At 35.0% G+C, this 72,089-nt stretch overlaps 2 protein-coding genes across 9 annotated transcripts; both read left to right on the forward strand.

The window, feature by feature from the left end:
- Nucleotides 1–23,124: 23,124 nt before the first annotated feature.
- LOC140827608 (rho GTPase-activating protein REN1) lies at nt 23,125–42,191 on the forward strand. Of its 8 annotated transcripts, none has more exons than XM_073190351.1 (24): nt 23,125–23,356; nt 23,455–23,539; nt 23,640–23,711; nt 24,380–24,416; nt 25,053–25,129; nt 25,686–25,756; nt 25,872–25,950; nt 27,510–27,654; nt 28,135–28,251; nt 29,731–29,808; nt 31,598–31,653; nt 31,741–31,810; nt 32,813–32,897; nt 33,925–34,168; nt 35,181–35,384; nt 35,914–36,213; nt 36,436–36,485; nt 37,399–37,459; nt 37,586–37,669; nt 38,102–38,215; nt 38,289–38,458; nt 40,024–40,111; nt 40,504–40,695; nt 41,624–42,191. In XM_073190351.1, the coding sequence occupies exons 2-24, from the start codon at nt 23,510–23,512 to the stop codon at nt 41,990–41,992; spliced, it is 2,793 nt and encodes a 930-aa protein (XP_073046452.1). In that variant the 5' UTR covers nt 23,125–23,356; nt 23,455–23,509; the 3' UTR covers nt 41,993–42,191. The 8 variants fall into 8 exon arrangements, with proteins under 8 accessions (XP_073046452.1, XP_073046450.1, XP_073046455.1 ...); XM_073190349.1 differs by having other exon boundaries at nt 40,024–40,096; nt 40,486–40,695; XM_073190354.1 differs by having other exon boundaries at nt 40,024–40,096; nt 40,486–40,695; nt 41,684–42,191.
- Nucleotides 42,192–65,790: 23,599 nt separating this feature from the next.
- Nucleotides 65,791–66,700, forward strand: LOC140827371 (uncharacterized). Its single transcript, XM_073190033.1, has 2 exons — nt 65,791–66,433; nt 66,594–66,700. Exons 1-2 carry the CDS (start codon nt 65,791–65,793, stop codon nt 66,698–66,700), a joined length of 750 nt encoding a protein of 249 aa, XP_073046134.1.
- Nucleotides 66,701–72,089: the final 5,389 nt, after the last annotated feature.

Here is a 72,089-nt window from a genome sequence, read left to right on the forward strand (position 1 = left end):
CAAAGAATATCTCATAGATGATTGGACATCCGCTTTGAGAATCGCAATAGGTACACTTGATCTCAACAGAAAAGGATTCATTAAAATTTTAGAAATGAATCTTATGGGATCGGTCAAAATTGCTTGGGATATGACTTTGGTATAAACCAAAGAATCAGTCCTAGCAGGAGAATCTCTTAGTGAGATAGCCGAAAAAATGGCTACACTTTTTAAAGCACAATTTATAGGGGTAGACTATTTTACCAGTCAAGATAAAGAGAAGAAAAAGAAATATATTCAAACTCTGTATCGTCTTGAATTACATGACATATGTTTAGTGGATGAATATATTAAATTATTCACGAAGCATAGATGGAATTCAGGGGTCGAAGAAAATATTGAAATGCAGCTTTTCTTCGCCAAAGCCAAGTCCCTGGAGAGAAATGCTAATAAGGGATTATGTCTATGGCAATCCAGATACATTGACATAAAGAGCCTCTTTTCTCAAAGGAAAATTGGCAGAATGATGTCATCTGACAGCATTACAAAAGAATTACAAAGGACTAAGAGGTATTAACAAACACTCCTTTGTGTTGTAAAGAAAATTATCTTCCAACAATTATTGGAAGTAAACCACAAAGGCAGAAGAGGAAAAGTTTTAGAACTCTTCCTTATGTCAAAAGTGGAAGAAGTTCTTGGAAACCAAGAACAGTTTGGTCAAGACAAAATGCCAGATCTTACAAAATTGTTCAAAGAAGTGGACCATCAAGAGTAGGATATCATCTTAAGCATCGAGTACATCTCGAAGCACAAGAAGAACACCTACAAAGAAAACTTTCAGAAGAGTTCACACTCGAACTAATGAAAGTTTAAGGATTGTAACCGCTGGATATGTGGAGCATGAGGTCATATCTCAACCAACTGTCCAGAAAATGAAAAAGAAGTATTAAACGCTTCGATCCAACCCCAGATATTGAAGAAGCGGTTTATTATCAAGATATTATTCAAGTATACCGATTTGAGGATATTGCTTGAAGAGAAAGTATATATGAAGAAGAGGAAGTCTTAAGTCAGGAAGGATCTTATGAAACAGAATCAAAATCTGACTGAAAATAATGTGTTTTGACATGAAACACATGAAGATTTATCTGGTTTCTTTAGTCAGACAACAATATCCCATAACATGATCAAAGGATCATGAGAGAAAATCCTAGTCTTCAGAGATATCAGAGATTCTCTGCAGGACATGTAGAGAAATTCTTAGGAAGTCTTGGCCTAAGAAATAGAAAGCATCATCTAATCTATAAAGTTTCTAGAAGGGAAATGACAATTCCAATGGAACTTATAGGAAATAGAATCGAGATGCAACTAATTCCTTCTGAAGAAATTAAGGAGAAATTACAAAAACTCGAGATCGAAGTAGCACGAACCATGTCCTGGATTGATATCAGAGACATCCAGATTATGATAAAAGCTATTTTTAAAGAATAAATAGATTCACCTATTGATATCGCTATATGTGATAAACAAATAGGTAACCTTCAAGATTCAGTACTGAGAACAATCTCATGAAATCTCTGTGCAGGAAAAATTGTAGGAGTAATTTATCTAAGAATTGCTTAAAACCTGGCAGATCGATATTTCAACCGAACTTTGACGTTACATCATAACTTAAAAGAAAAAAAGCTGATGAAAGAGGGTAGTAGACCATACTCTATTATCTATAAAATTTCATATGGTCTATCTAATATACATTATTCAGAATTGTTTATTATAAATGAGTTTATTGAAATACCTGAGATACTTGAAAAGTGACTTAGGTAATTTATCCAGAAAGAATTGATTTTCCCTTAATACAGGAAACAGATATCCAAATACAAGACAAACCGGTTCTACAGATAAATCAAAGTCTTAGATTGGAATCAAGAAGACTATCTTTTCAAGGAGATAGAATAACGAGCTATAGGTGGGAGAAAACATCTGTCCAAGAAACCCAATAGGCACTAAAAATCTTTTCGAAAATAGGAAAACTTAGATGTCTCGAAGGGTGGAAAAAATTAGAAATGGTATTTGATATTACGAAACAAAGGAATCAATTTCCTTGTAATACCATATACTATTTAGAACAACTTATGATAGGAACTTACCAAAGAATGATCAATATCGGAGAATTGGAAGTTCATATCAAAGGAATTCCAAGAAAAGAACCAGATCGATTGGTTCTTGGGCTAGAGTTTCTTTAGGAACATAAACCTTGGAAACGTCTAGAATATGGAATAGAGTTTATGGCTGAGGAACAAATGTGGAAAATTCAATGACCACAAGCTCATTCTCGATATACATTCCAGTAAGAATGTTATACGAACAATATAAGGCAGAATATTTTGCTGCTTATATTGATTCAGGCGCTCGAATCTGTACAGCAAAAGAGGAGTTTTTCCAAATAATTTGGAAAAAAATTTACCTAAGATGGCTGGAAGAGATTTCTCTTAAAGGATTTTAATCTTATGTAAAGGGATTAAAATGACAGAAATCGTGATTGGAGGTGCTGGACAAACACCTTAGTATACGGTAAAACACCGCCAATTTATTTTCATGATACAAGAGCTGACATTTTGTTCGAAAATAATTTCTTGCAAATGTTTAAGTCCTATACGCAAGAAAATGAGACTAGACTATTAGTGTTTACAATACCTTGTACTCACAAAATCATAGTCCAGAGACAAAGAGAGGCATTTTACGGAAAATTGTCAATTCAGTTTTGCAGCAAGCATGGTGATGAATGAAAACTTCTGAACTGAAAAATGAAGAATTCTAGATGGTTTGGAGAAACAATGCTCCAATTAAGAGTAGATAAGAAGCTCCAATCAGAAGAAATAGAATGTCTCAAGATATCTCTACATCAGAATGATGTAGAGTTTGAATCAAGGGTATCATTAGAAGATGCCAAGAAGAGGATCAAAGAAAATTACAAGGAAGATCCCTTGACATGGTGGGATAAAAATCAACTCAAAGCCTGCCTTAAAATTAAGGAAGGTAAAGAGTATGAATATGTCTGATGCAAGCATATCCTGATGAACATAGTTGATCAAGGGGATATGCAAATTATAATCAAGGAACATCTGGACATGGTCTTGATCAAAGCAGGAATTTCACCATACTGAATCCCATGATTTCTTGTAAGAAATCACGGTGAGATAAAAAGGAACCCAGACTAGTTATTAATTACCAAGAAATTAATAAGATTCTGAAGTTTGATGGGTATCTAGTAGAGAACATCTAATTAGTTGCATACGTAATGCAAAGATATTCTCTAAATTTGATTGTAAGTCTGAGTTTTATCAAATTCGAATGCAGGAAGAAAGCAAGAAATTCACAGCTTTCTCCATATCACAAGGACATTATATTTGGGAATTATTACCAATGAGATTGGCTAATTCACCCAGATATTTCAAAGGAAAATGGATAATCTCTTTAAATATTATTTTAAATTTATGTTTGTCTATATTGATGATGTTTTAATCGCATCTAAAAATATGGAGGAACATATTAAGCATTTAGAAAAGGACTGGTTTTATTTGAAAAGAAAGCAGTCATTGACACAAAAAAGATTGAATTCCTCGAAATAGAAATCGATGAGTCTGGAATAATTTTGCAGGATCATATAGTAGAAAAAGTGCAAAATTTTCCAAACGAGCTAAAAGAAAATAAACAACTTCAAAGTTTTCTAGGAGTTGTTAATTTCGATGAGATGTTAATTAAAAAACTAGCAAAATACAGGAAAGTGTTCAGTTCATTATTGAAAAAAGATGCAAAATTTATATGGACGAAATAACACACCTAGAGACTTAGCCAACTCAAGGAGATTTGTAAAAATCTTCCAAAAATGGTTATTCCCCATGATGAAGATGATATGGTATCATATACAGATGCCAGTGTTCGTCGGTGGGCGGCAGTTTTAACCAAGCTGACACCATAAGGAGAACAGCCATGCAGATATTGCAGTGGACTTTTCTCGGATGCAGAATCCATAAGATGACATATCAACGAAAAAGAATTTTAAGCAGTAAAAAGGTCAAATGCAATAACATGGGACATTTTTCGGACATGTTTGGTATTAAGTAGAGTAATGATGGGGGTTTGGGTGGAGATAGATGCCGTGACACCACAGGGAAAGGTCCAGGTTGGGTACTCGACCAAAAGATGGAAAAGGCTTTGATGAGGCATCATTTTAATATAATTTTGGCATGAGAGCGGGTGGGGCTAAGGATATATGTGCTGTAAATGAGGAAGTAATAGAAAATAAGCACATTGTGCTAGAGCAAGTTAATTCACCCATTGTGGGAGAAAATTTGAGTAAAAATGCAAATGATGGGTTTGGCTAATCATGAGTTTGAAGTTAACAGAGACTATGCTTCCATTGAGGAAAAATATGTGAAGGAGATTGATAATGATTGGTTCAATATTGATAGTAAAGAATTAGAGGACGTGTTGTCTTGTATGGAAACCCAAGATAAGGAGGAATGGAAAACTGTGAAAAAAAAAAGAGGTTCAAGAATAGTGGTTCGAGTTCTACGAAGACGGAATATGTTCCTATCCATCCTAGAACAAAGTTACAATTAAAGAGAGGAGGTTTTAAATTTATGAAAAAAAGGATGGTGAGGCACGGCTATTCAAAACAGCCTTTGGTTCTCCATGAATATATCTTGTTGGAAGATTAGAGGTTTTAACAAGCCTCTCAAGCAAAAGAGTATACAAGCTTGGGTGAAATTACACAAGTTAGACATTCTTTGTCTATTGGAAACTAAATTGGATGTGGAAGCTATGACTAAAGCTATGAGATTACGATTCTCAAGTATGATGTGTTTGAATAATTCTGCATTTCATGATAAAACTCGTATTTTATTACTATGGAATGAGTGTGCGGTCAATATTTCTCTTATTCATATGAATGATGAGTTGTTTTTTTAAAAACCTCATCTATATTCTTGGCTACCTTTGTTTATGGATTGAATTCTAAAGCAAATCGAAAACCTCTTTGGAACTCACTTATATGTTTGGGGAGGGGTATTTTGGAACCTTGGATAATCTTGGAGGGATTTTAATAGCTACTTAACTCCCGAGGATAAAAAAACGGGATCTTATTAAGAATCATGAGACTGCGGATTTTGAATAGTGCATTGCTCAATTGGAATTGTTTGATTTGCATAGTGTGGGTTGCTTCTTTGCGTGGATGAAATGTATGCTCTAAATTAGATAGAGTTATGGTTAACAATGCGTGGATATTGCATAATGTTAATGCTTTTGCGGAATATACATCCTCTGGTTGTATCTCTAATCACTCTTGCTATATTATTACATTGGATAATGAGGTGGTGGAAAAACGTAAGAACTTTAATTTTTCAATATGTGGACTCTACATGACCAATTTGCAGACTTGGTGAGAAATAATTGGGTCAATGATTGAGAAGGCACGACACAATTTCCGTAAAAGCAAAAATTTAGCAAAATCAAGATACCATTACAAAGGCTTAATAAGCTCCACTTTAGCCATATCTCTAGCCGAGCTAAACTGGCTAAGGATGAATTGGAAGAAGTACAAAAGTGAGTATTGACGGGGGTAGTACTCTAAAGGATATCAAGAGATTGAGGGATCGTGCTGAGATGTTAATAGAGGTATAAAGGTTTTTTTTTCGCGCAAAAAGCTAAAGGAGATTTTCTGAAGATTGGGGACCGATTTTCAAAAAAATTTCACGACCATATAATTAGGAACAACAAACTATCACTAAAACTGATGGTTGTGTCACATCTAACAAAGGGGATATTATTGTAGAATTTGTAAGTTACCATAAAATACTATTAGGCTCGACTGTGAACAGAACTCCGATGAATATTGGGGAGAGGGGCACCAGGGCTATAGTTCTGCACCAGTTGAAGAATAGCCTTATAAGTTCAGTCACTGTTGAAGAAATTAAGAATGCATTGTTCGATATTGACGATGACAAGTCACCAGGGCTGGATGGGTTTAAATATCTCTTTTTAAGAAGTCGTGGGATATAATCGGGGTTGATGTTGTGAATGCGGTACTTGAGTTATTCCGATGTGGTAAGCTCTTAAAACAGTGGAATCAAGATTTTGTTGCTCTTTTACCAAAATATGTGCATGCTAACTCTGTCACCGACTATCGAACAATTTCTTGTTGTATAGTTGTTTATAATATAATTATTATGATTCTGGTTAATAGATTATTTGTGATTATAGGGGAGACTGTGGATGAGGCACAAACTGCGTTCATTAAAGGTTGTTCGTTTGTGGATAATATTCATCTTGCTCAGAAACTCTTCCGGAAGTATAATAGAATATGAACTTTGGATAGATGTATTTTGAAAGTGGACTTGATGAAGGCATATGACACCGTTCATTGAGATTTTTTCAGAGAAGCTATAATGGTTCTGGATTTTCCGGATACATTTATTCAGTGGACTGTGGAATGTGTTACTACCACATCATTTTCTGTTTCAATAAATGGATAGTTTCATGGATTTTTCAGAGATCAGCATGGACTAAGGCAAGGAGATCCACTATCGCCGTAACTATTTGCTATTTGTTTGGAAATGTTGTCTAGATAATTGAAAATAGTAGTTTCCTCATTGGATTTCAAATTCCACCCAAAGTTTGTGTAGCTCAGCAGCATGCACTTGGCTTATGCTGATGATTTACTACTCCAGTCTCGAGGTGGTGTTGTTAATGTGGCCATTATGTTAAAGTGTCTTAATGCTTTTAGAAGTATGGCTGGGCTTCTTGCTAATCTGCTTAAATCTAATTTATATATTGCGGGTGTGATGGATGATGTTGCGTATTTTCTGCTCCCAAGCGCATGGTCGTCAAGTTTTAATATATGAGCGTAAAATATTGTTCCCACGAGGAGTGTATTAATAAACATATACCAGTGCTTGTAATTATAATATTCAAGATTTTATCTTGGAGAATCAATAAAAAGTTTGGTATGTTTAACACGAATTACTTGAAAATAAATAGTGATCGAATCACTGAATTGAGAAAATATCTAGAGAAGTGATTTCACTAAGTTTTCACGATAATTATTACTGGTTGAGTTTATATTCATGAATTCCAATGATTTAATAGCCAATAACACTTAATTATTTTATTCTCCTTCGCCAAGTAACGAATAAATTGTATCATTCAAATTTCATCCAAACATTCATAATAAGAATCTAAGTTTAAATGATAAATGCAAACGATGTTCTTATCTAGGCCTCACTAAAGTTATATGTCTTATGAACAATATAACCATTCAACGATGTGTCTATAATGATCTATAATCCTAGTCCCTCTCTCGAGTTGTAGAATTACTCAGACAACGAACAATTTATGACCAGTAAACTGAAGTCGAATAAACACAATTAAACAAAAGGAATTCAATCATATAAACAACCGAGTCAGAATTATCGTATTCACAAAGCTACGTCATCCTCTATACTGGAAAAGTTTGTTCATAACGGAATCTAAACAAAAATTGCGCATGTTCGATAGTTTAGACATCTCAACACAAGAAATAAAAAGGTAAAAAATAGACGGCAAATCAAAAGTGGCGCCTCTGTCCCCAGATTCGTCGTTCTTCGTCTTCGTGATCAATCTTTGTGCTCCAGATCGTCTTCAACGTGTTCTTTGCGTCTTCTCTCAACTTTTCTCCCCAAAAAACGACTGTTCTTTTTTACGAACCCATCTTCTTTTTTTTTTATCTTTTCATACGGTCCTGTAGATTAAAGCCCATTTGATGAGTCCCCGCATGTGCTAGCGCTGCGGCACTGGCGCCCGTGTTTAGGTGGTGTGGCGCCACAGCGCTTGATGGTCAGCTTCTAGGAGCTTGTATCTCGGCATTTTAGCACCGCATCATTTGATGGTTAGCGCCGCGGTGCTTGTTCTGGCCCTTGAAGTCCTAGCACTGCAGCGCTTGATCATTGGCATTGCGGCTCTTTTCCATCAGCATTTCACGTTCAAGAACACCTCTAATCGCCATCAACCATCCAATAGTTGTTTATCTTTTGCACGACACGAAAACAAAAAATTCCAAGCCTAATTTTGTCCGAAACTAGCATAATTCAAATGGATTCTCATATAAATTAAGTACAATTTTGCACTTATCAAATCTTCCAAACTTAAACTTTTGCTAGTCCCGAGAAAAATAAAAATAAAAATGAATAAGAACTCAGTCAAGAATTAATGCTAACAAATATAAGTCATGGATATGCAGACGTTGATCTTGGCCTCCGACTTATCAATGTTCATTTACCCAATCGAATGTTCAAATAGATTTACAACACCCATTCGCATTATGAACTCAAGAATTCTTCAACTCAGTTCAACCCACACTTCATTAGAATGAAAATTCACTTACACAGATCACAGAGGACTTTATTGGTAATTATTTGGCTCACAAGATATTCAACACAAATATACGAAAAATGATGTCACACAATGAGATGATTACATGCAAATGATTCAAATCCATACTTGCTAATCATGTTTCTCAGATATCCATAAGCTTGACTTGAACAACTTTTCTCCACTAGTATATTGGATAAATGTGACAAGGTTAATAGGTCTTAAGAAATATTTGAATTTTTATCATTTTCACTCATCATTCATTTTTCTTTCATTTATCATCCACTTATTGTCTTCTCATCATCTGTTTTTGATTCATTCTTTTCATAGTTTCTTCCTTTTTGTTTCTTTTCAACTCCTTTATACACATTTGTTTTTTTTCTTTTTCTTTCCAAGGAGTAGTTGAATCATTTCAATAGCAATGAACTTATTTATATCAAAATTAGGTAGGATAGTAAGTGTATAAACTTCATTTGATGGTTGTTGTGGGTAATAGAACATATACAAGTGGAGGCTAATTGTATGTCATTGTCACCACTTGATTTTTAGTAAGCTCAAATGTGACACTAGAGATATTTCATTTTCATTTGGTAGGCTCGAAGGCTCAAACGGTTCCAAAGATTTCCTCAATCATTCATATGTCACATATTATCCGTATTTCGCCTCGAAAAGTGTTCAAGCAAGTTCTAAATTAGCCTCAATCCATTAGTTATCTTATACAAACCAATCACATCCACTGTTCAACCAAAATGATATATGAGGTAGGCACACAAAAAATTCAAGCATCTCAAACTACTTGAGGCTCAATGGGCTAACAATCGATAATAAACAATGAAAACATATCCAAATATATTTAAAAAATTACCTAGATCATGTCTGTGTTTGCAAAATTGTCAGTCAATGTCATGCGAGAATCACTAAAAATCAAGATCTCCATTGTCTAATTAACATCACAGGTATGTAAATTGTCTCTAAGCATTGATATTATCAACAAACTTGATAGTGCAAAAGATATATGACTCCCAAGTTATTATGAACACATATATGCTTCAGAACCATGATTTCGTTTTCATCATCAGCCACACAATGACTTATCCATGACTCTTTTCTAACGACTCTAGCATGTAACAATGAAAATGATTCTTTTTTTCAAAACCAACACGACTCGACTAGACTCCCCACGATATTAAAACAATTTAACTAATGTGCAGAAAATAACTAATCATGCAGTCCTGAAAACGAATTACCTTATCTCTAACTCAAACAAGGCACTTAAACAAGTCAAACAAGCAAAGCAAAGTTAACAAACCCCCTCAAAATTAAATACGTGCATTGTCCCCAATGTACAATAATAAACAAAGAGAAACATGCGATCACGTACCTCATACAGCTCGTTGTCCTCGTCTGACAGCTCAACCTCCTCATCTTTTTCATACTCGGCATCATCCTCAATGGGTCGGTGTGAAAATGATGGCGGGGACGGAAATGGATCATCTGAGGCACTGGTCACATGGAAGCGCCGTGCAAGTACACGAGTAAAATCATGCATGTAATCCATGTGCTCGCGTGTGATCCGCCACTGTCTCCTCATCATATGCTCTAGATCATGAAGACGCTCGTGGGCGGTCTGTCCTCTCCCGGTCCTTGTCTGTTGTGCGTGTGGTGCCTGTGGTGTGGGCTGTGGCTGTGCTCCACTCTCTGAAGCCTCGCCCGGACCACTATCAATCTGTGCTCTACTCCATGATTCGATGAGTCTAATCAAAAATATAATTTCTGACATTCTAATGATCAATTATTGATACATAGAATGAGAAAAATTATGGTAAGCCCGAATAAAAGATTATGTCCTGATTCACAATGAGTTGTGAACCCACGGCTAGCTATATCCCTGAACCATTGAGGGTCACACAAGCACTGGATCATTTTATTCCCGTTGAGAGAATAAATTCAAGTAGTTGAATTTGTATAAAATTATGATATAGTAAATTCAAAAAGTTGAATTTATGATAATTAAATTTTGAGAAAAAATATTTAAAAAATTTATGAGATAGTAAATTCAAGAAGTTGAATTTATGAATTTATCAAATTTGGAGAGAATAAATTCAAGGAATTGAATTTATAAGATTTGAGAATTTAAATTATTAAACTAAAAAGTTGAGTTTATTAAATATTAAATTAAATATAGTGAGGAATATGTTTAATGAGCTTGTAGAATTATAAGTCCAACATACTAAATAATTAAAGTCCTTAATGGACTTTGATTAGTTAATTAAACTAGTTGGACTAGTCCAATAAATTAATCAAGCTCATTAAAGTTAATTAAGAGGCTCAGATATTATATTATGGTAATTAGGTCATGAAGGCTTTATTTAAGTAGGAGACTTAAACACTAGCCTCTACACAACCACAAGTTTCGAAAAAAAGGCCTCCTCCCTCTCCTCAAGTATTCGGCCATCCTCTTTGAAAAAGGGGTTGACGTGTCTCTCTGTTTTTGCTCTCCAAGGTTGAAAGTTCTTCCATATATTCTAGTGTTATTTGGAAGAGAAACTAATCTTCTACTCGTGAACCTGATTCGAAGATTGAAGAAAGGAGGCTTGAAGAACGCACGTATGATTTACAACGAGAGCTACGTTCGCTTATACCGGCGTAGTTGGAGTCAAGTGGAAAATTCACTAGACGTATATAATAAACATCCTACATATGTTTATTCGTTTAAAACCATACGAGTGTTCAAACAATATCTTAAATGTCAAAATCTAAAAAAATTTAAAACTTTTGCTGCGTTTGGGCATGAGAAAATACGATTCACAATAGAATGAGTGTAGTATTGTTGATCGAGAAAATTGGTGTGGGAGATGAGAATTTGTGTTAGTGGCCATAACTGTGGCTTCATTTGATTCAGCCATGGTTGAGTATTTGGATTGAAAAAAAAAAAAAAAAACTTAGGACAAAAGAAATTTAGGACATGATTGGTACGGAGAGAATGAAATATGCACTCTTAACCTCGTTCTCATCTCCATCCTTGGATCTCTCTTGGAATGTGAATAGACATTCCTACTATTATGTTGGGTTTATCTATTCTCATCCTCAAAACTTTGCAATTTAATTTTCAAATAGGAAAGTTTTCTATTGTTTATTTTTCATATTTATTATTGAATGTTTTTGTCGATATATTCTATATTTTTATTTTTCAAATTTTTTAATAATAGAAATTTTATCTTGTTTATAAACAATTATAATAAATTAATACTAATAGTAAATAAATATCACAAATAAGTAGCAATAATAATAATAATAATAATATTATTATTATTTGATTGATACCAATCACATGAATAAAATAAATTTCTTATTTCATTCAAACGTATGAATCATGCCCTTAATATACTTAGGACTATGATACCATAAACGAGAAACAAAAATATGGACTGTGTCTATTAAATTCTGTGTTGTACATTTCTTTATATACAGTGGTGATTAAATATATAAAATGAAAACCAATCTTAGATATACAAATAAAGCAAAAACTTATGTGAGACGGTCTCACGGTCGTATTTTGTGAGACGGATATCTTATTTGGGTCATCCATGAAAAATTATTACTTTTTATGGTAAGAGCATTACTTTTTAAAGTGAATATCGGTAGGGTTGACCTGTCTCACATATAAAGATTCGTGAGACCGTCTCACAAGAGATCTACTCTACAAATAATTGAATGTAAATATCGCATAATAAATTCAAAATAAAGTTGCTATAATCAGTATATTCGCAACCAAGAATCTGCCATGAACTGTGAGAGAATTATGGCTTTAAATAAAGAGTAATAGATGGTGTGGACTTATCAATATGAATGTAGATAATTTGAAAAGTTTTTTTTTTAAAAAAAAAAATGATCTTTGATTCTCTATTTAGTGTTGTTTGTTGGCTGAGACAAGTTGTTTCAATATGTGAGACGTTTTTTTGGTTAAAAAATCTGAATAAAATCATTAAAGAACACCATTGGATTGTAATGGACGCAGAAAATTTGAGAAAAGTTCACAACATTTGTGAAACAGGACTCCCAGCACCTAGGTGCCTCCAACGTGCATGAGCAAATGCAGGGACGTAGCAAGGAATTTTTTTTATCTTGGGCTGAGATGCATACTATAATCATACAATTATTGTCCTAAAAAATGAAAAACAAACTATGCATCAACGAAATAGGCTGAAAGAAATGGGTTAAAGTGGCCTAAAAAAATAGGTTGAAAGAAATGGGCTAAAGTGGGCTCAAAAAATTTACTAAGAATGCAAAAAATTAATACAAAAAAACCCAATACATATTACTACTTTGGGCCAAAATTTAGCTGAAAGAAATGAGCTAAAGTAGGCTCAAAAAATTTACTAAGAAGGCTAAAATTTAATACAAAAAAAAAACCCAATACATATTACTACTTTGGGCCAAAATTTTAGCCTGGGCCCTTTGGGGTGGCTCCGTCACTGGGCAAATGCCCAGGTAGAATCAACCTTCTCTAATACCTGATAATTTCTAAGGCAATTTGTAATGCCCGAGAATTAATCACGGTAATTAACTAGGATGGATTGTAATTTCATGTGATCAGGAAGGGATTAATCGGGACACCGAGAAATGTATTCAGAAATAAAATTATGAAAGATATGAGCATGCAACACCGCACCCGCGGCCTAGGAAGCACCGCACCCGCGGTGCATGGACAGTAAGTTGGCCAAGATTTCGTGGCTACACCGCACCCGCGGTGCTGTAGAGACCGCACACGCGGTACTAACGCGACCGCACCCGCGGTCATGGTTTCTGGAAAATGGATAGGACTGCCGAGAGCTGAGCGCACCCGCGGTCCGGAATGTAGCGCACCCGCGGTGCTGCTTGTTGTGCGGAAATTGTGCCACCTCGCCGTTTGCATGCACTGATATATATATATAGCGGTATTCCTTCGAAAATTCAGTAAGAATCGAGAAAAGGTCTGAGGGAAGTTTACGAAATCCTTACGCCTTTATATTTCAATCCGTCCGTCTGATTTTAAATCCGACTTCGGTATCGAGTTCCTAGCGACGTAGGCTACAACTTGACGTAAGTTTTGCTACGTTTTGACATGCTTTGAAATTATGCTATTGTCAGAATTGAATGGAACTCATGTATGTTGTTCTTGACATGTTAGACATCATAGAATTGAAGCAGATTGAGAAACAGACTGATTATGGGATTGTTATGAATTTTTAGGGTATATTGATTTATACCGGACAGATTCGAATTGTAATTGGACTATGGATTGTATCAGATATGGGTTATGGATTGTAACTAGTATCTGAGGATGTTGTATTGACGGGAATACTGAAATTGTACCATTATACCGTTGATTTTGAATTAAATCCAGACTGATCGGATTGTTATTGATTCGAATGGTATATTGATATGAGATTGTTGGTATTGTCATTGCCAGACAGGCTGTGAGTTCAGGATTCGACTGAGCCGGAGACCGACGAAAGAAAGGTATAAGTCAATGTGGTATTGGGAGATCGACTTGAGTCAGCTTGGACTTGAGTTTCCCTAAATCACATACTTTACTTTATTGCATTGATATTTGCATGGATTGAATAATATACTTGTTCTCTTGATTTTAGATGACAGGTATTAGACGATTTATCTTGTGACAGAAGTGCCTGATAGTGGTGGAATCGCCACGGGCACATTGCACGATGTCTCAAGATAGGATTTTAGCGATTGAGTTACAGTCCATGACGGATAGGTCAGGACACCGGATGTTTCGTTATATCGAGTAATAGGAAATGGGAATTCGTCTATTACGGAATTCGATATAGGAATACCATATATGGTTATATCGAGTAATAGGAACACGGTTCCTTCTATTACGGAATTCGATATAGGAACACCACATCTGGAAACCGGGATCCCTAGACTAGGATTGAGTCTAGTCTGAACTGTAGAATTATGTCGACAGATTTCTATTGATTATGTTTCAGATTTTGATACATATATCTGTTACCTGATTACATGCTTTATATTGTTTATATGATTGCATGTTTCATTGATTTATACTGGGATTATATTCTCACCGGAATTATCCGGCTGTTGTCTTGTCTGTATGTGTACATGACGACAGGTGGGACAGGATCAGGGTCCAGGAGATGAAGAGAGAGATCGTGATTAGAGTGGCGGCTCCGGACTTGGACTAGAAATAGGGTTTGAACACTTGACATTAATTGTTAAACCTTAGCTTAGTTGAATGTATGCAGTACAGGACTTGTATTGTATTTTATATACTGAGATGTATATATGTTTGTATGTCACTACGTTCCGCATTTTAAAAAGAAAAAAAAATTTAGACCCTGTTTTATAATTGATTAATTAGTCCCAATGATGATTAAGAACTTGATTAGCGTCCGGGTCCCCACAACAGGTGGTATCAGAGCGATATGTTCCTTGAGATTGAGAGAGGAGCTAGTGAGCGGGGTAGATTGAGATTTTCTTTCCTGCTTTTGATTGCTAGCATGATTTACTGCTTTATAATGCATGTTTATCTGTTTATCTGAGTTGATTTGAAAACATGTATTATTGAGAACGAATCAGAACCGATTCTGGATCAGCAGTAAGATGATCGGAGGAGAACTGAAATAGAACTTTGGGTTGGGATTGCTAATCCTTTTGATTTCAGATATGCCTCCGAGAAGAATGCCAGAACAAGGGAGTACCTCGAATCCTCCCATGGATGTGACACCTACAGCAATGGAGAAATTGCTGAAAAGATTTCAGTCATTTCAGCCACTGACTTTGAAAGGTACGGAGAACTCCGTGGAATGTGAAAGTTGGTTGGACGATATTGAATCGTTGTTTGAATCTTTGGAGTACACTGAGGAAAAGAGGGTGAAACTGATAATACACCAGTTGCATGACGTTGCTAAACACTGGTGGATCACGACTAGAAGGGCATTGGAACAACGAGGTACGGCCATTACCTGGAATGTGTTTAAGTCTGAATTTTATCTGCGGTTATTCCCAGTATCTTATAGGAAGGACAAGGGAGCCGAGTTTGCAAACTTGAGACAAGGCCAGTTAAACATTGAGGATTATGTGGCTAAGTTCTCTACACTGTTGAAATTTGCTCCCCACGTAGCTGAACACGATGAGGCCGTCGCGGACCAGTTTATAAATGGCTGAATCCAGAAATATTTACTTTGGTGAATACCGGGAGGCCAAACAATTTCACCGATGCCTTGAACCAAGCCAAGGGAGCTGAAGCAGGTCTGATGAGACAGAGAGAGGCTTCGTTTGTACTTCCAGTATCGGGACAGCAACAACCACCTCCTCGATTTGAAGGTGGTAACAGCAGTAGCAGGAAGAGAGATTTCTTGAGGGCTAGAGGGAAGCAATTCAAGAAATCTGGTACTATTTCGTCCAGTTCGAGTGGCTCTAGACAGATTAGTCAGGGCCAGAGCTATCGATGGGCATACGATTGAATTAGACTGTATTGTGCTTGGTTTATCCGATTTTGATTGTATTGTCGGTATCGATATGTTGACCAAGTACCGAGCTACAGTTGATTGTTTCCACAAGATAGTTCGATTCAGACCTGAGTTGGCTGAGGAGTGGAAATTTTATGGTAAGGGTTCTCGTGCTAGAATTCCTTTGATATCTGCAATGAATATGACACGATTATGGCAGAAAGGAACGGATGGATTCCTGGTATATTCAGTTGACTTACTGAAATCGAGCCCATCATTGGTGGATTTGTCAGTGGTGTGTGAGTTTGCTGATGTCTTTCCAGATGAGATTCCTGGATTACCTCCGATTCGAGAAATAGACTTCAGCATTGAGTTAATGCCAGGAACAGTTCCGATTTCTAGGGCTCCATACAGGATGGCACCGATCGAATTGAAAGAACTGAAAGAACAGTTGGAGGATTTACTGGCCAAGGGGTATATCAGACCGAGTGTATCTCCTTGGGGTGCTCCAGTACTGTTCGTGAGAAAGAAAGACGGGTCGATGAGACTTTGTATCGACTACCGGCAACTGAACAAGGCAACGGTAAAGAATAAATACCCATTGCCTCGCATTGATGATTTATTTGATCAGTTGCAAGGTTCATCTGTATATTCCAAGATCGATCTGAGATCTGGATACCATCAACTGAGAGTCAGGGATTCTGATATCTCTAAGACAGCATTCAGAACCAGGTATGGACACTATGAGTTTATTGTCATGCCTTTTGGTTTGACGAATGCACCGGCGGTATTTATGGGATTGATGAACCGCGTCTTTCAGAAATACTTGGATGATTTTGTTATCATATTCATTGATGATATATTGATTTATTCAAAGAATATGATTGATCATGCTAATCATCTGAGGACTGTGTCGAGAATTTTGAGGGCAGAGAAACTGTATGCTAAATTGTCGAAATGCGAGTTTTGGCTGAAACAAGTTGTGTTTTTGGGTCACATTATATCGGGAGACGGTATATCAGTTGATCCCAGTAAGGTTGAAGCCGTGATTAGTTGGCCGAGACCTACATCTGTGCCGGAGATTCGCAGTTTTATGGGTTTGGCAGGATATTATCGTCGATTCATTAAAGATTTTTCGAGTATTGCCAAACCGATTACGCAGTTAACCCAAAAGAATGCTCCGTTTTTTGGTCAGAAGACTGTGAATCCAGTTTTCTGGAATTGAAAAAGAGATTGACCAGTGCGCCTGTGTTAACGATTCCTTCAGGTACTGGTGACTTTGTTGTTTATTGTGATGCATCTCACCGAGGATTGGGTTGTGTTTTAATGCAGCGGGGGCATGTGATTGCTTATGCCTCGAGACAGCTGAAACCCCATGAAACTCGTTATCCAATTCATGATCTGGAATTGGCAGCCATAGTCTTTGCATTGAAGATATGGCGACATTACCTCTACGGTGAGAAATTTGAAATATATTCTGATCACAAGAGCTTGAAATATCTGTTTTCGCAATCAGAGCTGAATATGAGACAGCGGAGATGGCTGGATTTTACTGAAAGACTTTGATTGTGAAATCAAATACTATCCAGGGAAATCCAACGCAGCAGCAGATGCGCTGAGTCGAAAGGTATGTGCACTATCCTTATCGACAATAGGTGTCTCGAATTTGATACAAGACTGCTGTTTGTCTGGATTAGCTTTTGAAACAGATTGTCAGCCTCTGAGATTGTATACAATTCAAGTGGAACCAGAATTGATATTGAGAATCAAAGAGGCACAGAGGGTTGATCAGAATGTGCAAAATTCGATTGCTATGATTAAAGCTGGACATCGATCGGAATATCAGGTGAGAAATGGTATTTTGTATGTGAATAATCGTCTTGTTGTGCTGAATGTTTCAGATTTGAGACAGCGAATACTGTCAGAAGCGCACAACAGTCGTTTTAGCATTCATCCTGGTGGCAGGAAAATGTATAATGATTTAAAGACACAGTATTGGTGGAAACAGATGAAATCTGATGTGACTGAATTTGTTTCCAAGTGTCTGAATTGCCAACAGGTGAAAGCTGAGAGGAAGAAACCAGAAGGATTGTTACAGAGTTTGTCCATTCCTGAATGGAAATGGGATCACATTTCCATGGATTTTGTGACGCAGTTACCGAGATCCTCCCGAGGTTGTGATGCGATTTGGGTCGTGATTGATCGATTGACCAAATCTGCTCGTTTTATTCCATACAAAATGACCTACAGGTATGACCAGATGGCCAATGTTTATGTCCGAGAAGTGATTAGATTGCACGGAGTGCCGAAGTCGATTGTTTCAGATCGTGATCCTCGATTCACTTAGCACTTCTGGCAGAGTTTACAGCATGCTCTAGGTACGAAGTTACATCTGAGTACCGCATATCATCCACATACCGATGGACAGTCAGAGCGGACTATCCAGACACTGGAGGATATGCTGAGAGCCGTAGTGCTCGATTTTAGCACTAGCTGGCAAGATGCATTGCCACTGTGTGAGTTTTCGTACAACAATAGCTATCAGACGAGTATTGAGATGGCACCTTTTGAAGCGTTGTACGGAAAGAAATGCAGATCTCCTCTTTATTGGGATGATATCTCTGAAGTTCCTGAGACTGGACCTGACATGATCAGAGATATGACAGAGAAAGTAAAGTTGATCCAGAAGAAAATGAAGGCGGCTCAAGACCGACAAGCCAAATATGCCAACCTCAGACGACGACCGTTGGTATTTGAGGCTGGAGACCGAGTATTCCTGAAGATTTCACCTTTCAGAGGAGTTGTCAGATTTGGCAAGAAAGGGAAATTGTCTCCAAGATATGTTGGTCCATATGAGATTCTCGAAAAGGTAGGAGATCGTGCCTATCGACTTGCATTACCGCCTTCATTATCTGGGATACATGATGTTTTTCATGTATCGATGCTGCGGAAATATCTCCCTGATGATTCTCACGTGATTCAGCCAGACGAGACCGAGCTGGATGAGACATTGAGTTATGTCGAGAAACCGATCCAGATTATCGATCGTAAAGAAAAACAGCTCAGAACAAAGACGATTCCGTTGGTGAAAGTTCAATAGACTCGTCATGGCATTGAAGAAGCCACTTGGGAGACTGAATCTGATATGAAACAGGAATTCCCAGCATTGTTTCACTGATGTAAAGTTCTATTACATTCCTTATACAGTTCTGTATATACTCCTTATTGATATGATAGATTGCCTGTGATTTCAAGGACGAAATCATATCTTAGGGGGGGAGAAATGTAATGCCCGAGAATTAATCACGGTAATTAACGAGGATGGATTGTAATTTCATGTGATCAGGAAGGGATTAATCGGGACACCGAGAAATGTATTCAGAAATAAAATTATGAAAGATATGAGCATGCAACACCGCACCCGCGGCCTAGGAAGCACCGCACCCGTGGTGCATGGACAGTAAGTTGGCCAAGATTTCGTGGCTACACCGCACCCGCGGTGCTGTAGAGACCGCACACACGGTACTAACGCGACCGCACCCGCGGTCATGGTTTCTGGAAAATGGATAGGACTGCCGAGAGCTGAGCGCACCCGCGGTCCGGAATGTAGCGCACTCGCGGTGCTGCGTGTTGTACGGAAATTGTGCCACCTCGCCGTTTGCATGCACTGATATATATATATAGCGGTATTCCTTCGAAAATTCAGTAAGAATCGAGAAAAGGTCTGAGGGAAGTTTACGAAAATCCTTACGCCTTTATATTTCAATTCGTCCGTCTGATTTTAAATCCGACTTCGGTATCGAGTTCCTAGCGACGTAGGCTACAACTTGACGTAAGTTTTGCTACGTTTTGACATGCTTTGAAATTATGCTATTGTCAGAATTGAATGGAACTCATGTATGTTGTTCTTGACATGTTAGACATCATAGAATTGAAGTCAGATTGAGAAACAGACTGATTATGGGATTGTTAAGAATTTTTAGGGTATATTGATTTATACCGGACAGATTCGAATTGTAATTGGACTATGGATTGTATCAGATATGGGTTATGGATTGTAACTAGTATCTGAGGATGTTGTATTGACGGGAATACTGAAATTGTACCATTATACCGTTGATTTTGAATTAAATCCAGACTGATCGGATTGTTATTGATTCGAATGGTATATTGATATGAGATTGTTGGTATTGTCATTGCCAGACAGGCTGTGAGTTCAGGATTCGACTGAGCCGGAGACCGACGAAAGAAAGGTATAAGTCAATGTGGTATTGGGAGATCGACTTGAGTCAGCTTGGACTTGAGTTTCCCTAAATCACATACTTTATTTTATTGCATTGATATTTGCATGGATTGAATAATATACTTGTTCTCTTGATTTTAGATGACAGGTATTAGATGATTTATCTTGTGACAGAAGTGCCTGATAGTGGTGGAATCGCCACGGGCACATTGCACGATGTCTCAAGATAGGATTTTAGCGATTGAGTTACAGTCCATGACGGATAGGTCAGGACACCGGATGTTTCGTTATATCGAGTAATAGGAAATGGGAATTCGTCTATTACGGAATTCGATATAGGAATACCATATATGGTTATATCGAGTAATAGGAACACGGTTCCTTCTATTACGGAATTCGATATAGGAACACCACATCTGGAAACCGGGATCCCTAGACTAGGATTGAGTCTAGTCTGAACTGTAGAATTATGTCGACAGATTTCTATTGATTATGTTTCAGATTTTGATACATATATCTGTTACCTGATTACATGCTTTATATTGTTTATATGATTGCATGTTTCATTGATTTATACTGGGATTATATTCTCACCGGAATTATCCGGCTGTTGTCTTGTCTGTAGGTGTACATGACGACAGGTGGGACAGGATCAGGGTCCAGGAGATGAAGAGAGAGATCGTGATTAGAGTGGCGGCTCCGGACTTGGACTAGAAATAGGGTTTGAACACTTGACATTAGTTGTTAAACCTTAGCTTAGTTGAATGTATGCAGTACAGGACTTGTATTGTATTTTATATACTGAGATGTATATATGTTTGTATGTCACTACGTTCCGCATTTTAAAAAGAAAAAAAAATTTTAGACCCTGTTTTATAATTGATTAATTAGTCCCAATGATGATTAAGAACTTGATTAGCGTCCGGGTCCCCACACAGTTCGTGAGATTCTGTTACCTTAATCGTAATTTATTAACATACAATTATATTTATTTTATAATCAACTGCAAACGAGTTTTCTTTTGGACATGTAAAAATTTCGACGACCAACAACGGATATATTGTCAGTCAAAGTTGCTAGTTTAGTTGGAGTGGCAATTGGTTGTCGTGAAAACAGACGAATTGAGAGAGAAATGATGATTGATAGATAGTACGTGCATGTCCATTTTTTTTTGTTAAAAACTTCATCCGATTCGGTTTATCTATAAATTCGATATTTTCTAATATATTTTAAACAAACAATTAACATATTTGACTTAATTATTTAAATTTAGCACTTAAAAATAATTAATCTAATTATTATCAAATAATAAATATTTAAATTTAGCACTTAAAATGAATTAATCTAATTATTATCAAATAATAAATAATTAGCATCAGGTCTTTAGATTTTATTCCCATATGTAAATAAATATTTTGTCCTCGAAACATTAATCACATGCAAAATAGGCTAACGTCGACCACTAATATTACATATGAAAATCATTATACATAGAATAACTCATCATATTCTCAAACAAATGAGGCCATTTTGGCGCAAGTCTTTTCCTTTTTGTTCCGTTTTTGTGTTTTTAATTTTCGTCCTTAAAAGCCCAACAGAGAATCCGAGGAAAAATGGAAATGAGCGATGGATGACATAAAATACAAATGTCACATCCATCACTTAAGTTGTTCAGTTGCCAAAATATAAGTAGATGAGATTCTACCTATGTGGACACTACCTTCACTTCATTTTAACGGATAAGATCTTGTCACACATATAATTTCAAAAAAAAAAGTGGGTCCTATATATGCATGGGCAAATCTTGGCCATCCATCCTATCATGGGGACAATGCCCACATAGATAGGATGAAATAAACCCAAAATATAATATCGATCTCCCTTACGTCACATACTTTTCTACTAGATGAGGGGAGAAACACCGAAGGCCTGAAAAATAGAATTACGATATTGATACCTCTCACTGTTCTTGGCTCATCTCTAGTTCAAATAGAAGACATGGTTATCAAGGATCCATATGTATTCTCCTATAAATACCAAGTTTGAGTATTTAATTCATATATTCACTATATTATTTTCAGCAGCACCCTTAGCTGCTCTTCCATATATCCTCAGTTTCTGACTTAAGCGTCGGAGGGGCTACGTCAGGACATTCTCCCGGTCCCTTTCTAACGATCTTATTCGTGATTTCAGGGTCAAGACAATTTCAAAACCTGTGTCTGGACTAGTGACACTTACTGGAAACGGACCCTAATTTTTCCGTGAGTATCAGATATGCTCCTCATGTCTGACCAAAACCGAAAGAATCGAAGAAATTTATGGATGAGACATCAAATTTTATTTTAACATTCCCAAAAGAAGGTGGAATTGGTGCAGTTGCAAATTGCAGCTCATAGGGCACCAAAACCCTTTAGGTGAAAATAAGAGAGAGCCCCATATTCGTCAAGTTGATCGAGTTCCATATTGTATATTAGCGATAATTTGTACGTGTTGCATGCATATATGTGATTTTTGTGTGTTGATTTTTGTATTATTTTTAATTTAATGCTTTCTTATAATAATTTTATATTAGGAAACATGAAAAATAACATCATTTAAAATTCAAAATTTTGGATAAAGATTAAAGGATATATTTTAGGAGTTTTAAATTTTTTTTAAAAAAAATAGATATGATAGTTATAAGGGAATACAAAAATTTTCTTAAATAGGTTTTTGTAATTTTTTTTATTAAATGAAAATAGAGTATTTTTATAAATTTTAGATTACTATTGTTGGTATTTTAAAAAATTGATCATGACACCAAAATTAGTTATTCTAAATATATTAAATTAAATAATGTAGGATGGACTTGGGTCATTTTCAAGTTTACAGAAACTAATATCTCTTTATTTTATAAAATAAAATTTTAAAATATATGACTATATATATATATATATATATAGATAAATTGGCCATTAGCTGGATAAATTGGCCATTAGCTGCAATTATTACATGGACATAAATGGCACGTGATGAGAATGTTGGTGGTCAAACGTGTAACAAATGCAACAGGCAAGAGCACTATCCCCACGCTTGAACCTCGGCTTTCCGTTGCATCTTCGCTCCCTTCTCTACAAACAAACAACACCCAAAAATATGCGTCAATTTTACATCTCTCTCCCCAACACACGTGATCTTGAATTATTCTTCAGCATTCTTGATTTTCATGCTGCCCATTTCGTAAAATATTGATTTGATTATGTTATGCGCCAGAAAGGTGAATTTTTTCCCTTGTTTTGTTTGATCCGCGACGGATTTAAGCTCTTTGTTCTCGGGTTTGGATCTGATCAACGATTCGATGATACATTTTGGCAGGTTCCTTCAATGGGACACTGCTACTTTTGTAATGTGTTTCTTTCGTAATTAGGAAATGACAAACGTAAATGCCGATTCATCTCAGGTTCGTGCTCGATGATATATATCATTGCATGATCCCTTCAAATTTGGATAATCATCGTCGTTTTCGTTTTGTAAAATGTTAATCTTGGGCGCTGTTTCAGGGGGAAGGTGGCATTAACGAGCCATCTCCGCCACCAGCACCACCGAGCCCCGCTTTTCATGGTGGCAGTAAGGTACATTTGTCGACAAAGTGCAGTAGATAAATTTTGTGGCTTCCATGCTTATCCTCAAAATTTAGTAGTGGGATTTTGTGGTATATCAAAGAGGACGCCTTACAATTTTATCGGCGTTGTGTATTTGCGCATGATTCAAGATATTTCAGCTTCTTATGGTAGTTTGAAATGGTAAACTTGCAAGAATAAGTGGAAAATATCCAAGCATTTTAATTGTGTATGGTCGCAGAAGATTCAATTTTTGTAGAAACACGAGTTGTATTGAAAAAAGAAACATATTTGGAAAATTCTAGGCGGTGAATGTTATAGTTAAATTGCATGAGAACTGATTTAGATGGTATGGACAAATTTAAAGGCACCGTTAATTGCCATACATAGCAGAATTTAAAAGCCTAGCCGTCCAGGGTTAACCATGTACTTCAGAAAGAGTTTGCAGAGGCTCGAAGACGAGAAAGTATTTCACTTTTTGATGTTACAAAAGTGTCTCAGATCAAAGAGTCAAGACAACATGCTTTATTGAACCTTTTGAGTCATTGCTTCCAATATCCCCCCTAATTATCAGAATTGTTCTTTGACCTAATCTTTTATTTATAAGATCTTTAAACTTATGTTGATGCAATTATTGTATAGACAGCTGATTCAAGCTTGATATTGATATCATGCTGCAGGTCTATAAGAGCGGCCCACTATTTTTATCCTCAAAAGGTCTGTTTGCTACTTGATTTGGTCCTTTTTCCTTTTCTGGAAAAACAGATGGCAATATAATATACATGCTTCTTTACCCCCTTGCATGTACGGGATCTGTTAAGTGACTTGCTGAACCCAAGTCATATATTATATTGGGCTGTTTGATGGTGAATTTGGGTGCGCAGCTTTAATCCATGATAACATATAGTATGCAGTATGTTTGTGTGTGCAGAAGCTTGAATGAAGCAATGATTTTCGTGTGTTTCATGTGATTCTTTTGTAGAATTTTTATAACATAAGCCTAATTGTTTGGCTTCTCATTCATCTGACGGATAAATTTGATATTCATTTATTTCACATACAAATACAAGTTCCTAATTTCCATACATCAACAGTTAGTGGCCTTCATTTCACCCCTGAAATTTGCATTTGCAGATTGACATTTTTAAAAAATTCAGACAAGAAAAAATAATAAACACTTCTTTCTAGAGGACATGATATCCTTAGACTAAAATGCTTGTTATACAATGTTATACTAATCACCGTGCTATTATTGTTTAGTATTAAATGTGTAAAGAGACACATCATTTGTCAGAGCAAACGGTTTCTTCCTCATGTATTTACCCCCATTAATTGTATTTACGCCATTAATAGGTATTGGATGGACATCATGGAAGAAAAGGTGGTTTATTTTAACTCAAACTTCCTTGGTCTTCTTCAGAACTGATCCAGTAAGTTGTCACTTTTTTTCAAATTCTCTTATATTTTAACGCAGAGCTTGCAACGAGATCTCTGTGACAGTTTTGAGTCAAATGTCACACATAGTGGCTGTATTATGAGGTCTGATATTTTGATTGTTTTTCTGTTTCACATACCAATATTTATGTTTTACCGTTTGATGGCCTGAATGTTTTTTTTAAATGTATTATCATAGTTAGTAAATCTATAAGCTACGTGTATGTTCATGTCGTGCAGTAAGAAGTGAAGACGATAGCACACTTTTTAAAATATATTACACAGAGAAAACTTTTTGCAAAAGTATTTGATCAGAGATATGAGAAAAATAACTGGCAAAGAAAAAAACTCTTATCTGAAGAAAATTTCTTTCATTTCATGAAATGTCCTGTATTCATGAAAATTTTTGAAGAAGTGTGAATTTCACAATAATAGATGCTGATTTGTTGATGGTTTTTTTTATGGCTATACATTTAATTCACATTTAGTGCCATTTTTGATTTTTTATCCAATTTGCAAATGTTAAAGGTTTCTGGTTTAACTTTTTCTCAGAATGTGGTCCCTCAGAAAGGGAGTGAAGTCAATTTAACCCTTGGAGGAATTGACCTAAATAGTTCAGGCAGGTTGGCAATAAATACATTGATGTTAGAGTTTTGTGTTTCTGGTTGTATATCAACTGCGTCTTCCTACAATATCAATGGTTACAGTGGATGTTGGCTTTTTTTATCCCACTCTCAGTGTTGTTGTCAAAGAAGATAAAAAATTGCTCACCGTACTCTTTCCTGATGGGCGCGATGGACGAGCGTTCACACTCAAGGTGCAATCCTGTTTAGATTTCTTTGTGTAACCAAAGCTTTGAATTAGTTGCTTTCATGCTATTTGTCTTCTGTGTTGAGTTTTATCATAAAACTCCATGCTTTGTTTTTCATTGGAACTCTGCACTTGTTTAAATAGAAATTATGACTTGTGACAAGAGGTGTAAATGAGTCTGTGAAATTTCACGAGCTCGATTACAAAAAATTAGACTCGAGTTCAGCTCATGAGCTGGCTTTTAAGCTTAGATTATTTCTGGAAAATTTGTTCGTGAACATGTTAATGAGCTTAAATCATGAGTTTAGCTGTGAACGTGCGCTCATGAACCCCAATCAATACAAATTACATACAGATATAACATAGAATTTTAATTTTATATTATATTACTAAAATATTAAAATATTTAAGCATTGATTTTGAGCTCACAAGCCTCGTGCATTTAATTTTTGAGATTGAGCTAAAACATCCTTGGCTTGATTAGGATTGAATCAAGCCGGCTTGGTATATTTTACACCTTTATTTGTAACATGGTTATATTTTGGATGTGGATTCAGGATATTGGTGTTCGTTATAGCTATTGCTTTGGATTCTGCCACAGTCACACACTTTGAGTTTTTGTAATAACCATCTTCATTGTGGTCCTCCATGATATACTCCTACTAGTGACACTGTTACTTTTTGCATGATATTTGTGATGTTAATGTTCATTGTATCTAGTGCGACTATCCTGATCAAACAATTTTTGAAAAATTTAATATTTTAAAAACAATAACAACACTACTATCTTATATTTGTTTATTTTCTATAAACTTATTTTCCTATATTTTAGTTCAAATTTCACTTCTCCCAAAATATACAACATTAGCACAATAAAATATATTTTACAATTTTTAAATACTCAAAATTTTATTTAGATGTCAATCATCAAGAAATTTACAAGATTTGACAGCTAAAGTAAATATTTTTTTTCATAAAAACAAAACCAAACTTACATATCCCTACCCGTTATGATTTCAAAAGTTATTTTCTTGAAAAAAACACATTTGAAACTCCAGAATACGGATGCAAGCGAGTCAACTACTCATGAGCGGCTCGGTCAAACTCAACTCGAGCTTGATTTGGCCGAGCTCGAGTAGCTCGACTCATCACTCGTGTTGAGTAACGTTCAAAGTTTAATTGTTTCGAACTACTCGAGTTACTGTATATAAATTTTTTTGTTAGATGATATAATTTAAAGGTGTTTTTGTCAATATAAATACAAAATTTAAACACTAAAATTAAAAGAACACAAAATTTTCAAGCTCAGGCTCTATTATGCTACTGATACTTTATAACTTTTCAAGAACAAATTTCTGCAACTCGAAAACTTCAGAAGTCGAGCTTGAAATTGAATACTAGATCGAGTTCGAGTCGAGCTCGAGCCTACAAAATTCAAATCATGTTGATCTCGAGTAGTATCATGCACGAGCTCGACTTGACTCGGGTGCACCCCTACTCCGGTAGCAAAACCAAATATACCTAAGCTTTTTATTGTTTCCATTTATTGGATTTTTTGTAACATAGGCAGAGACACTGGAAGATCTGCACGAGTGGAAGGCTGCTCTCGAGGAAGCTTTAAAAAATGCACCTAGTGCTGCTCTTGTTATCGGGCAAAATGGTAAACTCAAGAACGATCAGCCTAATGCAGCTGATGTTTCTTCAGAACAATGTAAGGTTCTTGATGCTTTGAACATTTGACTATGCTTTGAAATTAATTTCTTTTGCTTTAATTCATCTCAAATATCTAGTTTGGTTTTTTAGGTCAAGTTCTACCAAATCACTTGCTGCTACTTTTTGTTATTTAGTCAGCTACAACATGTGATGCATCCTTAGGAACATGGAGACTAAAGAAAAGTTCCATCTTTTTCTTTAACCTTTCTAGCTGATGATTCTTTCTCCCCAGTAGCTTGAAATTCTCCAAATCTGGAGAGTTACCACCTTTTCCCTCTCCTAACCTATATTTTCTTGTCGTTTCTTTTTTATCCGGTATGTGTTGTGGCGCGTTTACATGGGAGTATGTAGTAGAAATCAAGGGCGTTCTATTTTTTCAGTGTTTCACTTTTTGTTTTGTTTTTTCTTCATAATGAAACTGATATAGGTAATTTTTCTCTCTCTCTCTCTCACTCGCTCTCTCTGCTTTTTTTGGCAGCTAAAGATAGACACGTTAAATCCTTGATCATCGGTCGACCAATTTTACTTGCTCTAGAAGATATAGATGGCACTCCATCCTTTTTGGAAAAAGCTCTTAGATTTGTCGAGGAAAATGGTCAGTCTTTTTTATTTTTTATTGGGAAGATGCACTCGAATGGGATAACATGCTTATTCTTGTTATGCTTCTTTACCAGTGTTTCCACATTAAAACCCCCCAAATAAACAGGATCAAAGTTTTGAAAGAATTGTATATGCTACTGGGAAAAAAAGTAAGAGTGAGATTCATTTTTTAACAGATTGTAACATTCCTCTGGAAATTTCACTTCACGATTGTGAATTGCAACAAAAGTATTTTTCTCGTGGATCATTCAAATTAAATCTACTTAAATTCTCCTCCGAATCATGGAATATGGAGCTGGTCATCACAATGTGATGGTCCTAATTTGCATTTGAGAATAGTACTATGCTGTAAACTTTGTATTATAAATTATTATTTGGATCTCCTAGGGATGTCTTCACTATGGGGTGTATTAAGCGGCTGTTATCTTTTACCAAATAACAATTGGAACAGTGTCGGAAAGAGGCAAATAGTAAATATCTGAAATGTTTTAACGTGAAGCCATCTAATTTTGTTTTCGAATGAGCGAAGGTAGGCTATTCTTTGTCATATCTCTACACTATATATGCAAAAAAACTCATAAAATTTCCGATCCTTTGCTTGGGTTCTCTTTGGTTTCCACTGACCTTTTTATGGCTATGTTTGACAGAATTTCTCTTTCTTTCATTTTTCTGCTTACCCTATATTCTCCATGTTACAAGGGCTATTCTCATGTTGACAGCTGCAAGGCGAGATAATCCGTTTTATATATGGAAAAAACTGGAAAAAATGATAGAACATCACTCTTCTATGTGTTAAAGGAAGATTTCTACATTCATGTCATGTGGAATTGATTTAGATTTTTTTCCATTTGTCCATATGAAGGAAATTGAAATGTTTGCCAAATTCTTAAAGACATTTTTCCAAAAATATAACCTCTCCATTCCCGCTGTTCACTTGTGACATGTTTGCTCTCCCCTGAGAGTACTCTATCCACATCCTTGATTCTTTTCCTACAAATTCGGGGAAATTTAAATTAGCAATAATTATGAGCTCCTTTTTGTACTCAAAAGCCTAGTCTTTGAGTTTTTGCTAAGCTTATGTATCCGTCGAGGAGTCTGCAGCCCACTAGTTTGTATGAAACTCGCAGTGTCAGATAGATATAGGATGCATATGCAAGTGATTTCCCTTAAACATACTAACACTATGCTTTCTTTTTTCTTTCTTTCTTTGTTTCCATTGTATGATCTAGTTTTCTTGGATTTGTCTGGTGACGGAATGTTTTTACTCCTCTCTTCTATATGGAATATTTATGGCTTTTGTATTGAATATAGTTCGGATTCTCTCCCTCGCTTAGCATGGTGTCTATTCTCATCTTTTTTACATCCCTAGCTTATATTATTTGTTTATTCTGTAGTATTTGTTTGTCTCTACAACTCATATACTTGACACCACTTTATCACTTGTCTGGTTTGTTTGGTCCTTTATCTTTGACAGGCCTTAAAACAGAAGGAATCTTGAGGCAAGCTGCTGATGTTGATGATGTGGAGCATCGAATAAGAGAGTTTGAAAAAGGTTGGATTGTTTCAAAGCATAGTTTTGATCGTTTGTATTTGATAATATATGCAAATAAAAGCTACTTTGATTGTTTTGTAAAAGTCTCCTGGTTTGTTGATTAAGTCATCTAGATTATTATTCTGTACTTGATTGCTGTGCATTCTCTCTTTATATTTTTTGTCACCATCACATCATATCTAGTTGTCATAGTCAAATCTCCTAAATACTATTCAACAAACTATATTATGAATTCATACTGTAAAATGCTATTTGGAAAAATAAGGTTAATACATTTTCTTTCTTTTTTTTTTTGGAAACTAATAATAATTATATTAATATGTTAAAAGTTTACAATGCGAGTGGATGAGCCATCCACGAAGTACAACAGCTACCTATAACAATTAATATTTCAACACAAAATGTAACACCAATCCCTCACTAAATCAGAAATATGGTATGTCCTAAACATCGGTACGTTAATCGTCCACGAGGCGACCCTAAATCTGATCTTCTCCCATAAATCATCTCTCGAATCTTCCTTTTCATTGAATAATCTGTTGTTGCGCTCCAACCAAATTGACCAGAAGACACAGTGAACGACTATGTACCAGAAATCTCTAAATCCCTTCCCTGTGAGAGATCCATGCTCGAAAATAAACATGTCCCTAGCTGATGCCGGAAATATCCAATCAAAACCCAAATGTTTCATTACCTTGTTCCAGATACTTGACGTGAAGTCGCAGTGAAGCAAAATATGATCTTGATTCTCCTCGTGTTTCTTGCACAAGTAGCACCACTGTGGGTTCAGCACAAGGTCCGGCCTTCTTCTCTGTAAGTTGTCACAAGTCTGTAATTTTCCCAGAGCCACTATCCAGGAAAACACCTTCACCTTTTGTGGGATAGTTACTTTCCAAATGTTGTAATAGTAAGGAAATAAAGGGTTAGTATCACTTGGAAAGAATGAAGAGTAGAAAGAACTGACAGAGAAAACACCGGATGAGTCTCCTAACCAAACCCTTACGTCCCTGACCCCCACACTCAAAGAAACTGACTCTAAAATCCCTAGAAGAGCACTGTATTCTCCCAACTCAATATCATTGAACCCTCTCCTGAACCTAACATCCCATGAAATGACCGAAGTTTCTTGATTACTCGTCGCCGAGACGAATTGAGAAATAGATTGATTTATGTTCGAAGATAATAAGTAAATGTGAGGAAAAAGGACTTGGAAAGACAATAAACCCACCCACCTATCCTCCCAAAACCTGATGAGATTCCCACCCTTAAGCATCGTACTGATCAGTGGTTGACAAGTCGAATGGGAACGAGAAATGAACTTCCAAGGGCTTCTGAAAGTCGAGTTCCTTGCCACTTTTAAATCCCAACCATTAACATGAAATCCGTAAATACTACCCACAACTCTTTTCCAAAGAGAGTTATCTTCCACAGCGCTTCTCCACCACCATTTCCCTAACAGTGCCTTGTTCCTCAGACGAATACTCCCCACACCTAAGTATATTATGTGAGTGATAATGCAAATTATGCAGAAACAACAATTACTATATGTAAATAGATTTCTCTATCTTTATACCTTATCAAAAGAGTATGGCCTTCACATGAAGGGGCACATTAGCACTAATAAGTACCAAACGTCGCACATGTTTTATAGTCTAAGATATATTGGTGTGTTTATTCAATATATTTTATATGAGATTTGGATTTACAAAGATTCAATTTATGTGCTTAAAATATGCTGCATAGGGATCTATTTCAAGTAATCTGTAATATAACTTGAATCGCTATTCAGGGAAATGTGAGTTTTCTCTGGACGAGGATCCACATGTTATTGCTGACTGTGTTAAGGTATTTTGTTAGAGAAACATATGACCTGTTTTGAAGATCTTTAGGTAATGTTTTAGGGGATGATTCCTTTTATTGATCTATTGCCAGTGCGTTATTCGAGAGTTACCTTCATCGCCAGTTCCTGCATCTTGCTGCAAGGCCCTCCTTGAAGCATGCCGTAAGTTTGTTATGGTGTACTCTTGTTGATCCTTGTATTTTGAATCTGAATAGTAGAATAGAGAAGGCATATTTTTTGAATGAAAATGTTCGTAGATATCTTGTTATGGAAGACTAACCTGCCTAATTAAATGCTTTCCCATTCAAAAATTGCATGATAGACTCATTTATCCAATTTGCTAGTGAAATATTATTAAGTCTGGCAAAACCGAAATATCTTTGAGTTTTGAAATTGCGACTTTTTCACAAGCAGCATTTGTTTCATGAAGAGAGCATTCTATGAATTCAAATATTTTTTAAAAAACTTGTTGTATTTTGTGTATAGCAGGAGCGGAAATTTGGTATATGAAGGAGAAAAAAATAGTTTCGGCTTGTTAGTTTATGTTATTTTTATTCTTCATTTTCCTCGGGATAAAAACAAAAGTTAACATCTCATTTTCATTCGCATTTAATGTTATTTTGCCTTCTTTTTCCTACTTCATCATTACTTTTAACTAAACTTTTGAACATTTCTGAAAAATACTCTGTTAGTATATAAATACTCTCCCTCAAAATATAATGTTAATTTTTCAAATAATCCAGCCTTGTTCCAAAGTTCCATTGCAGGCTTGATATCTTTGTATTTGAAATATTGTGATATAATCATACAATGCATCCGTGAAACAAATTACTTCGTATGGTTTATTATATGGCTCTCTCATGTGTATTGCACAGAAGAAAAATTGCTTTTGTCTAGTTGGGACTTGATAATCTACATAATATTTTATTTGGGTTTGAACTAACAATAATTAGTCTTATTGTGTTAGCAATACTTGAGAACAAAATTTTTTCAGTTCATCACTTTTCAATTAAATTCGGTGGAAAATTCCAAATGGTACATTCAAATTGGAATTATGGGAGTATTTTTATTAAAGAAACTGAGATTTTGAGTGTTGTTACATGTGGAAAGTACCGCAGCGTAGATGCATTGATACTAATTCTTCCAAGCTATGATGATGACTAGGAACGGAGCGTGGGATGAGAGTAAATGCTGTGCGTTTAGCAATATGTGAAACATTTCCGGAGCCCAATCGTCGCTTGTTACAAAGGTAATCCACGACCTCAAGACAATTGTTTCTATTTTAATTTTCTGATCCGTAATGATACTGGTTTGTGCGTGTTTGATGTATTTCATTTTTTATTTAGTACTTGATCTTGCATTTTTATTAATTCTACTGTAGCTTCTGATTCTTTCAAATTTGTTATGTTGTTATGATGATTATTGATTGGCAATGGTTGTATTTAATTCTAGATGTTCTTTCTTCTGAGCCATATCGTTGGATTATTGTATTCAATTTTGCAGTTGAAATTTTTGAAATCATTAATCAATTATTTTAAAAATTTCTATCGCGAGTTTCACTAGGTTTTGCCCTTGATGAAGTCATTTAATTTTCCTTCTGTTTTAACATGAATTATTTTTTCAAAAGAGAACTTAAAAGCAAATTCCAATGCAATCACATATTGCTTTAGTTCTTGAATTATTGATTGGCTTGAAACACAAACAGCCCTCTGTGTGATTTTAGACAAATATTAAAGCAAAACATGGGCATTTTTCAGTTTTTGGATGGCTTTTTTCATATTTCTTACATAAATTTCACCTTTCCCCATTGTCATTTTATTTTTATTTATTGCATTATTTTTCTTTGCAAACTCAATCATACGATCATTTTGCAGAGTTAAAACGCAGAAGACATTGAAGAATAATTTTGTTCACTTTTCTCGTTTCCACTAACTATTATCTGTAGTACGAGCAATATATTTAATAAAAGTAATAATACCCTTAACTGCTTATTACAAGACTTTACATTGTGCAATTATGTCCTAATTTATTCCTAAAAATACTGTTGATTTATTCACTGCCAGAATTACGTTTGTCAACACATTATTTTGATCCAATATCTTTCATAAACATTTAAATAATGATGGACATTTTGTGTGTCATCCCCATTCCTCCATAACTCCATTACACAGTAGAATGGGTGATTGAAGGCATTTTTGACGGATTTTATTTGACTTATATCGTCGATATTTCATAAATTTTCTGCATTTCACACTGCTTTGTCACTTTTGTGTTAGAATTCTTATGATGATGCAAAAGGTGGCTTCTAACAAGGCTGTGAACAGAATGAGCACATCAGCTGTAGCAGCTTGCATGGCTCCCTTGCTTCTTCGCCCCCTTCTTGCTGGTGATTGTGATCTAGAAAATGATTTTGATGTGGGTGGTGATGGTTCTGTCCAACTTTTGCAAGCAGCTGCTGCGGCGAATCATGCACAGACCATTGTTATTACATTACTCGAGGAATACGATAATATATTTGGGGTATGCTTTGGTTATTTGCCTATTTATAACATTATTTGTGCTCTGTTTGCCTCTGCTGTATTAAATATGGGGGTATGGATACTGCCACTCTGCCTGTGAATTTTTTCATTAAATTTTGCATGAGTCTATTTGTGCTTGTTTATTTTTGTTATCACATTGAAATTTTGCTTAGTATTTGTGTTCTAAAAAGGATGCCTGAAATTCATTGTACTAGTCTCACTCGGTGTCCACGTTACAGCAATTCTTAAAGTAACAAATTACTTCAGGGGCCCTTAAGTTACATGATTGACCAACATAAGTTATAATATAAACAATTTACTTGTTGGTGTCAAACATTTTAGTTTCCCTTTAGCTGATCAGTTATCCAATCATTTAGTTATTCGTTAACATTTGAGCCATATTTCAATCCGTAGACATGGCGGAAAGTTCAGATCATATGCATCCAACATTCATCTCATATAGTTTGGTTGAAATTGACTTGGTGTACGCCTGAGAGATCGAACTGGGTTGGCTAATAACTTTCTCACATTCGGAATTCCACAGCTGCCACCATTGAAACCAGCAAACCAAATGACTGTTTACTGTTTAGATTCACGAGATCTTTAAACTGCAGTTCCGTAATTTCTGTTGTTTTAAACATCACTCGACTTATTTGTATTTACTTGGTTTTTTACATTATAAATATTGGTCAAAAGTGATTGTTTGCTGTGCAATATTCTATGGAGGAAGAAGCCTGAGATGGAGCAAACAGTTAGTGCAAAATGACCTGGATTTGAGACAGTTTAAATCTATATTATGTGCTCCTCATGAGCCAACTTTTGACACATTCTGTATCAATATCTCTATAACAGCCTATGGCGGCACTCTTCCATCAAAAAAATAAACGGTTTAAAAGTGACAAGGCTTTTTACAATTTAATCATGCATATGGAATAAAGTAGTAAACTATCTTTTTATAGAATTCTTTTTCTTTGTAAGTTATTATGTGTTATTAACGAGTAGAACTTTTATAGGAATGTTCTGTAACCCCTGAACCCTATACTGATTCGGAAGAGAGTGGTAGTGAGAGTGAGGAAATTACAGATGATGATGAAGATAGCTTTGACGATGATGGGGATGATGCTACTGAAGACTCCCGTGCAGATGCAGACGAAGATTTTGATAATGAATTCAGTGCAAGTAGTAGTGAAACCTCTGAAAATGAATATCACAAAAAGGTAATTCTTAGTTAAGATCCATCTTCACCTTTCATTAACAAGGCACCACAACTATAGATAGCCACAAAGCCAACCATTTAAGCCAGCATCAAGTCTCCGAGTTTATGAAATTTAGTTGTTCGAAATAGCGGAACTTCTTTTCTGCGTCTTTTTTGTTGCTTTATCTTGTCATCTTCCATCATTTTGTCTCCGGTTATTTATGAACTTCTCTTCCTTGGTGTACATGCTCAAGATCTCAGAACTGTAACAGTCTTATGGTATTTTTTAGGTTTTACCTGGCACTCTTTATTTCAAAGATATAAGTTCATTTTGTTCATGCTGTTTTCATTAAATGTATTTATGTCATTTTTTCAGTATCCCGGTTTTCATTATTGCAAGCTCTTCCATTGTTAGGCTTAATTCCCGTATAATTTGAAATGTTTTTCGTGGCTATAGTTTCTTTTATGTTTTACTTTGTAACCTTTTCCTCGTTCTCGTTTCTTATGCTTTATCAGTCGGTTTCAACGAATCTAATGACAGATATCTGAAGATGCAGATCTCTGGAAGTCACAGCTCAGGGTCCGAGTCTCATCAAGTAGATGATGTTCTTAAAGCCAGTCAAAATTACTCATCAAGTTCTTCTCAGAGTGAAATGCTTCAACATGGTTGCATAGAGAAAATTGATGAAGTTCAGAACCATTGTGATGATGATGCCAAAATTCAACTGAATGACTCCAATGAAATATTAGGAGCCTATCCTAGTGAATCATCAAGGTTGCAACACTCTTCTAAACCATCACATGAACCAGTTCGCAACGTACGACGATCTGCTGTTTGGGGGCGCACGCCTGTGAGTATATTGGTGCTTCTTTGGTTGCATATATTGTGAAACTAAGTATGGTTGTGTTCCCCTTTTATCAGCCACAACCAAACTTATCTAGTTTTCGATAATCCGCCATTCAAATCGTGGTTCATTGATGCTTCCCTTTTTAAACTTTAAACACACATGTCATTGCGGCATTTTATGATCTTTGGTTATTTAGCAAAACTAACTTCATGAATTCGGGTTCAGGGAAAGAAGAACCTTTCCATGGAGTCTATTGACATTCCTTTTGAAGATGAGTAAGTCATAGGTTCATCCTCAATCAATATCTAAATTAAGCACATCCATTTCTCTTTCTTTTTTTTTTTTTGATAAGAAACATAATATTATTAAGAATAAGGTTTTGAGGTACAATAGAAGCGGATGAGTAATCCGCAAGACAAAACGCTTGAAACTAGCGATAGTTCACTTCATTACAAAAATCCAATTCCTAACAACATCTGAGATCGATAAATGCCGGAAATCTTTAATCCTTGTGATTGTAGTCGCCACTCTGAATTTGATTAGCTCCCACACGACGCTGACGTCTGATTTCGTGTCATTGAAAATTCTGTTATTCCTCTCAATCCAAATGCTCATATTAACAATTCTACCTTTAAAATTATGGCCTACCTTTTAAATTAACGCCTTTTCTTTTAATTGTAGAATTTATATGGCCTTTCCTGCAAATATTATTGGATCATTTTACTCCTATTCCAGCATATGATTGATTAGAACTGGTAGTTTTAGTTTTGGAACCATATTCTTTCTTCTTAACACTATTTGTCAGCAAAAAGTCTGATCTGTCATCTCAGTCGTGTGATGCTTCCAAATTATTGTACTAGGATATAAATCCTGGAATCCTGAGTTGCTTAAAATTTAGATGTCACTAGCTATAGCAGAATGTTATAACTAACATGCACGCACTGACTAGAAGTGCGCAGTATTTCTCTTTTGCTTGAGGTACATCCCTCAATTCTTCTTGAAACTGATAGGGTCCATGCCAAACCTTCCATTCGAGGTGCATAAAACTTTATAGCAAGATGACAATTGAATCACATGCATCATATGCACTCTGTCCAAATTTTTCTACCGTCAGGAATCGTGCATTAGTTTCCTTGCATCGATGGAAATGTGTTCGAAATGATGCTCACATTAGCTTGTCATTGTTAGGGCTGAAATACTAAAGCTCGAGTCCATGAAATCTGATTTGCAGAACAAGATCTCTAAGGAGGTATAATTTTAAGTGTCTTCTCTCTTGAAACATTCTCATTCAAATTCAGTTTCAGGATTATTCAAATTCAGTTTCAGGATTGAGCAATCTTTGAATTGTTGTTCGCACACATCTTATTTGTTACAGGAAAAGGCAAACTTGCATTTGCAGGATGCCCTGGAGAAGCGGAAGCGTGATTTACATGAACGTCGTCTAGCTCTTGAGAAAGATGTAATTTCTGCACAAAGATTTTATAAATTTATTCTTCTCGTTCAATCTTATCTCTTGCACAGATACACCAAGTATATTTATAATGTTATTGGGTGAAACTTGGGTTTTGATCTTCAAGGTGTTGCCCTTGGTCCTTGTGTAGTGGATATAAATTTGATTTCTTCAGCCATCTTGCTGCAATTTTTAGCATGTTTTCTAGAACACACAGTTATGGAAAATTCATGGGTTTATAGTTCTTGTACTGCCTCTATTACGAAAAACTATTCCATCTCCTTTATTATCTGATGATTTAACAAGCATCACTTAACTTATTCTCTCTTTCCCTATATTAATCTTACCTAAATTGTTATACACTTGTCACTTGTACTTGTAATATTTTTGTAGTTTATTAGCCTTGTAACGCAGTAAGGACTCAAGGGAATTGCATTGCAGGTGGTAAGGCTACAAGAGCAGTTAAAGAAGGAGTTAGAGCTGAGGACAGTACTTGAAGCTGGACTCCGAATATCTCGACAACCTCATTCTGTTCCATCCATTGCTGATGAGAAGGTTAAGTGACTCTTGGTATATGATCATTACTTCTACCATATTCTGTAAGTAATCAACTTTGAATTTGCCATAGATTAAGGCAGAGCTGGATGAAATTGTTCTAACAGAGGCAGATATTTTAAGTTTAAAGCAGCGGGCTGCTGATCTTGAACTTCATCTTATTCAACAGCATGAACAAAACTCTAGGATTGGGTATGATGTAGGGAATCAGCTCAATCAAAGTCCAAATGATCAGTCAAAGTTGTAAGAAATACTTTTGCTCTCTGCATTTCTTGTGCAAGATTGTTTCCTGTTAGCCGTCTTGCATCTGTCCTTTCTGATACCCAGTCCCTTGTTCAATACTACTGTACAAGAAAATAATCCAATGAAATCATTTCTTGATTGTTACATTTGGAGTCTTCAAGTCAACCTTGACATTCCCCCAATCCTGTTGTGATCACATGAAAATGTTCAGAATAAAAAAATATTGATATTATTAGATTCTGAACCATGGTACCATAGCACTTTTGCACCTCAAGACAATTAACCTCGAACCATACGCCGTCCAATTCTGAATTATCACTCAGATTGTGTTGTTTTTATGCCAAGAAACCATTAATAACACGCTATGCATTTCAGAACTTTATAATAAAACCAATATAAAAGTGAGTTTTAACTAATTTTTCCTTGAGCTAAACTCTGTCTACTATTAAAACTATTCAACTTATGATAAATAAACTAATAAATCATAAGTAACAATCAAGAATAGAATGTCCTTGTATAACACAATGCTTGTATGATAAACCATGACATGTATATATACAAAAAATCTTTTGTCCAAAACACACTAATCATGTTTAAAACCACCCTTCATTTCTCCTATTGGAAGCAGCCAAACATTTGTATCTGAAAGTAATTCAATAAGCCCAACATCCAGGTAATTCAAACTGGCTGAATCAAGTAGATCAATATAAATATTAAAGTTTTGCATAATCAGTTGGCATAAGCAACATTTCCCAAATTAGCAGTCTAACAGCAGATATGGATATTTGTTGAGAAATAACATGAAATTTCGCTTGCAATGAAAAAATTCCATAATCCAACAAATTCTTATCACTTGATATCTGTAGTGAAAAATGTCTTCTTCATAATACATAACCACATGCATCACTTTCCTTAGTTCAACTTTTGGGAGTACATTTTCAATACCAATTTTCCAAAGAAAGCCGGAAACATCATCAAACGTACCACATATTTTTTGTGTACGACTCAGTATGAGGTTCACCATATAGATTGCCATAACTAAAAAAAAGGTGGGTCTGCGTCCTATGCCAAGCTCTACTCCCTTTTCATAAGTATGAGACAAGTTTCATTGTTCACTGTTGTCCAATATCATAAACACATTACATGACAATATAAAATACCTCTTCAAGAATGTTGGATGTTATCATTGATCAAAACAACTGGCACAACTACAGACATTAAGAAGTATCAGGAAAACACATTCTCTTGCTGAATCTTCCATAACATTTATCAATAAGATTTGTTGATGGCATCAGGAGATATATTTCCTTGCTTGCACGTTCCATAATATAGTCAGATTAACTATGATATATTCCAAACTAAAACCTTGATGGAAAGCACACACATGCACTCTCCCTCTCTCTCTCCTCCCTTTCTTCTGAGACAAGGCACCTGCACCCTTGAATCCTTCCTTGGTTATTGGACAAGTTTTGAACAAGGTTTTGTTTATTTATTTACATAGAACAGCTACTTTGTGCTTTTGAATTATAAGTATGCAAGGCTTTTTTCTTTTTATTGTCTTGCAGCAGGAAAAAGAAACAGTTGGATGTTGGGGCGTTAATTATCTCCGGTGCTCCAGATAATTCTTCAAGAAGTAAGGTAGGCAACTTCACAGTGGCATGGAACTGTCGTGTCTTAACATTGATTCCATGGTATAGACATGTAAATATAAGCTTGACTGGTACTAAGATTAGATTTTCTCTTATTACACTGAGTTATACTTGTGATTGTTGATTGCTCTTGCGATGTAATATTGAATTTTAAGATAAATTAATATTCTTAATACTTGATTAATTTCTTCAATAAAAATGTTATAATAAATCTTCGGTAAATTAATATTCTTGATTAATCTCTCTTGTTGAAAAAAGCAATAATAAATCTTCTGTTGATACACTAGAACGAAGTAATTATCTTTATTTGGTGATGTTTGTGAGGATTCTTGCGAAGAAAATATCAAAAAATCTCATAGATGTTTTTCTTATGTATAGCATGAGTACAACTTGGAGAAGACAGACGGTTACAAAGACAGGAAATTAGATTCTCCATCTTCCACAAGAAAATCATTGCCTCTGATTCCACAAGCAGACTCCTTTCGAAATCCAAAAGCCACTGGAGCTTTGAATTTGTCACCTAACACAGAGTTAGGCAAAAATACGCCCAGCACAACCGGTTCTAGAAAGTCTAATACGAGGGGAGAGGTGCAATTTTCTTTTTTCTTTTTACTATTTATTTCATGCATGCTATTTATTTTATAATATATTAATTAGATTGTCTTGTCATTAAACTTCGTATGGATCTAGGAGTCTATGGAGTAATAATTTGGAAAATTTTTGAAATATACCGAATATATGAAAGAGCCAAGTATCTCTCACTATTCATATTTCCAAACAAAGAAAACAAATTCCTTTAACCCTTTTCTCGCTCATTGAAATTTCAACTATGGCATTTAACATGTCAATTGAGCTGTTTAAAGATTTTGATTCTAATGCTTTTATTTTTTTAAAAATAAAATGAAATACAGAAAAGAGTCAGGATTTAAGAATCACGACTAATAAATTTTAAGCATATCATTTGTCTAGTTTGGATTTGGATAATATTTTCTATTCTGAAGCAAAATGGGTAGTTAAACTACAGTGATTAAATTGACTTTTGTGTGGCATGTGAACATGCATCTCTATGGTCCTATTCATATTTCTTATAGATTTTAGAGCCATCAATTGAGCTATTTGTAGGTTTTGATTCTAATGTTTGCTTATTTGTTTAAACAAAAAAGAAGAAAGTAGAAGAATGGTGACCGATGAATTTGCTTGGGCTTCTGGTTTCAAAACACTATAAAGTATGTCTAGTTTGGTTAATATAATTTTGATTCTAAAGTGAAATTAAAGTTCTGGTGTGATTAAATCGAAATTTGTATTTCATTTAAACATACATCTATATGGTCCTATTAGTATTACGTATATGTGATATTTGGCTTGCCTATTTCTATCGGAAGACAAGATTTTTAACACAAAATGAATATTTTCCTGTTCATTGATTATGTTTTTATTAACATTGTTATCGATACTTCAAAATTATATCTGAGTATAATTTTTTTGCTTATAAAATGTATTCCTGCTTGTATGATAGGGCACTAATTCCACCACTTCTGCTCTGTCAAAGCTGACAAACCGACTTAATTTCTTAAAGGAACGACGTTCACAAATTGCGACTGAGCTCCGAAATTTGGACAAAGGTGAAAATTCATCTCAGCCCATCCAAAACCTTGGACAAAGTGGAGGATCAGAGCATTGCCACTGTAATCAAGACTCCAAAGAACAATCCTTGGAAAAAATCCAAGACCTGGAGAACTTTGAATCGTCCCACAAGTCCGGTGACCAAAATGATAGGGGAACAAGATTGGAAGTGTTCCCAAATCTAGACCGGGGAAAATCAGAAAGCTTCCCAGTAGATGATAAAGTTCGAACAAGAATTCCTCCAAGAACCTACTCTAGATGATGGATTGCATGCTCACGTTTTGAATCTTCTTCCATCATGCCTTCTGCATTATGGAGAATGATCTGATATAAGATAACAAAATCCAGATAACAAAGACGGTGACCAAGCATCTTATATGAGTTCATATGGGTCAGGTTCACTGTTTCACGCTCGTTTAGAGGCAAAATTTGGTTCTCATGTACAGCTTCCTTACAAACACTTTTTTTTGCATTTAGTGATACCAACTGGCCTGTTGAAGCTTATGTTTGGACACAATGGTTTTAAGCACCGTTAATCTATGAAGGAATGTTGATTCTACATGTTATGTTGTTTATTGCCAACTTGTAAGGTCATGTAATAGTTTCACCAGCATATCCTGTCACCATGATTAGGTAGTTCTGTTTCAGTCTTGTAGTTCTAGCTTGGGTCGTCCATCTATAAATCACGAGTCGAAAGGATGGAGTTGGGTTAGTTCTTCAATCTTCTGGAGTGACGTGACCTTGGACCTCGGCCCGAAGGTAAGAGATTTGAATTGTACTCGATAATAAATGTGTTCCGCCGATGACTAGAATCCTATGCTTTGATCTGTATTATATTGCTTCTTCTTCTTGCTTGTTTTACTATGATACATGTATTCATATTGAAACCACGAGGAGTAAAGTTGGACTAGGTTCTTACAAATGCATGAATTGTGTCACATAAAATTGTTTAACTGAAAAAAGAAACCAAATTTGTTTCCATTGCATCACATGAGCTACTTCATACGTCATTTTACATGTGAGGAGAAAATTGAAAAAAACTAAAATTTATAGTCTCACATATTGCTATAAAAAAAATTGTACATATCAACAAACTATATGCATGGTCATTTGCATGCAAAGGATTTTCAACCTAATCAATGCTTTATAATTTTTATAATTAAAACTAAGCATAATTAATCAGATTTTTTGAGTAAATTCCAAAAAATTATAAAACTATTTTTTTTTTACTAATTTATACAATTGAAGTGGAAAAAAAATTCCAGTAACTTAAAATGACCAAAAAAATGTTCAAAAGATTGATAATTAATAATATTCTACTAGCGATTTGCATGCGATGCGAATATGTTATATGTACATATATCACAAATTCATAAAAATAAACAATCCGCATATATAATATTTTTTTAATAAAATATAATTTTTTTAGAATAATTCTTTAGAAATATACAATTAGCATATTTTTTTTTATAAAATATAATTGTATTAGAATAATTCTTTAACTAAATTTTCTGTAAATTTATATACATTTATACTATCTATACCACATCTATATTTCTATACTATATTATTAAGTTTGAGACCCTTAATGTAACTAATTTTTTGTGTCATGGTCTGTTTGAATAATTATATATATTAATAAAGTGTTAAAATTTAATGTAAATCACATGTAGTTTAACGAATGAAGTATTTGTTTCTTAAATATCAAGTCGTATGTTAAATTTCTACTTTGTTTTTTTTTTTTTTACTCTTTCTTTTTTTTTAATTTATTTTTATAATTCATACATCAAAATTACAAAGTATTCTCATACTATTTGTTATAATTATATTTTGATCATCATTTAAATATAAACCAAATGTATTATAAAAAATATTGCATAAGTAGGTAACACGTGCGTTAATGCACTACTTAGAATAAGTGAAGGATTCAAGGACAGAGGTTATTTTGGGAAAAATTTGATATTTTTTTACCAAAAAATATTTTTCAACAGTTAATCTAGAACCCACGGGCTGGAGCCCAAATTTAAGCCCATTAGAAGTTTAGCCCAATTAGTACGCACACGTGAGACACCTCTCGGACGACACGTGTTCCATTTCTACAAACATATATATACACGATCGACCTGTCTCTATCCCATTAGCGTTGCTTTGCCTTGCGTTGTGCAGTGGGTGGGAATTGTGGAGAAGTTGTTCGCGACTGTTTCTGGGCAAACTAATGCGTCACGTAAACGGAGAATTGACGGTAAACCGGCGGCGGATTGTTGTTTCTTTAGGCTTGTTGAATGGGGTCCTCAATCTGCTTTCACGACGGCAGCATCACAAATTTCATCAACAGTCGGACAATCGGGGTTCAACATGTTTGTTCTGTCATTATTGGTTTTTTTTTTATCCGGCGGCGGATTGTTGTTTCTTTAGTCTTGCAGAAATTCGCTTGAGAGCGTACTTCCTTAAAAGCACTTGTGCAAGGTGGATGTTATCCATAATGTATCAAGGCCATTTGCACTACATCCACCACATCCCCTAGCACTTTTTTAAACCTGCCCACCAAAATCTTTTAAATAATTTGATTGTGCTGATTTCTGGACACCGCATGATTCCATTGCTTCAATAACCTTCGGCTACTGCAGCATAAACATCCAAACCAACAATGTTCCAAGATTATTTAAAGAAATGAGAACCAAAACCATCCGAGCCACGTGCTTTATCATTGTCGGCATCGAATAAGGTGTCCCTCACTTCATCAACCGTGACATGTGCAGTGAATGATTGATGGGGGTTCATGTTTGGAGGTCCTGAGAGAAGTAGCAGCATTTCTTATGGTACTATATTGATTATGCATATGACAATAAAGTTGATTCTGTAAATGATTGATGGGGGTTCATGATATGATTCTGGCCGGGCATGACGTGCTAAAGATGGAAAGAAGATTCAAGGATGCATAATATTACACCCTTACTTGTGTCAAAAAGATCGGGACAACACAACCGTTTCTTTGTTTTTGAGCGTGACTCCGTTTTTGAGCGCGTTTGCTTTTCGTGGTCGAAGGATCACATCAGTTCATGTTTGGAGGGGAGGTCCAAAGAGAAGTAGCAGCATTTGTCAAATTTTGCACAATGGTTTGGGTTTGAATTTAAGAAAGGAAAACAGCGACGAACATTGGGAATCCTTTCTCTTGAAGCAAATAAAAGTAGCATGTGTTGATCTGGTTATGCCATTCATGACCACGCGAAAACATCGTGTAGTTTTATTTAGATAAATAGACAAGTGTTACTTCTGTTTGAAAAATGGACATTGCGGATAATTGTACTAAAAGTTTGCTTATTGTGCCTTATGTGACCAAAAAACAGTCTCTTAAATTTACAGAAATTTCTTTGGCTGAACTTGTGTTAAACAGTGTAAATTGATTTGCGTGTCAGAACTTTGGACAAATCATTCCAAGTAAGCATTGATTTCTTGTCCATCTCTCCCCCTTTTTGCACTCCATTTGCAATCAGGGAAAAAGATAAGTGCAAAGGAAAATAAGAATGATAGAAATCAATTTTTTGAACTTCTCGTTCCTAATAAAATCATACCAATCAAACTAGATGTAGTCGTGTCAATAAAGAACAGGTAAAATTTTGCTAAGTTGTCTAAAAAATCTTTGTTGATTTATGCTCATAAAATATGAAGGTTTATGTTCCTATTCTCACATAGTTTGAACATCTGACCGAGCACTGATGTTCCTTTCTTGGCATGTCTTGTTTAGGGGAGATGGGTGAGCTAGAAGCCGCCCGTATTTAGATACAAGTACTTCAACCAAACTAGATGTGCTTCGAGTGAAATTCATTCTGAAAATTTGGATGTGCTATATTGTGTGATGTTTGGTTATCTCAGTGACTAAATTGATTGATTATTTATTGTATTCAGGTGAATATGTTGCCAGTGGGAGTGATGATGGAAGATGGTTTATCTGGGAAAAAAAATCTGGCCGGTTATTAAAGATGCTGCGTGGAGATGAAGCTGGTAGTGTTCCCATCTTCACCAAGATCTGTTAGCTTTACAAGATCATTACAAATGAATTGTTAATTGTTTGATATCGACTACCATTGATTTTCCTTTAGAAATGGTTTTCTGTGTCGAGTCTTGCAAACTTCATTAAATCTCCGATTTTATTTTGTTTTTGTTATGTTTTTTTAAAAAAATTGGATTAGATTTATTTGTTTATGACTTTTATGATGTGGATATAATGATACTCTTCTTGGTACATATTTAAATCAGGTATGGAGTACGGTTAGCTATTTACTTGTGTTTGTTATCCTCCTACAGTGATCCTAAAAATATTATACTTCCAACTTTCATAAGCTTTCCAGTTATTGATGATTTCAGAGTTTGTTATTTAATAATAACTGGAAGATTTAATGGCGCACATAGACTTGGTTCATTGAGAGTTTTTTTTGGATCATAACATCAAAAGGATTGGTTTTAATATGAACTTGTTCCTTCTGTTCAGGAGGTGTTACGATCGAGACGAATTACAAAGGCCATGCCACGCACTGCTGATGTTAATTGTGGATGAAGTCATTCTTGTAATGCTTTTAGTGTTTTAGAATAGAAACAAGTATGTGCGCGCGCGCGCATGTGTGTGTGTGTGTGTGTGTGTGTGTAAGCAAGGCAACAGTTTTTTTACATGTGAGATTATGTACATTAGCTCCCTTTGACTGCTATAGGGTTGGGGAAGAGATCAGATTGTGCAGTATTATTGTTCATTAGCTTTTTCTTTAATATTCTTGTTACATTTATGCCAGTTAACCTTGTCTTGCGGCTCGTGTACGTAGGGCTGGTTCAGTACGGTATATTAAATGTTATCATAAATTAAAGTTTTCTATATGATAAGATGAGAGTAATTTAATTTCAAATTTTTTTATGTGCATTTCTATTTTATCAAATTATATTCAGTTTTTCTATGAAAGTATACTATATTTTAGAGGAAAAAAAGATTGTATATTTTGGAGAATTAAATGTAATTTGTGCATAAATTTTGTAGTTAATAATATAGTATAGATGTATAATTTCGTTTATGTGGGAAAAATATTTTTTTAAGAAAAATTATTATTCGATAAATGATGGTAGGATGTAACACTATTATCAAGTTTTATTTCGTTCGTAAGTTCGTGGATGTACGTACTCGTATGCTCGTCTTACGTTATTTAAGCGAGGAGTTGTGTTTGGAGATGCCCGAAGAAGTCCATTTTTTTTATCTGTAAAGTTATATCATATTTTTATGAAATTCACAAAACCCTAATTTATTAGAAATAAAAAAATTTCAAATCAAATTTTTTTATTTGTATGTTAATAGGGTGGTGTACATCTACAAATTATCATAATATATTAGAGTGAGTTTTATGTGAGACCATCTCACGGATCTTAATATGTGAGACGGGTCAACCCTAGCGATATTCACAATAAAATGTAATACTCTTAGCATAAAAAGTAATACATTTTCATAGGTGACCCATATAAGAGATCCGTTTCACAAATACGACCCGTCAGACCGTCTCACACAAGTTTGTTTCAATATATTATCACCCAAAAAGTTGTTACTTCTCGTTACCTAAGATTTTGGAGTTGAGTTGAATTTAAAAAATTGTGCTTCTCAAATGATAGATTTATTGTTTTTCATTAAATAAAATTTTAAACATGATCATATCGTTTGGATGTAGACGCATTTCAACTAAGAAATCATTAGTATATTTTTTTTTTCTTAATTTTCTTGATAAGGTAAACTAACTATTTTCATTTAGACCCGTTCCAATTAAGAATTCATTAGTATATTCATCATTTTTTTCCTGATTCTCTGGATTATGGACATTTAAGTCTACTGAATTTTTTGATTAAATTTTCATGTTAAACATATTCAATAATTTTAACATTATCTTCATTCAATTTGTTCATCATTTACTGAATAAAGTTCTTCAACATTATTGTTACTTCGATTTTCTTGTTCTATGTTTGTCGAATTACCATTTTTTTCCCAAATTTTCTTATTGTTGTCCCTAAATTTTTATAGATATCAGCTTTGAGTTAATGTATTTACTTCGTGTTTTTTTTTTCTTTTTCTTTTTCTTTCTTTTTTTTTTTTTTTGCTACAAAAAATGATTTGGTGTCATTGATTACTGTGTAGAAATATCTAACAAAAAATTAAAGTTTACATGTTATAGATATAAATCATATAACATAGAAATTTGGAATACATTTCTGACTTTTAATATATGTTTTACTTGTATAATTTTAGCATCACTTCGTTATTTTTTTTATTAAAATAAAAAAAAAAAAACTGCTGAACTTGATACAAATTGTACTATCAAATATATTGTATCTTGAACAACACATGTAATTTTTCTTTTTTTTTTTTAAAGCAACTATTGATTGTCTTATCAAATATAAACAAAACTAGAAAAAAATTAAAAAAATAATCATTGTCGTGGCTTAATCCATACCACAACATAACCATGTTGAAATTCGCATATGATATATTTCTTGGGTCAATTATGGAAAAATCACTCATTCAAGTTTCAATTTATAATTTAATTTCTACTACGTAAAAATTTAGTTAAACTATCTAATTTTGAGAAAGTATTCAAAAATATTTTTGATTTTATAACAAAGTCAAAAATAGTATAGAGCCGAAATAAAATTATTGCAAACATACAATATTATTATTAATGTGTAATTAAATGTTTGAAGAGAAGATTTTTCTCAAAAATTATGGATCTGAACATGCGTTCGAAATTAGTTATTTACAATACTTTGGAATATTTACAAGAAGATAGAATCAATGTTAGACATTAAGAGAAAACATAAACATATCATAATCTTAAAAATAAAGTTATGATTTAGAGTAATCGTTTCCTATAAATAGTCTTAGACTCCTTTAAACTGTCCGGAGATCTTAGAGAGATCCAAGACGCTACAAAACTATGACAATCAGCTATACTGTGTACCACGTAATATTGAGGAAATAATTGAGAAACAAGAAGAAATTATTGAAACATTAAAGGATTTTCAAACAAGAATCCAAATTTTAAAACAACAATCAAGTTCTAGAAAAAAGATCTCGGAAAGAAGATTAACACAATCTTTTGGTATTGAATCCTATTAAACCAAAGAGAGACGACCGAGGTAATGCCAAACATTTAACTGGCGAAGAAAAAATTATTAATATAATTAAAACTATCTCAGAAAATAAACTAAGATGATGATAATTATAGAAAAGATTGGTCTAGAAGATCTTCAAGACATTGCAAAGTCTTTGTGCATCTCAAGGTCATAGATCTGAAAATGAACACAACAGGGGGTGAACCTCTTTCAATAACCTGGTCATCTTCCCGTGAACTGCCAAGGGAAAGTGTGAAATAGCATAATACAAATATGAGAGGACCCAAAAATATTTCCAAATAGGTGGAAAAGAACATCCAGCGGGAACACGATCAAGGAGAAATCGAATTTTCTTGCACCAAACACCCAATGGGAAGTCTATTTTAGAACCAATACATCCTTATGTGATTATGCTTAACCTCGATGTACTAGACTTTAAAAACAGAGAGATCTCATAGATGACTGAATATTGACTATGAGAATCGCAACATGAACACTTGATCTCAAGAAAGAATGATTCATAAAACTTTTAGAAATGAGCCAGATGGGATCAGTCAAAATCACATGGGACATGACTTCAAGAAACCAAAGAGTCAGTCTTAGCAAGAGAATCTCTTAGTGAGATAATTGGAAGAATGACTACCCTATTTAAAGCACAATTTATAGAGGTAGTATATTTTAACAGTCGAGACACATAGAAGAAAAAAGAAATATACTCAAGCTCTGTATAGTCTTGAATTACATGACATCTGTTTAGTAGATGAATATATTTTATTATTCACTAAATATAGATGAAATTCAGCGGTCGAAGAAAATATAGCAATGCAACTTTTTTCGTCAAAATGTCAAGTCTCTAGAGAGAAATACCTATTAAGGAATATGTCCTTGGCAATCCAGATGTTTTGGCAAGGAAAGCCTCTTTTCTCAAAAGAAATTTAGCAGAATAGTGTCATATAGCATCATTACAAAAGAATTATAAACAATTAAGGGGTATTAATAAATGTTCTTTTATGTTGTAAAAAAATGATTTTCTAACAATCATTGGAAATAAACCACAAAGGCGGAAAATGAAGAGCTTCGAATCTCATCCTTATGCCAAAAGTGGAAATAGTTCTTAGAAATCAAAAATAGTATCGCTTGAAAAAAAATGATTTTCTGTTGTGTGTTTTCACTACCGCAAGTATACGGTGTCAAGTTTTAGTACTGGTTTGAGTACAGATATCGATCCCACGAAGAGTAAATATTTAAAATTGTATATTAAGTACCATAATTGACATAGCGCGACTTTATTTAGACAAATCAAATAGTAGTTTAAAATCAATTCAAATAAAATAACAATTCCTGCAATTCTAGCACGCAGTAGAAAATTCAATGAGTAAATAAATCTAGAGATATGATTTCATCTGGCTTCCCCTATGCTAAATTAAAATTAACTAACATGTTATTAAATAGCATCGTATTTACTAACCAAGAACTCGCAATTTTTCTATTCCCTTTTTCAAGTGTTAAATATAATTGTATTATCTATTACCGATTTTAATATGTCTATTCAAAATCAAGCAACACATAATAAATGCAACCAAGGTCTTCTTATGGATTCGTCAGAGTTATACGTCTTTTGCACTAGATAATTGAGTTGACATGCTTTGTGTCAAAATTATATTTTTGATATTTTTATTATTAAATCTCATGAAAATTTTCTTGTAGATTTCTTAACAAAAGATGAAAAAAGCTAATATCGATGTCATCATTAAAATCCAGATGCATTTGAGGGAACACTTTGAAATGATTCAAATCGAGTTCAATAAGCTTGCCCTAAATGCAGAAGTTGTGGGTAGACTATAACAAGTTGATAAGAGCACTGTCACTAATCGATTAACAGATTGTTTATTGTATTACATTCAGCTAAGGCATTTATTGCAAAAGCCTATCCTCTGGGATATTGAGAAGCCATTGATTTCTTAAATAGAGAGTTTTCAAGTACATGACTCTATACCTGGAGCAGGGGATTCAAGTATCTCTGGTACAAGTGCTAAGTTGGGATCATCTTTAGATGAATCTGCCAAATAAAAAATTGAAGCTCCGAATTCTTATCTTGAGCCTTAAAGTCAACCCTTCATCTCGGGGAGAGAGATATCAACCTTAAATCTCAAACTGACAAGGTAAAATCTAAGGTTGGTACTAAAGATCTTATAGTTTCTCCATTTCAGGTATATCAACAAAACTGAGAGAAATTGAAAACAAGAATAAGTATCAACCCAGCTATAATACGAGTTGATATAGCAGGAAAGAATCCTCGGATATGGATGAAATCAAATCCTATCCCCAATGAGGTAAAGACATGATATGAATTTGGTGCTATTGTCTCAGTTTATATTACATCGCCCACCTTCTCAAAAATCTCAGCACTACCAAAATGGATTCGAGAAGTTTCATGTAACATGGCAAAAAAACGATTATTTGTCCAGATGAGACATTATAAAGCTCAATTCTTTTAGTACAACACCATAACTAGTCGGGAAAAGCTCACACAAAGCCTTTCATTTAATTAAGCTTAGGAGACTAGACATGAATATCTAGAAGTTCATCTAGGACCCTTCAGAGAATGAAAGACCTCTCGTTTCATCATTTACTGGAGACGACATCTGCAGTCAAAGAGCATGAGGATTATGGGTCTGTCTCACAGAGATGGACACAGTCAAATTTTCATTTAATTTTTATCAAAATTACATAAATGGATCTATTGTGTTAAATACTATGACATGAAAAACTACAAATTTTGCTGAATATATATTTGGAAAGAAAAGAAATCTTCTGTGGAACAGCAAACTACATGGTATTAAAGAAACATGTAAAAAATTCTACAACATGTATCATGTGGAATATGGCCAATACGATTCTATCTACCCAGAATGTCCGAACCAGAAAGATCCAGTATTCGGAAAAGATTTTCGGCCTAGTTCTGATCGAAAACATAATGCGGAGACAAGTCTAAGTGATGAAGGACCACACAAATCACGATTTCCTCGAGGATTATACAATAGCAAAAGATTCCTCGATAAAGATAAAAATGGATTTGATCCAACCGCTCCATTAGTGGAGGATGAACACTAAACCACCACAACATGATAGATCAACAACTAGTAACATGCCAACTAGAAGATGATGGTGGCCACAACTAGCAAATCAATTTACAATTTTGAAGTACGAATTTAAAATCCACTATGACATTTATATATCAGAACAGAAGGACGATGAGTATATCATTCAACATCTTCATTTTTTTTCAAAATAAAATTTGTAATGTTTTTCGTTTATGCATGTTGTAATTCCAGCTACGATAAATAGCTAAACAAGTTTTTCCTCATGTACAAGAGGTTACTATGTAATAATATGTTATATGTTTGATTAAAAGAGTCAACGGTTACTGCTCCTCTCATGTATTAATTTCAAAATTAAACTTTTTTACTATACATATATATAGTTTATAGGTTGAACACCTTGCGTAGCCTTATGTTTTTGGGCAAGCTCGACAGGTATAACAACACCACTTACCGAAAAAGGGCTCAAGGATTATTTTGCAAAATTTTAAATAAAGTAGGTAGTTTAAATTAACTTTTGATGGGAAAGGCAACAAAGTCTAAATGAACTAGAGTTTGAAGATTTATTTGAAATTTGCAAATTTTCTTTTAGGAATTCTCGGTACCAAATTTAATAATTAAAAATAAAATATAATTTTTCAAATTGAATAATTAAATCACTAATTAGTATGAAATCAATTAGTAGAATAAGACGATGAAATGTGAACTTTATTTTAATAAGTGGTCAATAAAATTTAAGAAATTTTATCTTTGAAATTATTGATCTTATATCACATAATAAAAACTATTTTTTGTCTTTATTCAAAACATTAATGTGTATATTATGCAGCTAAAAAAACATATAGCGTAGACTGGGGACTTAAGATACGCCTGGTTGGTTAATTGACCCATCTAGTCGGAAACTGTCACACCCTTACTCTATACTTAGCATGATTACCATAATCAAAATAGGATTTGAATGATATAACTATATTATGAAGAAAATCAAACAAGAAGCGTCACTTTGATGGTTTATAAAATTTTTGGCATGATGTCCCTACATTTTGTTTAAACCAAAACCTCAAGCAATACCATATATACAACAATACGATACCAACTAAAATGTCATTCAACTCAAGCAACAACCTCAAGCATATTTTGTATCATCATAACCATCGTAAAAACTTGTTCAAACCCTGACATATTTTAGTACAATACATATGCGGAAGCTATAAAATACTAAGTCCCGGTTCTTGTCGAGGTGAGGCACGTCACATGCATCCATTGGCGAACCGGCATCCTATGCATCTTCGCTACCTGATCCTGTAATACATGAGCTACGTGAGTTTATAAAACTCAATAAGTTGGCACTTGTACGTATCAATATGCGTCGAAAGAATATACATATCAAGTCGTGACAACAATGAAACTTTAAACCATGTCATATCATAGCATATATTCATGTTCATTTTTGTACTTGAGCCTCATTAGTTGACCTGTACTACTATGCTTGCTTTATTATATAGCTACTACTGTGTTGGACGTCAGGGAGCAACCTTTGGCAACCCCACGCCCCATGAACATATATTGACCAATAGCTTTGGTGGACTTAAAACCACCCATGATGTCAACAAGCTCTATATCATGTAAAATCAGTCCTTTTTCTTTCAATGTTCATGTTCATGTTCATAACATAGCACTCATCATCAATATTCATGAGTTCCTTACATATTTAATACATAACAATGGAATATGATGCTATGTTTTCATCAATAAGATACTAACAATGTACATATAACAATAATCAATGAGAAGTATTTGAAATCATAATATTACTCATGTATTACTTCAAGAACATGCCAACTTACCGTCCAAGCTTAAGAACACTGGTTTAAGATGGTGTTTCTCGCTCCTATACTGTCAAATACATCAATAAACCCATCACTATGTATATATTAGGTGAAAATCACTCCTCTACATGTAGAACAACTAAAAGAGAAGAAAACTTACACATATATGATGTTCTTGTGATGGAGAATAAACTTCTAACCTCAAAACTTTGAAAGGAATTAAGAAGGAAGCTTTGGAGGGAGATTTATTGGAGTTTCTCTCGAGTATTTGCTGCTAAGGAATGGAAAGTACTGAAGAAATGGTTTAGAAACTCGAAACTTATCTTCTTATATATTAGGCGGCGCTCGGGCGGTAGTTTTCTACCGCTCGAGCGCGGAATGTTCTGTCCAAAATGTAAAATTTTGGTGCACTGACGCTCGAGCGGTCATATTCTACCGCTCGGGCACCACATGTTCTGGAAAAATAATGAACTTCAAATACACCGGCGCTCGGGCGGTTAAATCTTACCGCTCGGGCGCCACCTGTTCTGCTTCTGCGCGCTACTTCATCGAAGATCGCTCCGGGAACGTCTCTTCCGTTCATAATCTGAAAAAATGGTAAATTAGGAAGTTGTATGTCTTGGCTTGAATCTCCCACTGGTTTCATGTCATTTGGAGGTCTGAGTAAAAAGTTATGCCCATTCTCCCAACATGTGTCATTGTAGGAGTGACGATACACACAACTCACTTCGGGGCGCTTTTGGCTTGTCTTCCACAATGATTTGGACAAAACTCAAAATAAGAAAGTTGTAGTATTGTATCTTAGCTTTCTAATGGTTAAAGCCTCACACAATTTGGATCAATATTCAAATCATTATGCTAAAACCCATACGAACTACCATATTTACATCTCATTTCCCACAACTTCCATTACACTATCATCACCTACACATCTTACTCTACTATTTAGACATATATTCATTCTCAATATACCATGGGCAATATAAAAGTCATGTTCAATCTCAATATCGATACCTCAATCATCACGTGGAATCTAACGAGCTAAATAACTACATAATAAACGACATAAACGCATTATTATCATTTGTACGAGTACCCGGGCATTACAATTAATCTCACCTAACTGGTAAACAAATCCATGTAGACAATATACATTTAACCTTGCGGGGCGTCACCTGTATCACTAACACTCGTCAGGAGGGTACTAGGAGGTTCTCGGCGTAGACACCTTAACACTCAAATAAGCAAGCAGTTCGAAGAAAATCCCCAAAAACTAAAGAGCTTGAGCAAAAATGAGAACATATCTTGAATTTTGTAGGAATTTGTCTATTTATAGATTTTTAGGAGTGTCTAATAGCTTGGGCTTTCGCAAGAACAATCCGAATTTTGAGCCTCAACCGTGTTAAAATTCAACAAATAACTAATTGAATTAGGTTTATTTTTATTAATCCAACACATAATTAATCGAGTTGGATTAAATAATTAGATTGTGCTTGTACCTATCATATGCCCCCAACTCTCGAGCAGCACCAGGTAAATGGACGTGATCGAGAGTATAAATTATGTACGAAAATTAATCAATCAAAGATCAAAATTTTTATACACGTTTAGGGGAATGATTTTATTTCTTTTTTGTGGTAAAATCATTTTTTTAAATATTTCCAGCTGCTATAAATATGAGTAGGCATGAAATAAACCAAAAGAAGACAAAACAATTGCAAAAAGAACTGTGAGTGGACCGAAATTGCAGACATGAGTACGCATTGTCTTTTCCATCTTTTTATTATTTTTGTATTGCTTTTGACTTTTCATGGTGCATTGTCATTTTCATCCTTTTTGTATTGTGTCTTGTATTAAGGCTTTTCAAACGTGTCTTACTGTAATTTTGACAATATTTTTTACCTTCTTTCATGTTTGAACGAACGAGATGGCTTCTCCTCGGTGTTTTTTTTATTTTGTTGTTTGGGTTTTGAATTTGTGTCAGGTGGAATGAGGGAGACTGTGGAATTGCTCGATTTCATCTGCTGATGTGGTGTATTTCTGGCGACATGGCGGATATGGAGAAGAGTCGTTCACTGCTGGAAGGAGAGATGATTGTTTCTGTTCGGTTGAAAGGGCGGTGAATCATCAACATTTATTGTGGTTGGGTTCGGAGACAGCACTGTGAAAATCTTATTGTTCATGGCAGCGAAGATGGTGGTGATGGTCATTATGCATTCTTGGGCGACCCTGGTTGTGGCTGTGGAATTGTGTGCTTCGACAAGGATTTCATCGGTGTTGTTGGTGTTGTCAAGCCGGCTGTGGCATTGATGATCGTACTGTTGCTACTTGAGGTGGAGAGCATACCATATGAAGATGGCAGTGTCTGTGGTGAGTTTCTTCTCCAAGTGCAGGTTCTCGGGCGGTGACGACAGCGGCGGGACCTTTAATCAAAAGTGGTGTTGCTTTTTAACTGTTAGGAGAAAATGGCATTCTGATGTGCAATCCAGAGGTGGAGTTGGACTTGCTATGATGTTCAAAGATCGGAGCCATGGTGGATGAATTTCCCGTTGGGGGAGACTAGTGGCATGTTGCTGACAAGATGCAGCAACGACAGTGACTGGTGCTGATAGGAGGCCAGAGTCTATTTATCTAGGGTTTCATGTTGATCAACCCCTATTTACTATTATTGTTATTTAAAAAAAATGTATGTGCTATATATATTTTAAGTTTCCGGTAAATTTCATGTTTTTCAGTTTTTGAGAGATCTATTGATTTTACACTTGTTCGTCATTGTTTGAGAAATGACCCCGCAATTAAATGATGATGACTTTAAGTTTTTTCCATATAATTTTTGATTTTCATGACTGGTATTGTTTTTAGGTATTTTGATAAATAAGAAAAGATGGAAAAATCTATATATGTTGTGTTCCTCGAGGGAAGGAGTATTCCTTGCTAATGGCCAATCGTCGGTTTAGACGAATTTTCATAAGTGGTTCTAGCGCCAGTGATGATTCTGATAGTTACTCTTCATAGTCGGATTCTTCTGACTTCTCGGGTGGTTCGGCCTCTTTTAGTGACTTAAAGACTCGATCTGTAGCATCTCGTGGGTTTCTTAGGGGACATACGCCATTAGAGACTCCCTTGTTGGATGATGACCCTGAATCTAGCAAAATTTTAGGCGGTGACCTTAGAGGTACTCTGACTATCCAATATGTGAGGGGGTCTGCGCGAAGTACTTGGAATACCACCTGAGTGTGACATTAAGGTTCCAGGGCCTCGAGATGACTGCCATAACCCACCGTCGGTTCATTTCACCCTTTTCTTTGAATACTTTACTGGTGGAATATTGTTTCCTCCACAACCTCTATTAGTGGAATTGGTCAAAAGCCCTGGTATAAGCTTTAGTCAATTGACCCAAATGTCGTTATAGTTTATTCGGCCTTTTGTCGTATGTTTACTTGTTTCATTATTGACCTTTTACAGAGACGTTGCATCGGTAGCACCATGAGGTTGGCCAAACCCCATCTTTTTCTTTTCTCTCTCTTTTTTTTTGGGAGCCTTCGACGACTACATGTGTAGGTGACGATATAAGAATACAAATTCAGAGTATTTCGCATAGCAATTCATTGCTGATAAAGGAGAATAACTGACAGCTTTATTGAATATCATAACGGTGGATATACATGGATAAAATGATGACACAAGAAGGAACAAAACATAAGTTATTATTCTCTTATTCAACTACCACTTTATAATGGCCTTCATATTTTATTCAAGTTTTTCGATGGGGCGTAAGACATCAACTTTCTCATCACAAGTTGTCCTACTTGGAAGGATCTTGGATTTACTCGGTCATTGTAAACCCTAGCCATGCGTGCCTTGTACCTCTCTGCATTGATTGATGTTTCCTCCTACACTTCGTCGATTAAATCCAAGGAAGCTCGAAGGGCCTGATCATTCTTTAGCTATATGTATTGTTTCACCCTTAATGAGGTCTCTCTTATCTCAGCTGGGGCTACAGCTTCAACATCGTAAGCTAGATTGAAAGGTGATGCCCCTTTCGACGTGCACGGTGTTGTTCGGTATGCCCACAATACGCATGCAAGTTCTTCCACCCAGTTTCCTAGCATTGCCAAGACGAGTCTTCAGATGCTACAAGATAGTTCGGTTAGTTACCTCTATTTGCCCATTAGCCTGTGGGTTGCCAACCAACGTAAATAATTGTTTGATAGAGACCCTGACACCACTAATTTAATTTTGGTCTCGAGAATTGGGTGTCGTTGTCCGAAATCAGTGCTCGGGGAATCTTGAATCTGCATACTATGTTTTTCGGCAGAAAACCTATGACGTCTGTAACATCCCGAAAATTTGAAGGTCCACGTGAACCACATGCATACAAGTTATCAAATTTCTTATGTATTGTAATAAAATTGTTTTAATTGCATGAATTGATTATGGTAGGTATGTTTACATGTTTAAAATGTAGTTTTCTATTAGAACGTATAAAACTGTATTTTTAAAGGGTATTCGAGACGCAATCCAGGAACAGAGACCGAAGACCTTATAAGGGAAAATATTTTTATTAAATTATTATTTTTAATTATTTAATATATGGTATATTTTAATATATATATATTTTCGAAAATGAGGTATTTTGAGGTGTTTTTATGCACCAAGTCGTAATTTTAGACCAGCAATCAATTTTTTGACGAAAATAGGGACTTTTTGGAGGCTCGGTTAATATTTTCAAAAAATTAACCCAAACAAAATATTTTAATTACCATCTAATGGCCTATTATACTAGTTTAATGGGCTTATACATGTACCATGTATCTTATACACTACAAGAAAAACGACTTTCCGCAGCACGTCATCAACAGCGTACATTAAAAGTACGCTGCGAATACTACTTTTCACGGCGTGCACCCACCCGTGCGCCGTTAATAGTGTTGCACTTGATACTATTAACGGCGTTCATTAAAAGCACGCTGCGGATAGTACTATCGACGGCGTGCATATAAAGCACGCTGCGGATAGTAACTTGATACTATTAACAGCGTGCATTAAAAGCACGCTGCGGATATTACTATGGACATCGTGCATTAAACGCATGCTGCGGATAGTAATATTTGCAGCATGCTTTTTTGTATGCTGTTAATAAATTATATAAACAACAGCGCACAATAAACGCACACCGTTAATAGTAATATTAACGACGTGCAAGTTTATGCGTGTTGTTAAAAATAAATCTTTTTTTTAAAAAAAAATCGTTTTCAGACATTAACAGCGTACATTAATCGCAAGCCGTTAATAGTATTATTCACGGCCTGCATATTATTAGCACGCTGCGGAAAATGAGGTCGAATTTCGATTTCAGGCCATATTTAGCGACGGTTTATCTAAAACCGTCGCCGATGTAAACTCGAGTGGCATAAACATTTAACGACGGTATCTAAAACCGTCGCCGATGTACATCGGCAACGGTTATCAAATACCGTCGCTAAAAGAATACATCGGCGACGGTTTAGTACCAAACCGTCGCAAACAATCGCAAATTATCTATTTAATCCTATCTCCGTTGCACTGTCCTCCACACCATTTAACAAGACTTAAAATTTTCTCTGCTAATATGATTTTAGTTTCGATTTAGATACCTGTTTTATTTCAATTTTTGGTTAATTTTTTAATTGTATTTTTTATTAAAATTTGTTAAATTATAAAAGTTAATTTTTTTTATATTTACGCAAATTTAGCGACGGTTTTTAGAACCGTCGCAGAATTTTAAACCGTCGATCTAATTAAAGACCGTCGCTATATCAGCGACAGAATTACAATTCCGAACCGTCGCTGCCAGGCGAGGCGACGGTTTTATATAAACCGTCGCTAATATTTTGTTTTTTTATGACTTTTAACGGTGTACGCATGAATGCTGTGGAAAGTTGTATTAACAGCGTACATAAGCACGCCGTTGATAATAGTATTAAAAGCGTGCAATGCACGCCGCGGATAATCTTGTACTTTTAACCGCTTGCAACTTTGCAGCGTGCAATGCGCGCTGCGGAAAGCCCGTATGCGCGCTGCGGAAAACCATTTTTGTTGTAGTGATATAATAAACAAAGCCCTAAAACCCTAAACATATACACACAAGCACACACACACACACACGCACACACACATCACCTAGAAACATATTAGGACTCTCCATCAGCAACACAACCACACACACACGTGTTTTTTGAGAGAAAATCATGTGGAAGTCGAAGGAATTCAGCTAGGTCCCTCTCTGCCGATGTTCTTCACATTGCAAGTCGTTTTTCGTGCGTAATAAATGCAAAGGCATGTCTTAATATTCTTTCGCTCATCTTTCACACCATATTTTATGTTTTGATGCATGATTGCATGAAAAACATGACACAATTTGTATATTTTCATTTCTATGGCATAAACATGATAAAACTAGAGTTTTCATCTTTTAAAACTCTTGCTTACAATGCACAAAGGGGCTGCAATGGTAGGGTTACTAGAAGGGATGATTTTGCAACATGTTTAAGGGTTCTTATGTGCATGTTTAAGGAATGGATAAGATAGGTTAACATGATGAACAAAAATTGGGATCAAATGGGGCTAGGGTTGCGTTTTTGGTCCTAGGCGAGGGAGGCTGCTAGCTGCTAATTGGGATGGGTTCAAGGGTCCTAAGGGAGACTATTCATGGTCATGGAGGAGCAGTGCAAGGGCTGGAAATGGAGGACATAGACTGCACGTCGTTTTGGGTGGCTAGGGCATGCAAGGGATCAGGTTTAGGGGATGGGACTGCTAGGCTCGCTAAGTTCGGTCTAGGAGTGTCCTAAGGGTTCGGTCTAGATCCTAGGATGGCTGGTTAGGGGATGGACATGGTGGTTAAGGGCTGGAGTCGAAGGGACTAAGGGTTGGTGCAAACTAGGACTTGGTTCGAATGAGCAAAATTTTCCAGCAGCTTCCTAGGCTTGTTCAAGGGTCTTAATTGGCTTGATTTGTGTCATATAAAGTATGGTTAGGTGTTAATAAGTTATTGTTCAAGTTTGGTTAAGTTTCGAGTCGAATCAGATTAAAACCGAGACGTAGGTTTAAGTTTTAAACGAATTGGGAAATTAGCCGAGGAGCTTAATTTTAAGTCTAAGAAATATTTATGGGTGTATTTTAATGTATTACATTAAGTTTGGATGGATTTGGGTCGTCATTTTAAGGTCTAAGGATGAATTGAGAAAGTTAGGGTTTCAGGGGCAAAATGGTCATTTTACACCTGAAAAACGTTAGACGTCTTGGCAGCGCCCTGAATGCTGTAATGAATGTTACAATGTCTATTTTAAATGTTTATGAAATTTTATGATGAAACGTTAATTCTAAAAGATGTGTTGCATGCTTGATTTTAAAAATAAAAATGATATATATATATATATGTATGTATATATATATATATATGTATATATTTATGCATGAATTTTTATATATGATGAAAATGATGAAAAGTTGAAGAATATGACTTGATTGTGACATAAGGATATGATTGGAGATATCGTGAGGGAAAATGCCTCAGAGGGAGCCTGTCTATAGGAGAAGGCCCCAGTGGGAGCCCAGGTGCTGGAAAAGGCTCCGGAGGGAGCCCATTTACAGGAGAAGGCCCCAGAGGAGCCCGACGATCATATTTCTATCGAAATGATATGATGATATGTAAGATCAAGTCTCAGTTGATGGGTGAGAATGTCGCTGATGTCCCCGTCGCCTGGTACCATAGTTATACATTGATGGATCCATCGACCTACCACTGAAACGAAGTCACAATTGATAATAGAGATTTAATAAAAAGGAAAACCTATATTTATATGATGAATGAAAAATTTTTATAAAGAAAGGAAAATTTTTTAAAGCTGATGCATATTCATGAAAATCTATTTTTAGTAAAAGTATTTTTATTGATGCATGTGATTGTATATGTATTACTTGTTATCATGCTTAAGGTTTGCTGAGTCATTAGACTCACTAGGTATGATCGATGCAAGTGAGCATGAATTTGATGGAGGACTTGATGGTTGAACTAGCTGGACTGATGGTGCATATAACCCGAAGACCTTTGCTAATTTTCCGCATTATGTTTATGATTTAAGATTACTTCAAATATTTTATGACTTTTGATGCTTTTGAGCGAATTTAAAATGGTTATACTTTATTTTGAAAAATACTAGTTTTAAGTTTACTTGACATTTAAGATTTTATATTTTGAATTGCATTTTTGAGATTTTCAAATAATTAGTTGGGGAGTTATTTTAAATGGTGCAAAATATATTTATATATGTATTATGATTCGGCCGAAGTATTGTAAGAAAGAAGAAAAAAACTTCTAACACATTTTAAAGAAAAACGAGTAGTGGACGTTTCAATGTCTTTCTCCGAAATTTTTGCCAATGGTTCTGCCTCGACCCACTTTTTGAAATGATGTACAGTGACTATGTGAAATTTTCTCTGTCCCATAGCTTGGGGGAAAGGTCCGACAATCCATTCCCCACCGGGCAAAAAAGTAGAGGTCTTTCAAGTGATTGTAACAACATCGCGGGTTGGTGATGGAAATTGGCATGCTCTTGGCAAGCTCGCCAACGTCTAACCAATTCCATGGAGTCTTTCCTCATGGTCGGCCAAAAATAACCTGTTGTAAGGTTTTACCAGTCAATGCTTTCCCTCCTAAGTGGTTTTCACATATTCCCTCGTAGATCTCGGGGAGTACGTAGTCTGCCTTGCTCGGGGTGAGGCACTTCAAGAACGGTTGAGAGTAACCTCGTTTATAAAGCTCCCCGTCTATGATTGTGAATCGCACAGCTCTTATCCTAGCTTACGTGTAGTGGAGGGATCTCGAAGGAGATCATCATGCGTGAAGTATTATTTCTCGGAAATTTTGTAATAAAATATTAATTCGTGAGATCAATGATCATGTATTGAGTATCAAGTCCAAAGGCATGGTAGTCTTGGACTTCGATTTATAAAAACAATTTGGTCGAGCAAAACTTAGTTAAAAGCTAATGCATTTTATTTGCATGTCAAATATGTTCCAGACACATGAGATGGACCACCTGCTAGTCTGCGAAATGAATCATTGTGTGAATCGAGACAAACATACCACAACAAAATGTCCACCGCCTTGCTTCAGCATGTGAGGTGCCAAGAGTCCTGTTACAGATATTTGTCCCATTACATTGACGTCAAATGTAGCCTAATAAGAAAGCATATTATTCAGATGATTAGCTTTGGAGTGGAATTCGTGGATGTACTCATCGATTGTGCTTGCTTGGATTGCCTTCTGGTTCGCATTCTCAGTTGGAACGAAAATCAAACCTGAGATTGGAATGAAATCGTGAGAATAATCAGCGCCTTACCTCATGAGGACATCTTTGATTCAAGCTCAAAACTTGAAATTGATGGTACAAACCGAAGCTACAAGACAAGAGCTACAAATCACGGTGGTTGATGTCTAATTTTTGGCGGATGGGAGGTAGTGGCGGTGAAAAGCGAAGGGGAAGAAGGGTTTAGCGATTTGGAGCTTAGGTATCGATGTGTTCGAGATTTGGATTGGTTTCTTCTTCTCAAAAATTTTGGGATTTGGGTTGAGTTGAGCATATATGGAGATTTGCTAGCATGCTTACGTGAGATACACAACATCATTTAAAAAATTCAAAGACAATGATTTTTGTAAAACTCTTGTCTTACACCTAAAAAAAATTCGCTCAAAGACAATAATTTTTTTAAAACCGTTGTTGTAGTTCCAAAAAACCTGCTCATAGACAACGATTTCTAATAATTACTTATCGGTAAGTAGCTCATAAATACTTAAAATCAAACCTAAATGTGCTTCCACTCCGTATGTCAGTATTAATATGTTTGAACTCCCTGACATCTCTCATTATGTGTTTAAGATCTCTACTTGGTAACAAGTTACAATGCTGCCCTCATTGATTTTATAAAACCCGGAAATACCCTTATATGGGCTTGTGTAAAAAAAATCATTCCCCAGAAACCCAAGTGGATCGGCTCTCATTATCCTCAACCCTTAAACACTCCTCTTTTCCCATTGCCGATGCAAATCTTAGGGAAAAATTGTGGCTAAATCCTTTGAACGACTAAATAAGAATAAATTTTGCACTCAATTTTTCTTCGTTGTCTGCAATCTCTCGTGACTTTTGTCCTTTAATTTTCTGTGTAATAGAATTTGCTGGAGTTGGGTCATCATCGAATCTTGCGTTTCTTGGTACCTGCAAGTTCCATAACCAACTCTTTGTTATTTCAATTTTCAGTGAGTGTAGTTTGTTTCATATTTTTGCTAGTCTAGGAAAAAAACGAGGAGATTAATCCTCAATACATTACTATGCAATACCTAGCTCCCCCAACATAAGATGTACGTGACGTTGAACAATGATGATGATGTGCTTAATATGATCCATCTTCTATGTGTATGAAGCCTACAGTGATTGAACTGTTGGCAGAGAGAAAAGAACAGATTGGAGGTGGAAAATTTGTGGAGAGGTGATATTGTTATTTAGTTCGATTTTGTATGTTGTGTTTTTTTTTTGTATGTTTTTTGCGTTCATATTGCACTTTATTTTAGTGATAATACTGAAAGTTAATAATACAGTGGTTTTTTTTTTTGTCTATTTGTTAGACTAATTCAAGCAGTAGTCTATTTTGTGTCATTATTTCCATTTCAGTAAGTAAACTGATGCCAAAATTTTCAGTATCTATTGTAATACTAATGTTTTCCATTAGAGAACTTAGTTTTTACCTATTTATTACTGAATATATGGTTATGATATTGGTAAGGGTTGAGGAAGATGACACACATTCCAGTAGTGATAATGAGCTCGAAGATTCCCCCGTACAAAATTCCATTGACGCTTGGTTTCATTGCATCCGAGGCGAGGGACAAATATTCAAGTATGCTGCAGAATGTAGAACCTATATTAAAAAGTATTCGATTGCTACCAGAAATTCATATTTATATAAAAAAATGATCGAGAAAAGATTATCGCTATTTGTAGTGTAAAAGTTGTAAATGTGGGTTTTATGCATCTCCACATAAAGCAGACAATCTATTTGAGATTAGAAAATGCAATTTACAACACTCGTGTGGAGAGGATAATTTACGTAGTAGAGGGCATCCTAGAGCTGATGCAGCTTGGGTTGCTAATGTATTGAAGGATAAATTGAGGGGAGAGCCTTCTTATACTTCTTGTTCAATGATGAGGGATTTACATAGGGACTATGGAGTAGAGATAGGTTATCGCAAGGTGTGGAAGGGCAAGAAAATACGATGCATGATATTCACGGTTCAGAAAAGGGCTGCTACAATAGATTGAGATGGTATTGTCAACCTGTTAGAGAAACAAATCCTGGCAGTGTTGCTGAATGTGAGATAGATCCGGTAAGTAATAAGTTTAAACGATTATTCATTTGTTTTAATGCATGTGCAGTTGGTTTTGCTACTGGTTGTAGACCATTGATATTTTTGGATGGAAATCACATAAAAAATAAATACAAAGGAAGTATGCTACTTGATGTGACGAAGGATGCCAATGACGATCTTTTCACTTTAGCATATTCTGTAGTAGATGCGGAGAATGATTCTAATTGGGAATGGTTTTGTTATCATTTGAGATGTGTCATACTTACGCATCATACCATGGGATTCGATATCAAGGCTATCCAACTTTTAGTTCCGGGTAGTCATCATGCGTATTGTTTGAGACACTTAGTCGATAATTTTGTGAAGACGGTTAGTAATTAATTAATGTTTTTTTTGTGTATTATATGATTAAATAGTTTTAATGTATGTAGTGTTATTAGAAAAAAATTTATTAATTGTCTTTTGCTCATTACAGGTGTTGTGAAGTTATCCTCTACATAACAAAAAATATTGGTCGTCGGTATTCAAAAAAGCTGTCTATGCCCCATCACAACATGAGTTTTCACAGCACATGAATAATATCTTTGAGTCAATGCCACTTGCAGTAGCATTTATTCAGAAGTCTGAGCCTGAAAGCTGGGCTAATGCTTTGTTTCGTGTAAATCGTTGGGGTGTTATAAATAATAACATCGCTGAATGTTGGAATAATTGGGTTAAACCAGCTCGTTATCTCCCTGTTGTTTCTATGGTTGACCATATACGTGTAGAAATAATGAATATGATGAACCGACGACGCGAAGGAATGGTGAAAGAATTAAGCCCAGCAAAGGAGAAGGCTATTATGAGAACATACATTGAATCTCGCACCTTGAGCGTGCACCGTTCATGTGGTTGGAAGTTTGAAGTATTTGATGGTGATAAAACATGTGTTGTTGATTTGAATGAATGGACTTGTTCATGTAGAACCTGGAAGATACATATGCTTCCTTGCAAACATGCTTGTGCTGCCATAGAATCGAAGTCAATGTCGGTATACGCCTTCTGTGATAAATTTTTCAAAACTAATATGTATCGTCAAACATACAAGGGCATTATTAATCCCATACCGACATTTGACATGTATGAGTTTAATGGCGATGAAGGATATGTAATCAATGCTCCTGATGTGCGTAGTCAGCCAGAGCGTAGAAGGACTCAAAGAATACCATCCCAAATTCAATCACGTCTGTCAAAGTGTAGTCGTTGTCGTGTACGAGGACACAACCATAGAAGCTGCAAAGAAGCTATAAACTAGCTTATTTTGTCTTTTTGGTTATTTTGAATGGTGCTCGTAGAAATTTGTTCACTTTTCATTGACCATTTTCAATTTCATTTTCATTTGTTACTTTCTTACAGTTGATAAAATTTTGCTAATTTCTACAGAAAAAAGACAACAGTGGATTCAATTTTGGACGTGCGCAAGAGGAGACACACCTGTTCCTGTGGCAGCATTGGCGGTGTAGCCTTGATTTAATTATTGTGTTTTTGCATACTGTTGGTGTTGAGTTGTTAGGTGTTATATGATTTTTTGAATTTGAATTTTGTTGTAACATTTCATGTGTTGTCTTTGTAATGTATACAATTTGTGGTTCAGTTTCAGAATGATTTTGTGCCACTAGTGTACGATATTATATGATTTCAGAATTATTTTTCTGCCACCGGTGTATATATTTGTGGACACCTACTGGTATATTTGGTTGAGGGTTTGTTGTCCATTTTCTGGTTTGTATGCATTGTGGTCGATTATATCACATTGGAAAAAAAAATATAGCACAAAATTGGCTGAATCTAGTATCATATATATATCGATATGGTACACAATAGGGAAAATTCTGGTACAAATATTTCATGACGTTGGAATTTGGATGCTCCTGTAATATATAATTTGTTATTGTGTTTTGGACACCTATTGGTACATGTGGTTAAGGGTTTGTTGTCCATTTTCTGGTTTGTATTCATTGTGGCCGATTATATCACATGAGAAAAAAATGGAGCACAAAATTGGCTGAATCTAGTATCATATATATATATATATATATATATATATATATATATATATATATATATATATATATATATATATATATATATATATATGGTACACAATGGGAAAATTTTTGGTACAAATATTTTGCAATTCACCTAGACATTAATACAAACATTATTGAAGCACGCAAAGCATAATCAGACATTGTTCATGATGGCAATTTCACTTGGACATTAAAACAAACACAAGAGCTAAAATGAGCAAACTTGCAATTAAAAAACATGTGCAACCGAAACAACAACAAATTCCTGCCATATTGGTGGCCACGTTGTCGTTCTTATCAGAGAGAACGTTATCGTCACGTGGTGGCAAACCATGTGTCGCTGAAGAGGAAGATTTTGAGTAGCTGAAAGTTGTTTTCATAGGTGTACTGATGTTGGATTTTGATGTATTTTCTTCAAATACTTGGCTATGGTATTCGTCACACCAATAAAACTGATTAGGATGTCGTAGCTCTCGAGGACAAATGTAGTAACACTTTCCCGGACGGGTAGCTCATGGACCGGCTTCTCGTAAATTCATTTTTCCATAGCCACATTGGCATTCGGGTTCATCCTTGAACTCCATTCAGCAACAATGGAGGTCGTGTGTTCTTACAAAAGGATGAGAAGTGAAGATAGTTGAGAGGGAACCCAACCAAAAATTAATGTTGTGGTCTACGTTCAAAACTTTTCAGAGTCAAATTTCGCGAGTCAAAGTTGTGTACATCTGTTGTCACTGACAAAGTAGTAGAGTGAAGGTGAGGTTTTTGTTTTTTTGACTATGGTGAAATGTGTAATTATGTCATTCTCAATGGTGCTACATTTTTAAAATGTAGTACTAGATAATAGTCACTGTGGTGCTTCGTAAAGGAATTATTGTCCTGTAATTCGGATTTTATGTACCTTTGTTTTACATATATAGATATGGTGCACACTTAGCACATAGAAAGCGTATAGACATAGTAATCGTGAGTTGTGCTCCATTTTTATAATTTAGTACTAGATAATAGTCAATGTGGTGCATCTTGAAGGTCTTATTATCCCGTATTTTGGCTTTTATGTAACCTAACATTCATTCCCAACTAACATATCGAATCATGTTACATAAATGTTGATTAATGTTACAAGTTGCTCGATTTTAGGCAAATGATACCACAGATTGGTTATTGAGGTGCTCCATAATATACAAATTACTGTATTTGTGTTTCTTTGTATCAATAGAATGAGCAATACATAAATACATCATATGACCATAAACAACGTATTACATTAATAACAAGTCAACAAATATTTGAAATGATTACATAAATAATACTCGTCTATTTTTTTTAAACTTAAAATATTTACCAAATCGGTATATTTCAGTTGTCGTTTCATTTATATGTCAATTTAAAACACATCTAGCTTATTTAATATGTCATATAACATTTTTATGACAAATAATTTTTTATTTAACTTCAATTTCGATAAGTTTATTTTCTGCTGATGAGTTGTGAATGATATGGATAAAAAAATCTTACGGGCAAACATAAGTATTTGAAAATAAACCTTTCAGTATTGTCAAACAACATAAGTATTTGAGAATAAAAAACTCAGCGTTGTTCAAACAAACATATCAATTGGTTTTATCATTAATTAGTTGAAAGCATCTCACGACCATCAACTTTGAACAACAGTTAATGTAAAATGATCATTGTGACTCAAGATTATCTGAGCTCCATATAATACTTCATCAAACTAGTTAAATGCTCGCTATATAATTTCTCAAATTCAATAAAACCCACAACTTTCTTGATATTGTTCAAATGTTTCAAATTGAACTCGAGATAAAATCGAGCTTAATCAATTATTAACAAAAAATATTCAAATTAGTTTTTTTATGATTTAATATTGAACTAAAAAAATTTTATCGTGTCATCAACTCAACATATAATTATAATAATAAAATAGTAATAAATTTGGACCCCTCCGAAGCCGGGCCCCGAGGTGTACGAGGTGAGGACATGGGTGCACAACTAGTACATGCACGCATGGATGTCGACGTGGTGTACGAGGTGCTCAATTTTAGGCAAATGATACCACGAACTAGTTACTTAGGTGCTCCATAATATACAAAGTGTATTGTATTTGTGTTTCTTTGTACCAATATTTTATGAAGTGAGGACATGGGTGCACAACTAGTACATGAAAGCATGGACGTCAACGTGGTGTACGAGGTGCTCAATTTTAGGCAAATGATATCACGAATTGGTTACTTAGGTGCTCCATAATATACAAATTGTACTGTATTTGAGTTTCTTTGTACCAATATTTTATGAAGTGAGGACATGGGTGGACAACTATTACATGCATGCATGGACGTCGACGTGGTGTACGAGGTGCTCAATTTTAGGCAAATGATATCACGAATTGGTTACTTAGGTGCTTCATGATATACAAAGTGTACTGTATTTGTGTTTCTTTGTACCAATATTTTACGAAGTGAGGACATGGGTGTACAACTAGTACATGCACGCATGGACGTCGACGTGGTGTACGAGGTGCTCAATTTTAGGCAAATGATACCACAAATTGGTTACTTAGGTGCTGCATAATATACAAAGTGTACTGTATTTGTGTTTCTTTGTGCCAATATTTTAAGAAGTGAGGACATGGGTGTGCAACTAGTACATGCATGCATGGACGTCGACATGGTCTTTAGATTACTAATTTTTGTAATGGAAAATAATCGTTCCAAAAAGTATTATCTTTTCACCATCATATGTTAGTCATTAGTACAAAAGAGAAAACAACACAAAACATCACATTAACACCAAAGGGAGCCCAAGTTTTAACCTCTTCTGTACTAAACAATTGTATTTTTCAATATTCCATTACCATCAGAAATTATAGTGGCGGCAACACAGGCTCGATAAGTGTCCATCTTCACATCTTGTTCATATGTCCAAATTTCTTCAATATCACAACAGAGACACTCTATCCACATGCATGCATAAACGCCACAATCCAGAGATGTACCTTGTTGACGGCATCGTTGTCTCAAAACATCATCACTGCCTATGGTGAATTCGGATATATGTGAGACATAACCACTCAAAAAACGTGGTTGCAATAAATAGAATTGATTGACACTCGAATCATTACTATTGTTGGAATATAATATTGTCATACTTACCATTACTTTTATCAGCCCCAACTGCAAAAGGGATCGTGAAGCGAATTGAAAAGTAGGAATTTCCCTTCAGATGCTTTGAAAACTAGCAAATACCAATGAAATATGTCATTAATTGGAAAAATGATATACTTGCATCTTCTGAAAAGATATTCGTTTAGTTCATGCAACTTCTCTCGCGTCGTGGATGTAAGCCTACCAATGAAATTTCCATACTCTGTCTTGCTTATATGTCTCCTTTTACCGTATCGTACCAAATATTCAAGCACTTTATTCTACAAATTCACAAAAAAATATACATACTCCATAATCCAATAAGTTGAACAAGAATTCAATTTCAATCGCACCTGTACCAACGTGTCCATACAGTAAGTCTCAAATCTATAATCCATACTTTTCTTTTGCATTATTCTCATGTACACGTTTATCACAATGCCACTGACGAGCTCACCAAACAAGAAGTCACAAAACAAAGGTCTAGTTAAACAAATATGCCCATCCATCCAAATTATAACACTACAGGAATAGAATACAAAATTCATTACAAACAATGAGAAAAAATATTATGAACAAAAATTAAATTTCAAAGATATATACTCCAATTCTTCCCTATTCAGAAATTCTGTCAACAACTTCTTCTATTCTACATAAATTTCTTCAATCCCAAAAAAATCGCTTCTACCTTTGAATTTCAACATGCAAGTCTTAATAAGACTACTTCCCTCATCAACATCTTGGACATAATTTTCCCATGTTGCAATATATTTTTAATATAAAATGCAAAAAAGATTAGCAGTGGTATAAATAAGAAAATTGACATATTATTGAGATCAAAGTAACTATTCAGGGATTAAATTGTGCTCCATTTCAAAGAAAACCTGTTTTTTGGAACGTCTCTTCCATTTTGGTGTAGAAGCTGGGTGGAGTCACAAAACTCGTGGGTTTTTCTTTTTCACACGATCACCCCTAGTCATCATGGTATCTACAATTGAAGATTGAAAAGGGTGATCTTTGGCACTTCTCAAGTACCAAAGTCACTGCCAGCATCATTCTCATCATCGTCATCTGTTCCACTCCCATTATTTCTGTTGGAAATTTATAGAGTCTTCGGAACTATTCCGGCTATAAAAATTATTTTGATCAGATCAGAAGCACAGCGGAAACGATTACATCATTTCAGAAATTATAATCAAACATAAATTAATGATGAATTTAAATAAAATTAGTTTCTAGAAAAACTAACCTTTTTGTAGTTTTTCTTTCTTTTTGTGAATCCGAGATCTGTAGAAACCACAGCCTTCCAGTACAATCCTTTCTATTGATACGGTAGTGTGTGGGCACTCATAAATATACAAACTTAGAAATCAAATTTTATTATTCTCTCAGAGAATAAATCATGCTCGATATATTTTCATCAAATGAAAAAATATATATATAAATGACTTTTCTTCAATTTTTCTTCTCTTTTTGCATTGCATGTACTGTTATATATATATATATATATATATATATATATATATATATATATATATATATATATATATATATATATATATATAATTGAAATCGTGGCAAATTGATTGTTATAGAAAACAATTTTTATACGTAAGTTTCAATCATTCAATGGATTGCCTTGACAAAGAAAACAATGT

This window comes from Primulina eburnea, chromosome 3 (assembly GCF_022965805.1).
Source record: "Primulina eburnea isolate SZY01 chromosome 3, ASM2296580v1, whole genome shotgun sequence".
Lineage (NCBI taxonomy): Eukaryota > Viridiplantae > Streptophyta > Magnoliopsida > Lamiales > Gesneriaceae > Primulina > Primulina eburnea.

Coding starts and splice junctions, on each gene's coding strand:
- LOC140827608 (XM_073190349.1), top strand. CDS start 23,510: ATGACAAACGTAAATGCCGATTCATCTCAG. Junction 36,486..37,398: donor GACATTCCTTTTGAAGATGA/GTAAGTCATAGG, acceptor TGTCATTGTTAG/GGCTGAAATACTAAAGCTCG. Junction 40,097..40,485: donor ATAATTCTTCAAGAAGTAAG/GTAGGCAACTTC, acceptor TCTTATGTATAG/CATGAGTACAACTTGGAGAA.
- LOC140827371 (XM_073190033.1), top strand. CDS start 65,791: ATGCCACTTGCAGTAGCATTTATTCAGAAGTCTGAGCCTGAAAGCTGG. Junction 66,434..66,593: donor TCAATCACGTCTGTCAAAGT/GTAGTCGTTGTC, acceptor ACTTTCTTACAG/TTGATAAAATTTTGCTAATT.